Genomic DNA, 72089 nt, shown 5'->3' with positions numbered 1-72089 from the left:
TCACTGATGACATCATCATCAGTGATGTCATAAATCCCACTGATGACATAATCAGTGATGTCATAAATCCCACTGATGACATCATCAGTGATGTCATAAATTCACTCACACACACAAAGTCACAAGAGACTGAGGGAGAGGGAGAGAGAAGAGAGGGGAGAGGGGGGGGAGAGAGACTGAGGGAGAGAGAGAGGGAGACATTGTGCGCCCGCCAATAGGGCAGGCAAGGCCACACAGCAACCGAACTGCGGGCAAGGTCGAGCAGCGGCCGAGCTGCGAATACGAGCTGCTGGGCCAGCTCTGCGAGCTGCAGGACAGGTGAGCTCGCACAGCAACAGGAGATATATATGTCTATATATACAGTATGAACCTCAGCAGTATGAGTGTGGGACTCACCTTGGCATTGAGGCTGTCATCCAGCAGCACATTATGGGGCTTCAGGTCCAGGTGAAGGACAGAGAGGCTATGGAGGAAGTTCATGCCTCGAGCCACTTGGTAAGCCAGTCTGAAGGCCAGCGGCCAGGGCGGGGTTCCATGCAAGCTGTTCTGTGGGGGGGGGACAAAAAATCTAGGTTTTTTCCCAAAATGTGTGGAAAAAGGACAATAAAACATCTTGGTGCAGGACAGAAAGAAAGAGGTCTGTAGGACGATCGGTATAGGTAGATGGCACATACTCCATGACCAAAAATCCTTCATGGAGTCAACCCGGACATGCGACCCACACTTCCGGAATGGTATTGCAACTACATTTTTGGTTTCTCAAAGACATAAAAGTGGATTTTATTCAACAATTTGGAAGCGGCAACATCTGTTATTTAGAAGAAGAGGATGTTAGGCATCGGATAGCGTCTTCACTTCAAGTTTCTGGCTCAGCTAAGGACTCGTTTTAAGACCTAGACGCGAGAGTGGCGCGATTGTCTGATGGGAAATGGTACGTGGGTCCCCAGGCGCTAAAATCTAGGTTTCCTCCAAAAAATGTGTGAAAAAAGAACAATAAAAAATCTTGGTGCAAGTCAGAAAGAAAGAGGTCTGTAGGACGATCGGTAGGTAGGTAGATGGCACATACCCGGTAATTGGCTAGGAGGGAAGGTAAGTAGGAAGGCAGTAGAGAGCTGCGCGGGCCTGAAATCTCGGCCCGAGCCCTCCCCGGCCCGTGACATGCAGGCCCGTGCCCGACCCGGCCTGGATGAGTCATGAAATTAATTGGCCCGAGCCCGTTGCGAGGCCCGACATCAATATCACGATATGACGACACCTCTCTCTCTCCCTCTCTGTGCATGCCGCTGAACTCGTTGGTCCAAAACGTTGCTAGACTGTGTTGCCTAAAGACAAACACTGCAGCTTTCTCTCTGTCTCTCTCTCCCCCTCTCACACACGCTACCGTGGCCATCAAAATCCACACATATTGTCTCGAGAAAGAGCACGTTAGATCGTTTAATTGCCAACAGCAACAATGCCCACAAACTGAAACATTATGTCACTCAAGCATATATCGAAATTAAAACAGCAGACTTACCGTTTATAGCTGCATTGAATAACGTCACATTAGTGTCCTCACAATGTATGGTAGATGGGTTCGTTTTGAACAGGTTGAAATGAGCTTTCCCTACTGCAGTGGGGACTGTTTAACTCTCCCCTCGCAAACTTTGTTTTATGTCCATCGATCTTATTTCTCTCTCACGACACGGACACGGACACACGCGGCTTGTTTTGTTGTTGTTTTTTACGCTGACAGCATGCTGACTGAACGGTGGATTGTGGACTGGAGTGGCAGACTAACGTCACGGTGAGGGTGTGTGTGTCTGTGTGTGTGTGGCTGTGGCTAGGCGAGTGTCTGTGCAGTGTGCGCTCCTCCTCTTTGTCTGACTGCTCTGCTGTGTAAAATCAAGCGAGTAATACAACGTTATTTTATTTAATTATTGAAAAACGGCCCGACCCCGGCCCGGCCCGGACCTATTAATTAAAAAAAAAGAAAAAACGAGCCCGGCCTTGGCCCGTATTGGCAGGCCCGAGGGGCCCGCGAGGGTACCCTCGGGTTTGCAGCTCTCTAGAAGGCAGGTAGGTACAAAGGTACAAGGTATGAAAGTAGGTAGGTAGGAGGAAGAGGAGAGGTAGGAAGCTAAGTAGGGAGCTACATATGTAGGGTAGTACATATATCTAAACTTTTGATAGAGGTTTATATAGGTACTACATACATATCTAAAAGTACTACCTACATATTTAAACTTCTACGTAGAAAGGTTACCTGCAGGGAGGCCAGGGATCCTCTCTCCATGAACTCCATGACCAGGCCGAGCTGTGAGGACCTATAGGAGGGCGGCCGGCCCTGGAAAACTCCAAACACCTGGACGATGAATGGGCTGTTTCCCTTAACCATCAGGTCCTTCTCACGCAGCAGGGACAAGCCCGACCTGTGTGTGACGTGTGTCGGTTAGACGCACTGGTAACAATTTATGGTTATTTGCAGTCAAAATAAATCTCTTAGTGACTAGTTAGTTACCCGCCATCGTTATGAAGCAGTTTAACAGCCACCTCACATCTCCACTGAAGATGCCTGGCTTTATAGACTTTTCCAAACCCCCCGGAGCCAATCACTTCCCAGCTCTGCAGGCTGGAGTCACCAACCAACACCGAATCTCGACTGCTGGACAGGGCCATAGTTCACTAGAGGGGGGGCAGGGTTACAGTGGGAGGTTATTCATGGTAATGAAATGTACACAGTTCCAATATCTGAAGTCTGTTTCCAAAATGATGTATCTCCATTTGAAAGAAGAAAAAGTAATCTGAAATTCATTGTTCAGTATGCCAAAAACTATCGACATCTCATGTTCTGATTTTGTCATCCATGTTTATACAAACAGAATGATTGTTTTTTTTAGCCTTGACTGAGACTTTAAATGTGCAAAGAGGTTTTAGTATGAAAGGGAGTGAACCTCAGTTTTGTGGAGGTTGTAGTGTTTTGTTCACAATGTATCAACAGAAACACAACATGTATCTGAACTTACAGAGGCCTACTTCTTCTCACACGTCCTGCATATTTCACCAATTCAATGAACTGAGACTACAACCTAACTAGAGTTTATCAGGCTTCCACTAAAAGTCAGAAATAAAATTAGGTTATTTTTGGCCACATTGACAGCAAAGGTTGGATATTATGGCACTAGGAACACCATCTGCAAACAGCAGGTTCATGATTTGAGAGACTTTAGCACAAGTCTTGCACAAGTCGACTATGCAGTTATAACATTCAAATGTCAGCTAGTGATCATCAAAAAACTGTAATGTTACCTTGGAAGATGTTTTCCTGGTTAATTCACAGCAGCATCCAGATCAAGTCACTGAGACGTTCTGTCTTCACCTGAAGAGAGAGAGAGAGAGAGAGAGAGAGAGAGTTATTAATTTCTGTGAACATTTCATCTGAGGGTGCAGCCACTATCAGTAGGCTATGTCATCAAACCAGTCTAACATGAGGCCAGAAACCTGGTATGAAGCAAATAATTCACAAATCAGTTGATGAAGTTCTACCGTGTGTCCTATAGATGGAGACATTAACCACATCATCTAAAGTGAGCTAATCAGCAGACCAACATAGCACAACACTGGGCAGTTGGAAAACTGGATATTATAAACCTCCAAACAAGTTAATTTCGTCTAACTAAAGTTAACTAAATATTGTTCATATGAAAAGACTAGTTGTATTTTGTTGTCAATACCTGACAGTTTTGACTGCTGCTTCCTGCAATCTTCATCAGAGATGTCACATGATGTTGCTGTGGCGTGTCATATGACTGGTTTGTTGGTTCGGCTTGGTGTGTTCCAGGAAGTAAAGTTGCTTTTGAATGAATTATCTAGTGTGTGGTGTGTGTAGTCACTTCAAAACACTGTCCATTCTGTTGTTCAGGTTTTTACTCTTCAGTCTCTTGCTTGCTTGCTCTGTCAACTACAACATCACATATCTGCAGGAGGATAACTATCGAGTAACATCTTGTGGCTGTAGAACTAGTGGAAACAAAACTATGTCACTACTACTAGTCTATAAAACTACCATGTCACTAGTCTATAAAACTACCATGTCACCACTACACACCAGTCGGTCTGGAGACCATGGTCTAGACCAGACACGCACACACAGCAGTCTACCAGGTCTCTACACACAGCAGGTAGGCTCTGTTTTGGTCCTTTTTGCCTTCCGTGGTTGCTCTGCAGTTTACATGCTGCGTGCGTCAAGCTAGCCAGAATAAGACCGAAAAAAGACGTTAGCCTTCAAAATAAAATCTAAATGAAATTTTGCATTGCACCTTTTTAGTATTTACTTTCCATGAGGAACAACACTGGAATATGTTTGACCAACAGAACCATTTTTTGTTTGTTTGTTTGTTACAACAAAACTAGCGTCGTCGAGGCTACAACAACAAGCACAATTATTTTATTTTTGGGGGGGAAATCGGGACAGGAAGCCACATTGTTTTCCTCTGGCTAACTTGACACCGATCCGCTGTACGCCAGCTAGCTAGTCTCTTAAAACAGACTGTCTCTTCTACATCCAGCGAATGCAGCTATACAGTCTGTACGTTACACCCCCAGAACATGCACAAGGAAGTTGGGAAAAAAACCTTCAGACTGGAAGGAAGTTCTACGGAATCCGACCAATCACGACACGCGAATGCGGCATATTGGATTCTGATTGGACTAATGAGTGGAAGACCCGCCTTTCTGCCGGCATATTGGATTCTGATTGGACTAATGAGCGGAAGACCCGCCTTTCTGCTTCCCATTCCGGTTGGTGCATGATTCTCCCCCACGAAGTACAGACGGTATGGCGGAAGCATTTGAAAATTGCGGAAGCCAACTCGTCTGTTCTAAGAGACTACCAGCTAGCCGAATCAGAGCTCCTTCTGTGAACGAATATAACACTTCCGGTTGGCGGAGCTAGCGAATATAAGAGTTCCGGTTTGGACGTTCAGCCTAGCGGCGTAATTCATGTTTTTAAAAGGTATAGAAAAATGGTTAGTTCGCATATTAGAACAATAAACAAAGCATCTAAACGAAGGTATACAATACAAATTATGATTCTGTTTGACACCAACTGTTTTAATAACATTGAGAACGCTCTTCTCAGTATGTAAATGGATAAAAGCTGTTCACTGGAGTGCATAGCCTTTACAAATTGGACACTGGACAGGTTTGTGTTCAAAGTGGGAGCTTGCCAAACATACCCAGCAAACATTTTCACGTATAACGACCGTCTGCTGCACGTCAAACCACTACATCTAGTCAGGGTCTAAAAGTATATCCGAAATGGAAATCTGAGCGACGTAATTCATCTACTTCCCCACAACCTTGAAATATGCCGCTCCCACAACGGCTATATTCAGATACAAAACTGCACAGTATGCATGCAGCAACATTGAATATAGCCTACTGTGTGTCCAAATTCAATGACTTTTGCTACATCATGACCGGGTCAGGGACTCGACCCTGCGGCGCCCGCTTCGCAGTCCTGTGTCTTAACCATTACGCTACGGATTTAGTTACAAATAATACGGATTTGGTCATATATAGAGATACTTAACATTGAGAACTTGGCATTTTGACATGACGGTCCCCAATGGAAGTTGCATTGCTGGCTAGCTGCCTCGCTGATTTCAACCAGCGATGAGACAGGTATATTTATATCATTTACGATAATGTAACCAACGTGACTTGACCATTTTAGCAGACAGCATAGCACATCCAAAACCCACAACACTGAGTTACGGCAAGAGAAATGGGACAATACACCACAGGATTCAGGAAGTTTGTGATCAATACAAGCCCATAGCAAGAGACACTTGCACTTATGACATAAACGTGTTTTCATAATAAAAAAGAAAAGGGCGTTCAATAAAAGTGGTCATTGCACATGGAGTGCATGTCACACTGTGACTATCTGATCACACAACAGGTAAATTGTCAATCAAATGTCATTTTATTCAACAAAAACACAAAAGACACCTACATGTGGTGTTTTCAAAGCAATATGAGATCAATATTTTTTGTTTTGAAGTGACAGTGTAAACGTTACTTCGGAGGAATGTGGAGAGAACGTCAGACTTAGATGGTAGATGCCAAACCACAATTCTATCGTCTGGTGATGTCGCGGTCAAGACGATGTTTGCTGGGTATGCACACGCTCGGGTAGACCCCCTCTATCACGTCACACTGTCAGCTAAGCTCAGGAGGAGTAAAAACATGGCAGGCCGTCAAACACACCCAGAGGTCACTCCGATTGACATTTTTGTACAAATATTGGACACAGTGGCGTGCCGTCCATTAGGCGAACTAGGCAAATGCTAGGGGCGCTTGAGCCGTTAGGGGCGTCAGAGAGGGTAATTTTTTTTTTTTTTTTTTTTTACAAATACTTTTTCATGATAATAGGCTCACCATTATTTTACAATAGTAGACAAAAAATAAGCAGAACAACGTCTTAAGTCTTTAAATAATAGTGAAATAATTTTTCTAATTCTGGCTGCCTGGGCTGCAGCACTTTCACCATGGTCCCTAATCCATACCACCCCACCCCTGCACGGCCGCGCCCCCTTCTACCTGCTCGGAGCTTTTTCCTAGAGTGGGGGAAGGGAGCTGGAAGGTGGGTGCTGAGGGTGGTGCAGCACCCCCTGGTGGCAAGAAATGGGATTTTCAAAATTGTTGGATTTGGCTGTCAAATTTTCTTTGGCGCTGCCCTCACGGGCAGCACCGAGAGTCCCTTCCTTACAGCACCCCCTACCTAAAGGTACTTCCAGCGCCACTGGGGAAGGGCAATTCTGAGCCTGCACTGCAGTGGTGGAATTAGCTGCGATATAATTTTTATTATATTTTCTTTGGGGGAGGGGGGGCACCAGCAAAAATCTTGCCTAGGGCACCAACTTGGTCAGGCACGCCACTGATTGGACACTGTACACCCCTGTGTCGAAAGTGGCAGCACAAACGATATATGCACACGCTCAGGAAGACCTCTTCTATCACATCACACTGTCGGCTAATGCCAGTAGGAGTAAAAAAAAACATGACTGGCCGTCAACCCCACCCAGAGGTCACTCATATTGACATTTTTGTACAATATTGCAAAAGCAATATATATCGGCGATAGACAATTCATCAATACAATAAGAAAATGGTTCAATATATCGATACGTCCCTTGATAATGGAGCTTGACGCACAAACAGCCAATCAAACAAACAAATCCTAAAGTTCCCAAAAGAGCATTTAGCTACAACACTCAATTTGTTTTTAATTGTAGTGTTTGTTAACATTAACATGATCTGTGTGCCTTGATAAATAAGCTGGTTCAAAATAAAGTGGTTAAATTGAAACTTTTTTCTCATAGTGTTTATTTAAAAAAATAGGGAATTAAAAGGATCAATAATTATCGATATCGACTGATATGAAATTTAACTGATATGAAATCGCCCAGCCATGTCTGACGTAATCAAACTCTCCACAAGCCCTGAGATGCCAAGTTGTCTTGAAAATACATCATTACTTTTTGCCATGTTTACCCAGCCAGGAAACTAGAAGCCATCTCAGGAAGCGACACTTCTGAATTACACACAATAGCAGCACGGATGTGGTAGAGAATGGAATTTCCACTCTTCTCCGCTTTGCTTGCGGCCATCCACCGCGGGTGGCTTGCTTGTCTATAGCGCGGTGTTGCAATTTTGTGGTTATTGTGGCAGTAAGAAAGTAGCCGCTGGAAATGTTTTAATGTCTGTCTGTTTAGCTGGCAGCTGGCGCGTATGGAAAACCCTGTCCTGTCAGCTGGCCAGTCTGCTCTGCTGCCATGCCTTCTGCAAACGGCCTGCTTGAGAATCTTGCAGCACATCAAATGTTCTGGATTGTTAAGTGTTGCACCCAAAGGCTCTCTGTCGCTCCCTAAAATGTCTTTTGCACAGTTTTGACTCCTGCCACAGTTTTTTTGCGCGTCTCGTTTCCCTATATGGCACTCTCCTGGGAGTGGATAGAACAAAATAATATAATACTGTAATTGGAGAAGAACTGTCTGTTTGTCTGGAGTTGCAAGGCGCACCGTTGCTCTGATCACCTCCAAAATTTGCCAAAACACTTTTCAGGGGTCTGGAAAACTAAATGAGATAGAAAAAGTAAAATGAAATGAAACAAAGTGCATAATACATTCATCACAGAATATTTCTGGACAGTAACAACTCTCTGTTTCTCCCTCTTCTCTCTCTCTCTGTCCTCAGCACTCAGCAGCGCCCCCTGGGGCCGTCAACTGGCAAATCACTTTTTTCCTCACTTGTTTCAAGGCCCTGGCTGTAAGATGAAACACAGCAGCACGTTGTGGGGGGATTTTTATTTTTAAAATTTTTTATTGAAGTTCTTGTGTCACTCTTACAGTACATTACAGTCCATACATTGTAGCCTATAAACCATCACCATCATACAGATTTACATGAGATTTCCTCAAGATAAACTGCATAAAAACGAATCAAAACAAAACATCAGCAGGGGTTGTGTATCATTTTTTAGTGGTCTGTACAGACCATTGGTCAGTACCACTAGGGGGTGCTAAAGCGAATGGTCCGGACCAGTTGGTGTGGTCCTTCACTGTACCACGGACCACTAGTGTGGTCTGTCACGTGGTCCCTTCTCCTCTTAATGCATCGCAGTCAGCGTACAGACGCTCTGACCATGGTCCGGACCATCAGTGTGTGGTCTGTGTGGTCTGTGGTCTGTCACGTGGTCTGCCCATCAGTGTGTGGTCAGTGTGGTCTGTGGTCTGTCACGTGGTCTGCCAGCGTTCCTTCTCGTCACAATGCATCAGTCAGCGTACAGACGCTCTGACCATGGTCCGGACCATCAGTGTGTGGTCAGTGTGGTCTGTCACGTGGTCTGCCCATCAGTGTGTGGTCAGTGTGGTCTGTGGTCTGTCACGTGGTCTGCCAGCGTTCCTTCTCGTCACAATGCATCAGTCAGCGTACAGACGCTCTGACCATGGTCCGGACCACCTGTGTTTGGTCTGTCACGTACGCTAGTACATGGTCCGTCAGTGTTAATTCTCCTCTTAATGCATCGCAGTCAGCGTACAGACGCTCTGACCATGGTCCGGACCACCAGCGTGTGGTCTGTCACGTGGTCTGTCAGTGTTCTTTCTCGTCACAATGCATCAGTCAGCGTACAGACGCTCTGACCATGGTCCGGACCACCTGTGTTTGGTCTGTCACGTACGCTAGTACATGGTCCGTCAGTGTTAATTCTCCTCTTAATGCATCGCAGTCAGCGTACAGACGCTCTGACCATGGTCCGCACCACCAGCGTGTGGTCTGTCACGTGGTCTGTCAGCGTTCTTTTAGCGCGGCATGGGTGCCCAGGGGGGGCTATGGCCCCCCAGATAAAAAAAAAAAAATTACAAATACTTTTTCATGATAATAGGCCTACTATTATTTTACAATAGTAGACAAAAAATAAGCAGAACAACGTCTTAAGTCTTTAAATAATAGTGAAATAATTTTTCTAATTCTGGCTTTCTGGCTGCCTGGGCTGCAGCACTTTCACCATGGTCCCTAATCCATACCACCCCACCCCTGCACGGCCGCGCCCCCTTCTACCTGCTCGGAGCTTTTTCCCAGAGTGGGGGAAGGGAGCTGGAAGGTGGGTGCTGAGGGTGCTGCAGCACCCCCTGGTGGCAAGAAATGGGATTTTCAAAATTGTTGGATTTGGCTGTCTTGTGTTTATACCACCAACAAGATGCATTAAAAAACAGTTTGTGCTTCCCAGCTCTAATCATATTTCATACGCTCTCTCTTCAAAAGTGTTTGATTTTCATCATAATCTGGTTTTCCATAATAATAATAATAAGTGCAGTGTTTATGCCTGTGTTGCTGTCTGTTGTAGTGTAAAACGACTAAAGGGAGAGCAGGTGCTTACATGAAAGTGAGTGAGAAAAGGAGAAGATACTGAATAATGACATCACAACAGTATAATCCTAATGTTAATTTAAAATTAAATATTCTTCTAAATATGGATGAAAGTCCAAAAAACGTCAAATTTTCTTTGGCGCTGCCCTCACGGGCAGCACCGAGAGTCCCTTCCTTACAGCACCCCCTACCTAAAGGTACTTCCAGCGCCACTGGGGAAGGGCAATTCTGAGCCTGCACTGCAGTGGTGGAATTAGCTGCGATATAATTTTTATTATATTTTCTTTGGGGGAGGGGGGGCACCAGCAAAAATCTTGCCTAGGACACCAACTTGGTCAGGCACGCCACTGATTGGACACTGTACACCCCTGTGTCGAAAGTGGCAGCACAAACGATATATGCACACGCTCAGGAAGACCTCTTCTATCACATCACACTGTCGGCTAATGCCAGTAGGAGTAAAAAAAAAACATGACTGGCCGTCAACCCCACCCAGAGGTCACTCATATTGACATTTTTGTACAATATTGCAAAAGCAATATATATCGGCGATAGACAATTCATCAATACAATAAGAAAATGGTTCAATATATCGATACGTCCCTTGATAATGGAGCGTGACGCACAAACAGCCAATCAAACAAACAAATCCTAAAGTTCCCAAAAGAGCATTTAGCTACAACACTCAATTTGTTTTTAATTGTAGTGTTTGTTAACATTAACATGATCTGTGTGCCTTGATAAATAAGCTGGTTCAAAATAAAGTGGTTAAATTGAAACTTTTTTCTCATAGTGTTTATTTAAAAAAATAGGGAATTAAAAGGATCAATAATTATCGATATCGACTGATATGAAATTTAACTGATATGAAATCGCCCAGCCATGTCTGACGTAATCAAACTCTCCACAAGCCCTGAGATGCCAAGTTGTCTTGAAAATACATCATTACTTTTTGCCATGTTTACCCAGCCAGGAAACTAGAAGCCATCTCAGGAAGCGACACTTCTGAATTACACACAATAGCAGCACGGATGTGGTAGAGAATGGAATTTCCACTCTTCTCCGCTTTGCTTGCGGCCATCCACCGCGGGTGGCTTGCTTGTCTATAGCGCGGTGTTGCAATTTTGTGGTTATTGTGGCAGTAAGAAAGTAGCCGCTGGAAATGTTTTAATGTCTGTCTGTTTAGCTGGCAGCTGGCGCGTATGGAAAACCCTGTCCTGTCAGCTGGCCAGTCTGCTCTGCTGCCATGCCTTCTGCAAACGGCCTGCTTGAGAATCTTGCAGCACATCAAATGTTCTGGATTGTTAAGTGTTGCACCCAAAGGCTCTCTGTCGCTCCCTAAAATGTCTTTTGCACAGTTTTGACTCCTGCCACAGTTTTTTTGCGCGTCTCGTTTCCCTATATGGCACTCTCCTGGGAGTGGATAGAACAAAATAATATAATACTGTAATTGGAGAAGAACTGTCTGTTTGTCTGGAGTTGCAAGGCGCACCGTTGCTCTGATCACCTCCAAAATTTGCCAAAACACTTTTCAGGGGTCTGGAAAACTAAATGAGATAGAAAAAGTAAAATGAAATGAAACAAAGTGCATAATACATTCATCACAGAATATTTCTGGACAGTAACAACTCTCTGTCTCTCCCTCTTCTCTCTCTCTCTGTCCTCAGCACTCAGCAGCGCCCCCTGGGGCCGTCAACTGGCAAATCACTTTTTTCCTCACTTGTTTCAAGGCCCTGGCTGTAAGATGAAACACAGCAGCACGTTGTGGGGGGATTTTTATTTTTTAAATTTTTTATTGAAGTTCTTGTGTCACTCTTACAGTACATTACAGTCCATACATTGTAGCCTATAAACCATCACCATCATACAGATTTACATGAGATTTCCTCAAGATAAACTGCATAAAAACGAATCAAAACAAAACATCAGCAGGGGTTGTGTATCATTTTTTAGTGGTCTGTACAGACCATTGGTCAGTACCACTAGGGGGTGCTAAAGCGAATGGTCCGGACCAGTTGGTGTGGTCCTTCACTGTACCACGGACCACTAGTGTGGTCTGTCACGTGGTCCCTTCTCCTCTTAATGCATCGCAGTCAGCGTACAGACGCTCTGACCATGGTCCGGACCATCAGTGTGTGGTCTGTGGTCTGTCACGTGGTCTGCCCATCAGTGTGTGGTCAGTGTGGTCTGTGGTCTGTCACGTGGTCTGCCAGCGTTCCTTCTCGTCACAATGCATCAGTCAGCGTACAGACGCTCTGACCATGGTCCGGACCATCAGTGTGTGGTCAGTGTGGTCTGTCACGTGGTCTGCCCATCAGTGTGTGGTCAGTGTGGTCTGTGGTCTGTCACGTGGTCTGCCAGCGTTCCTTCTCGTCACAATGCATCAGTCAGCGTACAGACGCTCTGACCATGGTCCGGACCACCTGTGTTTGGTCTGTCACGTACGCTAGTACATGGTCCGTCAGTGTTAATTCTCCTCTTAATGCATCGCAGTCAGCGTACAGACGCTCTGACCATGGTCCGGACCACCAGCGTGTGGTCTGTCACGTGGTCTGTCAGCGTTCTTTCTCGTCACAATGCATCAGTCAGCGTACAGACGCTCTGACCATGGTCCGGACCACCTGTGTTTGGTCTGTCACGTACGCTAGTACATGGTCCGTCAGTGTTAATTCTCCTCTTAATGCATCGCAGTCAGCGTACAGACGCTCTGACCATGGTCCGGACAACCAGTGTGTGGTGCAGCTAGCTCCCAAGCTAGCTGCTGCTAGATTTACTTTGCTTCTTTGAAAATTGGTGGTCTCCCAGCATGCTTTGCGAGGCGTCGAGCAGCATGTTCAATACAAAGTGGATGGGCAGCAGCGTCAGCCCGCGTCACGGGCCACTGGTTTCTACCACTAGGGGTGCTAATGGCACCAGTCAAGTCAATCCAAACAGGCTTTATTGGCATGACCATATTGATGTGCAGTATTGCCAAAGTACAAACAGGGGAAATAGTTTTTAAACCAAACAAACTTCAACATTATAGTTCAAAGACAAGTCAACAACCATGGCAAAAATATTTAATAACACGTGTGGTCTGTCAATGGTCACTGTTAACACAATAGACCCTTTTCACATCAGCCATTGTGTCTCAAGGCAGGGTGAACACCAGCCTAACCAACAAGCAGATGGTCTTCCATTGAGGTTTAAAAAAAAACATCTATATCACAGAATATTTCCAGGTCCATTTGAACCATTTCAGGCTTTTTAAAGTGTCCGCTTTTCCTCTGACATGCAGTCGCTTCCCACAGGTTTTCATGTAAAACACTCATGTCACTCTAAAAAGTTCCCACACACCCAGGTATTGTGGGTGCTCGTCTTACCAGAACTGGATTGCTCTTGCCAACTACATTGTGCACTGCTTAGACTGTAACTCATACTTATTTTAATGCTGATTTAACTCACTGTAAATTCATAAAAATTACCAGCCCATTTAACTCTGAATTTATGGCTAATAAACACTCCTCCACTTGTGTATATCTTGGACTCCACTTGCAATGTTGTTTGTCTTTCCTACTGTGTCTCTGAATGTTGACATGACCTACACGCTGCATACAGACACATATCTTGCATATTGTGGCAATAAAAGTGATTTGGATTCCGAATGATGCATGAATTTTGTTCCAGGTTGAATCAGTGTTGTTATAAGTTCCAACAGACATATGCAAATTAGTGGCTATAATAAATCCCAATTAACATATTGTTTCTTATACAGTCAAACATTTTTTCAAAATAAAAGCTTTCATTCAAACTCAATGCAATAGACAAATTTAAATAAAATGTGCATAGGGCCTTTAATTACTGTACTTTTCACATATTGTGACTCGATTTGACAGAAATCTGTCATAGCGACTGAGAACTTTAATCCCTGGGATCTGTTTCAGTGTAATGTTCTGCCCAGGGTTCTGCCACAGGAAGGAATTCAAAGCATAATGTATCCTACTGTATAAGCATCACTCTATGATCATTTGCAGGTCTTGACTAGTTTGGGAATTAGATTATTTTTTGTAGAAAAGTATGGAAGATGTGGTTCAAGTCTGATACACATCGCTTTGATGTTTTGAGTCTCCAGTTGTTGTTGATGTGAAGAATAATGTTCAGATAGCCTAGAGGGATTTTTATACACAAGCCACTGTCAGCCAGTGTTGGGAAGTAACGAGTTACTAGTTACTCGTTACTGTAATAATATTACTTTTTCCAAGTAACGAGTAGTGTAACGAATTACTATAGAATATAAGTAATAATATTACAGTTACTTCAAGATAAACGAGCTCGTTACGTTAGTCGTTACATCTTTTGTTGAGTCCATTCTGTGATGCCGCTGCGCTGCAAAACGACACGCAGTCGGCATTCACTGATCAAGCAGCATGGCTTTAACGCTCCCAAAACAAGGTGACGTCACCGCAGAGCACATTCAGAGCACCAGGCAACAGGCAGGCAGGCACACCTGACACCTCCCTCTCTGTCCTGCTGAGCCGAGGAGGAAAATCCGTGGCTGCGGATATATTCCCATGACTTTGTTTTTGTCGGGAAGAAAGGTGACACGATTGAACATCAAAGTCAAATGTAAACGGTGTCCAGGACAGGTAGGCTACTACTCTTTCCACTGTGAAAAACACGAGCTCAAACTTCCTAACGTTAACGTTACGAGACGAGAGGACAGCACAACAGAAACCGGAAAACTGTTAAAAATACAGAGATAACGTAAAAACTCACAAGCTGGTGGACATCAAACATTGCTGTTATTATTGTCAGGTTAATGTTAATGTTGCAGAGCTAACGTTATTTGTGACACAAACTTGTTAAGCAAAGATGTAGCCTATACGTACTGAGTTTGCATTGGCAGTGCATACTGCATTCTATAAAGCAGAAGATAAAAGATTGCATCTTGTCAGTCATCACTTTGAGCCAGGTGTGCTCTTCATCAAGCATCTCTGTAGGAAGCTGTGCTCTGGCAAAGCGATTAGTTTAAATGGAACGGCACATAATAGACCTAGTTCACACATTCGCACCGCAAAGTCTGCATTTTGATGAGAAAAACGCTATGGGCCTTTTTCACAACGGCCATTTGTGTCTAGAAGACAGAGTATACACAGGTGCAACCAACTAACTAATTAAGGCTCCAGCACTGGAACACCTAAATGGACTGGAAGTTGGAAGCCCTAATTAACATCTTGGTGCACCTGTGTTACCTCCTGCCTTTTAGACACAAAATCGCTGCAGTGAAAAAGGCCTATTGCCATTTGTGTGGAATGTAACGGAAAAGTAATATAACGAGTATCTAACGAATTACTTTTGGCATGGAGTAATAAGTAAAGTAATAATATTACTTTTGAAAATAGTAACGAGTAATATGTAATATATTACTTTTTTAGTAATGAGTGCCCAACACTGCTGTCAGCATGCATTATATCAAATACCATGTACCTAAATCACATCCAGTCAAGGACATAGGGTCTGCCTCGAAAAATGTGGAATTTTAAAACGTAAAGTGTATGAACCCTGCCAATCATCTCACATATTCTGATAGTCACTGTGAAGAACAATCTTCATCTTCACTGATATAAACTAGTTAGCAGTTAGCATAAATCATATTGACCACTCAGCAAAATCTTCAAAACAAATCACAGTCTGGAAAATGTATGGAAACCTGTCATTAGCTTCCATTTTGTCCAGACCAGACAAAAGAGCCATCTTCCTAATTTGGCATAAGAATAATCGCTCTTTCATGCACTGAGAAAAATACGCCAAACAAGAGACAGCAGCAACAACCCGGATACTTAGCCCAGAGGTTCTCAAATGTTTTTCAGCCAAGGACCCCTTACAAGATAGAAAATATACCGGGGACCCCCTCATTCTGTTTTGTGGTTTTGGTCCCAGTGAAATGTTATGCGATCTCTCCTGTTTCTAAATATATATACCGGTATGTACTGTTTAGTTTGAACTTGAATCAAACAATTGAATCAATTTGGTTTGAACTTGTACCGTTTGTCAGTCAAACTGACACCAGCTCAGTTTGACTTGTTTTTAACTTTTCTCATGTGGCAAGTGTGCCCGTGTGCGTTTGAGTAACCAAGCACCCTCTCTCATGCAGTTGCTACCAGGTCGATGGAGGCTGCAATGATACTGGGGCAGGGGGGTTATGGCTGGGCTGGGTCGGGCTGAGCTGAGTTGGGCCGGGGCGTGGGAGATGTAGATGGTTGCACCGTGGGAGATGCAGATGGTTGCTGTTGACTTGTGGAGGCTTCTAGTAGTAGTAGTTCTAGTTCTAGTAGTCGAGTAGTCATCTGGAGAGGAGACAAGATTAGAGGAATCAGTCATCCATCAAGCAATGTAAATCCCCCCCTTATGTTCTTCAGATATGGAGGATTTATGGACTTTGGCTGTTTTTTTCAGCCAATACGATAACTGATAAATATCTGCTTCTCCTGTCCGATAACCAATAATAATTTCACATTTTTGTATTAAAAATAATAACATGTAGTTTATGCACACCTGGCGTAAGGAAGACAGATGTAGTGAGCAAAGATGGATGATTTAATATTCCATAGCTCTGACCTAACCAAATCTAACTGACATCACTATTGTATGAACACAAAACAAAGAACACTTCTGATATAATATGATACAATGAGTGTTTTAGTAAAGCGTATCACTCAAAAATAAAGGCTTTGATAGAACCAAAAGCCTATGGCTGCTTAGAAACCACGCAATATTTGGGAATACTAAAATAATAAGAGGGAAAATATACTCTTTCCAAGTAAACACATTGTCATTTCAAAATTACAATCTTAAATTACAGTAATGACTGGCTGAATGATTGACAGGTATCGATCACTGTCATGATCAGCTCATTTAGGGGAGTGAGCTTATACTGCACAAGCTTGTGAAACATCATATTGCCTCCTGACTATGCAGCATAAACTGTAAACAACTAAGCAAAACACCGACACAGAGACCCAAACTAGCCTAACGCAGGCAGGGGGGAATCCTGACGCAAATGAGACACAGTGAGACTACATGGCAGAGTGATTAGCAATTGCAGTAACGTTAGAGCAGACACAACAAGTTACAGATACAAAACTTGGTTTTCAGTACAGCTAACTTAGCCAACGTTAGCTAAAACAAGCTTAGGCCTACCTGTAGCTTCTCCCTGGTCTCGTCACGTTGAAACAGACTGGGGAACTGCAGATCTTTTCAGCGCTCTTGCTCCAAAGCCAAACAACTCTGCTAGCTGTTGTAGTCATCTTCTGTAAAATGCAATGGGCATATCCGAAGTCCGTCAAGCACGTTTGTGCTGTGATCTCATCATAGTGGCAGTTGTTTATCATCCGCAGCCATTTTTTGCGCCCCGTTCCATGTTTACCTGTGATAGCTTTCCTGTCGGCCAGGATGTACCTGGTTTACCTCCCGCAAATAGTTGCAGCATTGAGGCACCATACACATAGGCATGTTTGACGTTTTCTCTTTGTGTAATCTAACGACACTGAGACTCTTCTCAACTAACGCTAACTAAAGGAACACTAACTAAACAACGGTAAGCTAGCTTAGCCAAACAGCCCCCTCTCTCCCGCGTGATTTCTAACCCCACATAGGATAAGCAATAACCACGCCCTGTGGCGCCGGGATTGGCCAGGAGCATTGAAGCTTGGGACTAAAGCACCTGGGGTTTTTCATCTTTTATAATAAAGATGTTTAAAAAACTATTGCTTGTTACATTTTCAGTGCTGTACCTTTTCTCTGGGTAAGAATTGAGCTTGAAATTAACGATACATTATATTTTATGAGCTATGAACGTGAACACAACACCGTTTATATTATTGCATGTTTTTGTAGATTGTGTACATTGTGTAGATTACAATTATTATGCTTATTATTATTATTACTATGCTAAGGAAGGTAGGTGAAGGTGACCATAATTCATTTCAATGTCCGCTCTCAATATCGCTGTCTGTTCTCAAGAGCTATTCAGTTGGTTCATGAAATCGCTGGGCTGCGTGCCCTCCAGTGTTGCTCCTGGCCAATCCCGGCGCCACAGGGCGTGGTTATTGCTTATCCTATGTGGGGTTAGAAATCACGCCTCTCTCCCACTCTGATAGCTAACTAGCGTCAGCTAACGCTAGCTAAGCTACTGCAAAAAAAAACTATGCTATGTCCTTGTCTCTTCTGCTCTCTCCTCTCCTTTCCTCTCCTCTTCTATAAATAAAATTCGCTATCTCTCTCCGTATGTACAGTAAGTATGTATATTTGTCTCCGGTGTCTCGGTCTGACTCAGGGCAGGGTGGGGACTCGGGAGCGCGTGTTATCAGCGCAATGAACCCTGGGTAATGGATGAGCTGCTGAACACACCAGAACAACAAAAATGCAGTTTTTTCCGCCAATGTTTGGTCGATTTGAAAACAAATTGCTGCTATGAACTCGGGAATTAAATTCCTTTAACACAATGTCCACGGGAATTGCCGTCGGATCATTCCTTTAAGAGGAGAAGGAACACTGACGGATCACGTAGCCTACGTGACAGACCACACACTGGTGGTCCGGACCATGGTCAGAGCGTCTGTACGCTGACTGATGCATTGTGACGAGAAAGAACGCTGACAGACCACGTGACAGACCACACGCTGGTGGTCCGGACCATGGTCAGAGCGTCTGTACGCTGACTGCGATGCATAAGAGGATAATTAACACTGACGGACCATGTACTAGCGTACGTGACAGACCAAACACAGGTGGTCCGGACCATGGTCAGAGCGTCTGTACGCTGACTGATGCATTGTGACGAGAAGGAACGCTGGCAGACCACGTGACAGACCACAGACCACACTGACCACACACTGATGGGCAGACCACGTGACAGACCACAGACCACACTGACCACACACTGATGGTCCGGACCATGGTCAGAGCGTCTGTACGCTGACTGATGCATTGTGACGAGAAGGAACGCTGGCAGACCACGTGACAGACCACAGACCACACTGACCACACACTGATGGGCAGACCACGTGACAGACCACAGACCACACAGACCACACACTGATGGTCCGGACCATGGTCAGAGCATCTGTACGCTGACTGCGATGCATTAAGAGGAGAAGGGACCACGTGACAGACCACACTAGTGGTCCGTGGTACAGTGAAGGACCACACCAACTGGTCCGGACCATTCGCTTTAGCACCCCCTAGTGGTACTGACCAATGGTCTGTACAGACCACTAAAAAATGATACAACCCCCTCTCCAAAACATTCACAGCACTTTTTTTTACATTCATGTCACAAGTTAAAAAAAATCCTGTGATAAGATCCTATACACCTAATCAGCTCACATTCATGATAGATTCAAATATTAAATCAAATAAGAATATTATAAAGCAGGTCATCAAACAACTCAGATTCATATACTTCCATAGACATACTTAATAACTATTTTGAGCATAACCATAATAAATTAAATAAACTTCACTCGTAACTTTCCACTTCAACGGAGTTGCACTGGACTCACGTATCTTTGGAGTGGAGTTTGATTAGTACAGTGAGATCGGGATGTGGCTGTTTGGTTAGACTGATCATCTAATCAGCAGCAGCTGTGCATAAGTTGAAACGTAAGCTAGTTTGAACGTAGCAGTTAGTGTGGACTTTACACCCCAACTTAAGAGAGAACTTAGGTTCAGCTGGTGCAACAGGCTGCAGAAGTACAGGACAGACTGAAGACCTCTCGCAGGAACACATGGAGGCACATTCAACATGGATCTGTATCCTGAAAAGACTTCCCTTCATCACAATTGTGGTGGGTTTTTCCTTGCACTCGCTGTCCTTTATACACGCGAGAGAGAGAGAGAGGGAGGGAGGGAGGGAGAGGGAGAGAGAGAGAGAGAGAGGGAGAGCAAGAGAGAGAGGGAGAGAGAGAGAGGGGGGGAGAGCGAGAGAGAGGGGGGGAGAGCGAGAGAGGGAGAGAGAGAGAGAGAGGGAAAGAGAGAGAGCGAGAGAGAGGGAGAGAGAGGGAAAGAGAGAGAGAGGGAGAGAGAGCGCGCGCAGCGCTGCTCTGGAGCACATGTGGCGACCGCAGCTGCAGTCAGGCAAGCTTTAATTGGCGCACGCGCGCGCGCACACACACTAGAGAGAGAACAAGTGAAGAGAAGAGAAAAGAGTGAAACATACAGAGCTGTGTGTGTGTGTGTGTGTGTGTGTGTGTGTGTGTGTGTGTGTGTGTGTGTGTGTGTGTGTGTGTGTGTGTGTGTGTGTGTGTGTGTGGCTACAGAGTGAAGCATCATCTCAGCAGCTGTGTTTGGTCACAGTGTGTTTCTCTCTCACTCTACCTGACACAGAGACACTGAGGAACCAGTTAAACCAAACCCAAACGCAGGGTAAAGTGGTTCATTGAATGAGGAGTGGAAAGTGTGGAGGTGAATCAGTTTGTCAGAGGAAACGTTGTAGAAGGACAGAGAGCCAGCAGGCCAGTCAAGATACACTGCGACTCTGTTAGAGACACAGAAGGAGGGGAGAGGTATGACTGTGCCTCTGTTATTGTGCCAGGCAGCGTAAAGATCATCAGAGCAGAACAGACTCCAGGACTTTTCATTATATCCAAGCCAGCTGTCATCACCCCGTCCTCTCCTGCTGATTCCTCTGTAAGTCACTCCTATAATAACCTTTCCTTCCCTCTCCAGCTCCCAATAACAGCGACCACTCAGACCATCTCTACACAGCAGCTGAGGCCAGTAGTCAAATCTCTCTGGGTGATCAGGATATGGCTGCTTCTCTCCATACGTCACCTTTCTGTTGTCTTCAGACAGGAGGAGGTGTCTCTCTGCTGTGTTTGGATCCAGTGTGAGATCACAGGCATCTGATGAGACAACAAGACTCAATACAACAGCAGCTTCTCATCTAACACATCTGTTGTGTTTATTATTGTCTGATTTACCATCTAACTTCAATGAATAGCCTTTTATTTGCTTCAATCACTGAATTCAACCTGTTTATATTTGAGACCTGCGTCTTTATGCTGCTGCTGTTTAGTTTCTTTCACACACAAAAGCTCAGCAAAGTTAGGAAAGACTATATTTATATTTGAACCAGTATGAATATGACTTCTATAAAAATGACCATTACAAAGCAACACAAGCAGACTAACACTTTACTAAAGACATGAACTCACTCTCTCTCTCACACACACACACACACAGAAACACACCCACATACACACACAACACACACCCCCACACACACACACACAGAAACACACAAGTGCGCACACACACACACACAAACACACAAACATGCATAGAAACAGAATGTGTGCTGCTTTGTTTTCATGGATATAAAACTTAATACACACTTACGCTTCCTCAGATCTGGTTTCATGGTCCGCACTCCACGGTCCACACTGTGGGGTTACATAAAGTCAGAGCAGCATAGCATACTGTCTTTAGAATAATAATAATAATAATAATTACTGTCTTTATAAAGGAAATAAATAATCTTCATAACCTTAAAACCTGATTGTCCTTATTACATTGTTCTCAGGAAAGCCAGCTCTGATTATTGGATGTGATGTTTTGAAAGTAGCTAAACCAACAAAGAATGAAGGGCCCAGTGTTGTGCATCATATTCTAGTGAACAGTGAGCTGAACGCAGACTTTTGCAAATCCATGAATGTGCAGTGAGCGTCGTTCACACCTGCGGGAGTTAACGGTGCTCTTATTGGAGACAGCTGCGCAATGCATTGTGGGGCAGGTGGGGAGGTCCGCGAGCAGGGAGCGTGCACCCCCCCCCCCCCTCCCCCCCGCCTGACAATTTGCATAAAGTTGTCCCGCCATGTTGTTCACTCAGTCAGGTGCAGCGTAGTCTCAACGCCAGACCCATGAGAGTTCTTACGCTGATACACTATGTTACTGCATGCTGCAGATCTCTCTCTGGGTCTGATACACTATGTTACTGCATGCTGCAGATCTCTCTCTGGGTCTGATACACTATGTTACTGCACTCTGCAGATCTCTCTCTGGGTCTGATACACTACGTTACTGCATGCTGCAGATATCTCTGGGTCTGATACACTATGTTACTGCATGCTGCAGATCTCTCTGGGTCTGATACACTATGTTACTGCATGCTGCAGATCTCTCTCTAGGTCTGATACACTATGTTACTGCATGCTGCAGATCTCTCTCTAGGTCTGATACACTATGTTACTGCATGCTGCAGATCTCTCTCTGGGTCTGATACACTATGTTACTGCATGCTGCAGATCTCTCTCTGGGTCTGATACACTACGTTACTGCATGCTGCAGATATCTCTGGGTCTGATACACTATGTTACTGCATGCTGCAGATCTCTCTGGGTCTGATACACTATGTTACTGCATGCTGCAGATCTCTCTCTGGGTCTGATACACTATGTTACTGCATGCTGCAGATCTCTCTCTGGGTCTGATACACTATGTTACTGCATGCTGCAGATCTCTCTCTGGGTCTGATACACTATGTTACTGCATGCTGCAGATCTCTCTCTGAGTCTGTTACACTATGTTACTGCATGCTGCAGATCTCTCTCTGGGTCTGATACACTATGTTACTGCATGCTGCAGATCTCTCTCTGGGTCGTATACACTACGTTACTGCATGCTGCAGATCTCTCTCTGGGTCTGATACACTACGTTACTGCATGCTGCAGATCTCTCTCTGGGTCTGATACACTACGTTACTGCATGCTGCAGATCTCTCTCTGGGTCTGATACACTACGTTACTGCATGCTGCAGATCTCTCTCTGGGTCTGATCACTATGTTACTGCATGCTGCAGATCTCTCTCTGGGTCTGATACACTATGTTACTGCATGCTGCAGATCTCTCTCTGGGTCTGATACACTATGTTACTGCATGCTGCAGATCTCTCTCTGGGTCTGATACACTACGTTACTGCATGCTGCAGATCTCTCTCTGGGTCTGGGACACTTTCCCTCAGAGGGCTGGTTATGGGAGGGAACCGTTCACTTGACCAGTCATATGCCAGTGATGGATTCAGTCTTCCCCAATCAGTAACGACTTTGTGATCAGACAACACGGGAGGCGCAGCCCATTTTACGAACCGCTCTCTCATCGGTGCTACGACCTGTCACTCATTCAGTTTCAACCGGCCTTCAAAAACCAGCAGTGGCTGTGAAGTGGCACAGACTCATGTATGTAGTATGCAGAGCGCAGAGATTCAACGTCATATCTGAGTCTGCTGCAGCAAGGAACAAACATCAAGCCCTCCCACAAGCGTACGCTTTTGTGGGGGCTGGCGGGCAAACTTCAGAATAAAGCAATTCACTTTCAGAATAAAGGTATTCAAATTCTCACCTTTGGAGAAACAAGGTATTTCAATGAATGAAACAACAAATCTTGTATCAAAATACTGATGTGAAGATTACATGGAGTGAAACTGTGGCTGCAAAGCATTACTCAAATGTAATATTAAGGTTAACGTTACATCGAGAGTTTTATTTTGAAATCCATAAAGGGGAAGACCTAGTACTTTTACATTCTGGCTGACTTGACACTCATGCACAGGGAGAAAAAAGAAACACTAAAATGAACTGCTCATGAACTGAACTGCTCATTCTTTAGGACTGTGAACTTAGTTCAAAGTTCAAAATTGTGAACTATGAACGTGAACTAGTTCATTTTAATCTGCGTGAGCTGAACTTTGAGCTAGCTCTTGTGTGAACTTGCACAACACTGGAAGGGCCAAATTCTGACTTGATACCTCTTTTTAGGAGAGCTGGATAATATAAACTGTTTTAAAATCTACAGACAGAGCTTTGACTCATAATAATGCTGCTGTAATGATGTCACTGCTGAGCTGTGATGTCACTGCTGAGCTGTAATGATGTCATGGACAGTTAGAGATGGTCATCTTACGTCTTAGGTTTGGTCTGCTTCTCCTCTTCCCGAACACCTTTACACACAAACAAACAAACACACACACACACACACACACACACACACACACACACACACAGAGTGAGTCATGGTAGAGACAACACGTTTACACAAACACACTGCTGTTAGATGGACTCAGTCATTAGGTTACAGTAGCATTACAGGATACATCACTTCTGCTGTTCCCATAAGACATTTTCATAGTACCAAAAAAACACGCTCAACCCTCAAAAGTTGAACAGGTGTGCATTGTGACATCACTGATGATGTCATCAGTGATGTCTTCAGTGTTGTGACATCACTGATGATGTCATCAGTGTCCGGCCATGACTCATTGCTGCGCAGCAACTATAATTCTTATTCTTCTGTAAAACTGTATGCACATCAGAAACCATAAGGCCCACAGCAGCCAAACTTTGCACATAGTTTGGAAATATCACCCACTACTCGGAAACAAAGAATTACACAAATCTACCAAATGTTGGTGATATAACAGCCGATTTCACGTTTTTAGGCCTACACAGGAAAATACAATGTAATACATCACAATGCAAGACTGGTTGAAACACCATACACAAGAAGGAAAAATAAGTTATTTTGTGTATTTTTTTTTATTGTGTTTATTTTAATTTCATTAAGATTTGGTTTCAAATGTGAATTTAATGTCATGTCGTTTTAATAAAAAAATTGTTTGCTAGTTTAGTTTTATGGGGCCAATATTTTCCCAATGACAGATATTGGTGGTTACTACGGACGATGTTAATGTAATATGGAGACTCGGGTCGAGGACATAAATTTGGGCAAAGTGAGCACCTGATTCAACCTGGAGCACCCCCATTCGCTGGACGTATGCGACGTGTAGTGGGCGAGCCCGCTCAGAGGGCAAGCCTAGGAATCGAGCGTGCCGGCCACAGCTGTCGTTTTATGTGCGATAGACCCTTTTCACGGGGGTCATTTTGTGTCGAAAAGGCAGAATAAACACAGGTGGGAGCAAAAGACTAATGAGGGTTTCCACATTCCAATCATGGAAGTTTGAAACCCTCATTAGTGTTTTGCTTGCACCTGTGTTTACCCTGCCTTTTAGACACAAAATGGCCCCCGTGAAAAGGGTCAATTGGGGTGAAACTTATAGGGGGTGTAAAGAGCACCCGTGCGATTGACCTGACGGAGCTGGATTTTTTAATTAGGTGATTGCCCTAATTACCTAATGATGTGATGTCATCAGTGATGATGCCATCAGTGATGTCATCCTTTCTGGCTGAGGCTATAGACACTTTTAATTTGACAACATAAACATTCAAAATTGCCCCTAGCTTACTTCCTGTTGCAATGTTTGCTAATGAAATAGCTGACAGGAAATAAGATGGGGTTCAAACTGTTCCCATAGCAACCCAATTCCGTGAAAACCGTCTATATAAGTTCAGTGATGATGTCATCAGTGATGATGTCCTCAGTGATGTCATCTGTGAAGATGTCATCAGTGATGTCAGAAGAGCACCCGTGTGGGTGACCTGACGGAGCCGGATTTTTTAATTAGGTGATTGCCCTAATTATCTAATGATGTGATGACATCACACACACACACACACACCCATGTGCACGTGCCAATAGGCGAGGCGAGGCCACGCAGCAGCCAAGCTGCATGTAATGGCCGTGCAGCGTCCGAGCTGCATATGCGAGCTGCAGGGCCAGCTCAACGAGCTGCAGGGCCAGCAGGGCGGGCGAACCTAGGAATCGAGCGTATATTAATATTATATTATTAACCCATTGATACCTGATGCAACATTTGCGTGTATATCCCTCATTTGTGTGTGTATCCCTTTAAGACCGCGAACCGCGTCCTATGCGGTTCGCGGTCTTAAAGGGATACACACACAAATGCTGCATCAGGTATCAATGGGTTAATATATATTAATATATAATTAATATTGAACATTTCGGAATGACATCATTCTATTTCTATGTGTATGTTATTGTTTTTTACTTCTCTACTACTCCTTTTAAGGGGGCGGGGTGAAGAGAAAGTGGATAAAAACTGCTCATGATAAATGATAATGGAAGAATTTTTGAATGGAATGACATTGATGGAAATGAAGAGCTGACCTGATGAAGGCTGAGGGGTCTGGACCATGGTACCCTGCTCTGTTGTCCTTTCTTCTTCTCCTCCTCCTCCTTCTCCCTGGTCCTGGAAAGAGGGAGAGAGACAGAGAGAAAGAAGAGAGAGTTGGCAGAAATTGTACGTGGACATTTCACATGGACACAGTACTATCCTCCCCCACCCCCATTGTCACTTTAAAGGACTTTTATTTTCCACTTTATAATATATAATATATAATTTGAGATTGTTTTCTGTTTTGCTCCATCTTCTTCTACACTGCATACTTGCACTAAGTCAAATCTGATTCCTCACTATGGCTATTCAAATGAATCACGAATCTTGAAAATGACTCTTGAAAGACGTCATGTTGAATATTTCTGTTGAAGAGAAATATTCAAAGCAGCATTTTGAGTGGATCATTACCAGTCTTGTCAGCACTTGATGGACGGTGATAGATTTCTCTCCCCAATCTCTATTTTTTTGATCAAACATTTCCTCCATAGGCCCAGTTTGGACTCAACAGAAGGTGGATACTCCAGCATGGCGGCCCTGCATGCTGATATGAAAATATGCAATTACAGAGATGATCTTGTCATTTGTTAATTCAAATATATCTTTAATTATGTTTAAATGTTCTGTTCTAGGTCATCGGAGGAGCGGCTGAGTTTGTGTAATGATGAACTTTCTCCATTTCCATTAGGAGACGTGCTGACCATGGGAATTAACCATTAGAAGGTTTAGTGCTGTTTATGGCCGGTCTGGGAAAACATTACACAGGATCTTCTTGGCCGACTGGTTAGTGGACGAGGTGGCCGGGTGGATAAGCTGCACAAGGACGGTCATTTAGGATATGGTCGGGGCAGAGGTCACGGAGATCGGCTGACAAAAGGACATTCTTTTAATGTCTCTGCTCAGTCACTTAGTCACTTTGGGATAGGGACTGGAAAACAACACAGAGTTTATGGCTTTCTCTAAGACAAATGGCTGCAGAGCATCAACAGAGGAGGTGGGAGACACATTCCACAAAGCCCCCACAGGATGAGGGGTTTCTGTGAGAAGCATCACAGTGTTGTATGTATATTGATGCATATTGTGCATATATATCCTACTGATTGACTGACTGGTTTTGATATCTGATATGAAATAAAGTTTAAGAGCATACATTAGATGCGCTGATTTTTCCACAGAGAAAAGAAGACATGCTCAAGTACACAGCACCAATGAGAGGAACCATGATTCGAATCTCAGACGGCCCGGCATTGGTCTTTGGGAATATTGGATGCTCAGCAGAATATATATTGGTTATCTTATGAGAATAGAGTGTGTTTAGATCAGTCTGATGTTGTATTTCTGTGTTTTGAATAACTTCAATTTGTCCCACTTGCTGCACGATAGGAGAGTGCTATAATATTTAGATAAATGATAGCCTATTATATTATTGTAATTATAGAATGGGAAATAAAGGTATAGTCGAATTAGTTAATAAGTGGTAATTGATAAGAGTTTCTCATCCGGGTTAAACGGGGTGAGTTTTTCTCTGATTTATTGAATTTAACTATAAGAAACTGTCCTCTTGCTCTTTTTTACACCTCCTAGAGGTGGTTTTCGACCAAGAGGATAGTAAGTCTGAACTGTAAGATGTTTAAATCCAGTTTAGACTGGGATTAGCCCAAATATAGCTGAATTTGATTCATATCCAGAATATAGTTTAAGTTTATTTAGTCTAACAATAACCTTACATAATGTTCTAAACTAGGACTTTTATAGGTAAATAGCTAAATTAGCTGACCCAAATTATAAGTTGAAAATAGGAATTTAAAGTAAATATATTAACAGTTGCTTTGGTAGATAGGAACCAATAGATAACTATTTCAAGGAGAAGGTTAGTGTGTGACCTCCAGTGGAAGCCAGGTCACAGGATGTGGACAGAGAGGGGGAGAAGAACACGCCTGTCAAGTAGGTGGCCACCAATACCAGCACAGCAGTGAAGGATGACACTAGATGGAGGAGGAACCATACCGGAAGACAAACGCCCCCAAGGAAATGTACTTTAAAAGCACAGGCAAAAGAAAAGGGAGGGGTCGGTTTTCAGGGGTCTTCTTTTGACCTGCTACATATTTTGCTGTGAGGGAAAGACCACTGGAAAATCCACCTCAGAGATCTCTGAATGGGTAATATAAATACTTGATCTGCTTTGTACTGAATATGCTAAATCCTCTATATAAAATAATGTTCTAAATATCAGAATTGCTTGTTGTATTGATTTTTCATATATCTGGAATAATTGGACACTGGAAAGGTATTAACATATGTCACACCTTCTGATTGGAGTGAGCTGTTTTTAATTAGGTTGAACGAGGTACAGAGAAATCCTTTCCATCAAATGGTGACCCTCGACGCGATTCCAGAGAAAAAAGTAAGCATTCTGATCAAGCATTTTCAGGAGAACAGTGGGTAACAAATCCCGGGAAAAATATCAATAAAGGGTTTACGGATTACCTTTTTCATAAAAATATCTGCATTGGCTATTCTAAATTATTGTTACACTAACTGAATTCCAAAAATGCTGTAATTTATCAATCAAATTTAGGAACCAGTACAAAGCTGGTCAGACACGTGTTTTGATATTTTGGAAAGACCTGTGGGCGAGATTGTACGTCAAAAAACATCTGCCCAAGGCCGCTAGCATATGTGAGGGGATAAAAGTAACTTTCTCAAGATCATATTGCTGATTGAGTGCATGTGAGGAATAACAGTAATTTTCCAAAAGCATAGCAAAGATATGTATTTATACAGAACCGGCGAGTTCTGGAGAATTCCGCTTTGTACAGAGGGCATTAATGCTCAGGTTTTTGCATTTTATTGTAATATATCTTGAAGGTTTTGGTATAATATGAATTGTGAAAAATCAGCTATAGAGAAGATCATAAAAGATTATTTTTAATGGGGAAGAAATAACACAGAATTGTCTAATAATAGTAATATTAATATCCATATTTTGAGTTGAATTTTAGATTCTTCCAATTTATGTTGCTATGTAAATTAGACACAAAGGTTTATGCTATAAATTCAAACAACAAGGTGAATTTAATGCAAGATTAGGTCATTTTGGGGTAGTATTCCTTTGTATTTTTGTGTTATACTGCTTTATGATCCATAACTTTGCTGTAAGTTTGAGAAGAAGAGAATGAATGTAAATGATTTTTAAATTCACTGTGCAGGGACGCCTGTCACAGTGAAACGGTAATATGTAAGAGTATAGTATATAAATAGAATCAACCATATTTTGACGCTTATGAAAAAACTGTTTGTGGAAAAATACACCACAAGTTGATGCGCGCAGCTTCTAACCAAGGGTCCGGGTGCAGCCAAATGGCCGCGGGTGTAATTCTGCTGGCACTTTTACTGTCTGAGTGGGCTCTGGAATGTGGCAGGAGAAGTCTGTGAGGAAACGCCGCCCCGTCTGGCAGGCGGAGAATGGTAGATAGCCTAATATTGTTAATAAATGGCAAATTTGGTCATGGAATGTGACCTCCAAATTATTCAATTTATTGGAGAACAATTCGAGTATTAAGCGACGTTTGGCTATTTCACTGAGCATTAGGCTTGCCGTTACCAAATAGCCTATTAGATTATTGATTATATTTGGCTGCATGTGCGGGATCACTGAGGTAATGTTATTTTAAAATAAGAGCCTTTGGCAAGCAAATTCTGAGGAATCGATATTTGATCAAAATGCGTGAATAACATGTTTTTTGGCCAAAACGTGGGATCTTTTCCCTCGGTCTGGCCTACGCCCTGCACCCTAAATTTGCGGCTAGGCCGTCCTGGAACACGGGCGTCAATAGGCCATCGTGAAGTCAGCTCACAGTAAAACAACCATGAAGCCGGGATTAATATTGCATGAAATAAGTCACGCTATGCACAAAAGCGAATCTGAATATCATCACCGCAGTATTGTAGTAATTATAGTAAATGATTGACTGTTAAATCAAAACAGACATCGACAACCTTTATTTAGTTTTTGTCCGTCCGTCAGTCTGTCTGTCTGTCTGTTTGGTTGTCTTTTATCTGTTGGTCGCAAGCAAAGCAAACTTCGCATCTCGATGGGCAGTGTGTGCCCTCAGTCTGGATTTGAGTGTGTGTGTGTTTGCTCATGTGTGGCGCTTCCATGTAGACAGATGATCAGGATCGCATCACACTTTTCGCATTTCTCTGAGTTTTGCCTCTCCTCCGTCCGTCTATGTGTTAACTCTGTAAAGCAGTAGCAGGCAGAATCGATTCATTTGTAGATTGGCTGAGCAGCATCACGTGTGGTGAGATACAGTGTATGCATTGGTCTGTGAGCTTCCTGACAGATAAACCTGTAGTACCGTAAAGGCTAGAAAAGCCTGTGCCGGTTAGAATGAAGACGCTCCGTGAAAATGTAACTATTTAATGATTTGTTTGTTATAGGGCTCGGTCCGGATGGAACGGCGTCTAGGTCTGGATGTGGACCGCTTGGAAAAACGCTGTGTTTGTTGTTCTTGGGAGGGGGGTTTGAGACGCTGTGTTGTTTGAGGTGAATGTGTGTGTCTGTATGCCTGTGCTGATAGGAGAATGGAGAGTGTGTGTGTGTGTGTGTGCGCGAAAAGGGGAGAGCATGTATGTACCGTATGTATGTTTGTGATTGAGTGTGTCTTGCGTTACTTTGGTAATGTACAGTTTGATCCAAGGGGGGCTGCTCGGGTAGTATAGGCTGCAAGGCATTACACCAGGAGGCTGCTCTAAGTGGCTGATTATCTAGGGATAAGTTCATGAATGTTTGAGTTGATTTGAGTGTGATAATTACAGACAGATAGGATTTGAGTGGGTTGGTATGTGTGATGAAGTTTGTGGAATGTGGGTTTTTATGTGGATGGTTGGGAATACAATGCTGATAGTATGGGGCGTGAACGTTCATTGTTTCTATGGAGAATGAAAGCATTGATTATAATATTTAGATTGGCGAAATGGTGCTGTGTTTTGTCGGTGTGGCTGTGATATGGGAAGTGATGTCTGTTACTCGTTTGAGGTGTCAATTGATCTAATGATTATTGATAGTTGTTTGATTAATTTAGACCAAAGGGGGGTCCCCATACATTGTGGAATGCATGGTGAATGAATGCGTAGAATATAGAATGGACCCAGATGGAAGGTTAAATCTCAGCAAAAAACACACTGACTCAGATATAATAAATTATGAAAAATAAAATAGATTGGACTGGAAGTACAGAAGTGGGGAACACTGAATACTGCACATCATTATATAGTAATACGTACTGAATAGAAAGTTTGCAGTGACACATAAAAGAACAATAGTTATATGATGAGTTTGTTTAGTTGACAACTTTGCATAAATGAAGGGTTTGTTGATTAACTTGAAAATTCTCTCTGTCGTCCCTATAGAAGAACTAGCTCAGACCCAGGTAAGATACACTATCATTTTTCCGTTTGAGAAAAGCTACACATAGTTAAATTTATACTTAAAGTACGCTGGAGATGTTTTTAAAAGTATTTATAAATAAGTCAATGCCCTCTGAGGACAGACAGTCTTGAGTTTGCGTTTGGAGTATTTGTGAACAATGTTGGCCCTCACTGTTTTACCTAGTGGGGTTATGCCATCCCCAAAATTACTCAAGTGAACTGCCAGGGGTCTAGCCCGCCCCTCCCCCACTCACAGCACCTTCTGGGGTTACCCTCCGCCCCATTGTTTATTGCCACAAGTCTACAAGGTCAATACATTGTCACTCTGTAAGCTGTGAATGTTCACTCAGGAGTCATCTTGTTTATGAGGTGCATTGCAATCAAATTATAAAAGTAAACAATTGGATATGTACTCACAGAGTATCTCAAACATTATCTGCCGTACGTGCGTACTTGTTGTACTAATAAAAATAGAAGAAATTATTTTGTCTAAAATACAGGCACATTGTGAAATCAAATGTTTGCAGCACAGGTCCAATCTTGAGTATGTGGGTTTCATTTTTGCATAGTGCGATCTAAGCAAATAGTCTTATGCACTTATTTGGGTGCAAATTGGGACAAGGGGGCAACCATTATTATGACGAATTTGGAAATGAATAACATGCATTAATGGGGTTAAGTTGTGTTTGTGCTGAGGTTTAATGTAGTCTAAGTGGGTTCCAGGAAAAATATGGGAGCAGTTATGCTACTGAATGAACTGAATGTTGTCGTTGGGGGGTTTTAACTGGGGGTTATGTTAGATTCAATAAGGAGCCAAGATGAAGAGCCAAGTTGAAGAATATGTTTAAAATAACTCAAATCACAGTGTTAATGTTGCAGGGAGGAATAGAACTGGAGTAATGAGACGAGCAGGTGGTTTCACACCTCTATTGGAGGTGTGAAAAGGGGGATTGATAGATTTCTCTCCCCAATCTCTATTTTTTTGATCAAACATTTCCTCCATAGGCCCAGTTTGGACTCAACAGAAGGTGGATACTCCAGCATGGCGGCCCTGCATGCTGATATGAAAATATGCAATTACAGAGATGATCTTGTCATTTGTTAATTCAAATATATCTTTAATTATGTTTAAATGTTCTGTTCTAGGTCATCGGAGGAGCGGCTGAGTTTGTGTAATGATGAACTTTCTCCATTTCCATTAGGAGACGTGCTGACCATGGGAATTAACCATTAGAAGGTTTAGTGCTGTTTATGGCCGGTCTGGGAAAACATTACACAGGATCTTCTTGGCCGACTGGTTAGTGGACGAGGTGGCCGGGTGGATAAGCTGCACAAGGACGGTCATTTAGGATATGGTCGGGGCAGAGGTCACGGAGATCGGCTGACAAAAGGACATTCTTTTAATGTCTCTGCTCAGTCACTTAGTCACTTTGGGATAGGGACTGGAAAACAACACAGAGTTTATGGCTTTCTCTAAGACAAATGGCTGCAGAGCATCAACAGAGGAGGTGGGAGACACATTCCACAAAGCCCCCACAGGATGAGGGGTTTCTGTGAGAAGCATCACAGTGTTGTATGTATATTGATGCATATTGTGCATATATATCCTACTGATTGACTGACTGGTTTTGATATCTGATATGAAATAAAGTTTAAGAGCATACATTAGATGCGCTGATTTTTCCACAGAGAAAAGAAGACATGCTCAAGTACACAGCACCAATGAGAGGAACCATGATTCGAATCTCAGACGGCCCGGCATTGGTCTTTGGGAATATTGGATGCTCAGCAGAATATATATTGGTTATCTTATGAGAATAGAGTGTGTTTAGATCAGTCTGATGTTGTATTTCTGTGTTTTGAATAACTTCAATTTGTCCCACTTGCTGCACGATAGGAGAGTGCTATAATATTTAGATAAATGATAGCCTATTATATTATTGTAATTATAGAATGGGAAATAAAGGTATAGTCGAATTAGTTAATAAGTGGTAATTGATAAGAGTTTCTCATCCGGGTTAAACGGGGTGAGTTTTTCTCTGATTTATTGAATTTAACTATAAGAAACTGTCCTCTTGCTCTTTTTTACACCTCCTAGAGGTGGTTTTCGACCAAGAGGATAGTAAGTCTGAACTGTAAGATGTTTAAATCCAGTTTAGACTGGGATTAGCCCAAATATAGCTGAATTTGATTCATATCCAGAATATAGTTTAAGTTTATTTAGTCTAACAATAACCTTACATAATGTTCTAAACTAGGACTTTAATAGGTAAATAGCTAAATTAGCTGACCCAAATTATAAGTTGAAAATAGGAATTTAAAGTAAATATATTAACAGTTGCTTTGGTAGATAGGAACCAATAGATAACTATTTCAAGGAGAAGGTTAGTGTGTGACCTCCAGTGGAAGCCAGGTCACAGGATGTGGACAGAGAGGGGGAGAAGAACACGCCTGTCAAGTAGGTGGCCACCAATACCAGCACAGCAGTGAAGGATGACACTAGATGGAGGAGGAACCATACCGGAAGACAAACGCCCCCAAGGAAATGTACTTTAAAAGCACAGGCAAAAGAAAAGGGAGGGGTCGGTTTTCAGGGGTCTTCTTTTGACCTGCTACATATTTTGCTGTGAGGGAAAGACCACTGGAAAATCCACCTCAGAGATCTCTGAATGGGTAATATAAATACTTGATCTGCTTTGTACTGAATATGCTAAATCCTCTATATAAAATAATGTTCTAAATATCAGAATTGCTTGTTGTATTGATTTTTCATATATCATTCCTGGCTTGGCCTTCTTAAAGAGCTCCTCTGTCACATCTGTGCAGTCTGCAAACAACAGAGCAAGAGAGAAGATTTCATACCAAGCGCCACATTTTGGATTCTTCTAACAATAATTCTGAATTTTGTTCTTAATGTCCTGCTAATTCTCAACCATTTTAGTCAGAACCTGTTCTGATTCGGTTTATAAAAGTAGATAGCCAGTAAAAAGCAGCTTACAGGGGGCGCTCGTGAGCAGTAATGGAGTAAGACGTGCTTTGTCGGAGCTCCGTGTTGTCTCCTCCATTTCATTATAAACATTCTGCACCTGAACATTATTTTTCGCCAGTCTGCTGTCTGAGCTGTTCCTTAACCGGTCGGAGCTAGTTTTACATCATGCCAACACGAAAGGACGCTAAGGAATCTCTCCAGCAGCCGAAGCAGTCGTCTCCTGGTAGCAACATGGCTGCTGCAGCTAGCAACGAAGCTATATTAGCCGCCATTACCAAACAAGGAGACGAGCTAGCCAAAGTCCCAAAACTCGTGGACGATTTGAAGAAGTCAATGGAGGGACGCTTCGACGCAATTGAAGCATGTTTGTCCACTCTCTAGAAAGGGTACCACGATGTTGAACAGCGCTTGGACGACATGGACGGGACTCTTACAGCCTCGGACAACCGTATCACGGCGCTGGAGTCAACTTGCAAGGAGCTACAGGTAGCTAACGGCCTCCTCAAAGCTAAAGTGAATGATCTGGAGGGTCGCTCTCGCAGGCTCAACATTAGAATTGTGGGCATAAAAGAAGGGGAAGAAGGTGGACGCCCTACGGAGTTCGTCTCGCGGCTGATCCCGGAGTTGCTTGGCCAAGAGAGCTTCAATAACTCTGTCAAAATAGACCGTGCCCATCGTAGCCTGAGGCCCAAACCACTCGCTAATGAACGGCCACGAGTTATCATCGCCAAAGTCCATAACAACAACGACGTGATCAACATATTTCGGCTCAGCCGTGAGAGTGCACCATTGATGTACCACGGAGGAAGAGTATCGATATTCCCTGACTACATGGCCGAAGTGATGACCCTGCGGCAGTCCTTCAACAGCGTGAAGAAGAGGCTCGTTGATGCCGGTGCTAAGTGTTCTCTGCGCTTTCCAGCCAAACTCCATGTTGCCCACAACAACGCAGTCAACGTCTTTGAGACACCAGCGGATGCTGAACGGTTTGCCAACTCCATAACAGGCCAATGACTGACGATATGTGACATCTAAATACATATGGCGTTTGCCTTAAGATGCAGCTATATTAGACTATTTTGATTTAGCACTTGGCCGCTTAATTCATATAACGTTATAATGAATAACAGTAGGTTTGGGAGACGGTCACGCACTTAACATTTATTTTGATACAGTATAACACTATTCACCGGGATTTCTAATTTTGTAATTATATTACTCAGGGATAAGGATTTTGTCCGGTGTGGGTAAAATATATATATATATATATATATATATATATATATATATATATATATATATATATATATATATATATATATATATATATACTGTTTACATCAGGTATGACACTCCCATATCTTCAGGTCATGACCAAGTCATACTGCATTCCTTTTTTTTTTTTTTTTTTAAGGTGCAGTTAATTGTTTTCTATTTTACCTATTGGAGGAGCTCACGGTGCTGTTAGTTTGGTTTGTGTGTGCGTGCACAGCTATAGTGCACTTGCTCGGTTACCCAGCAGCTTTCCCTATAGATAGAGGGATGCGCAGCCTACTTTTTGCTGTGGTTTGGGTTTATTTTGGGGTATATGTTTATGTTGTCCACTACACTGCCAGTACTGTATATGTTACACGTCAAACTTCAGTCCCTTCTGTTTTGTCCTTTAAATGTTGGATAATCATACATTTAGACCAGGAATGAGTCCCATCACTTTTATTTCCTGGAACTGTAGAGGTCTTGGTAGGGCCCTTAAGAGAGGGAAAGTATTCACGCATTTAAAGTCCCTGTCCTCTGATATTATTTTTTTTACAGGAAACCCACATCCAACCAACAGAACAGAGACGTTTGAGATTTATATGGGTGTCACAAGTGTACCAATCCACCTTTTCTTCTAAGGCAAGAGGGGTTGCTATTCTCATCCGCAAAAATATACCGTTTGTATTCAAGTCCATGGTCACTGACCCAGGTGGGAGATATATTCTTGTTACAGGTACAATTAACAACTTTCCCTTAGCTCTCTTAAACATTTACGCCCCTAACTTTGACAGCCCTGATTTTTTCTGTAAAGTGTTCAATCTTATTGCCGAATACAACAATCATAATATAATCACTGGCGGGGACTTTAACTGCTATTTTGATTCTAAATTAGATCGATCTTCAACCAAAGTGCCCTCACCATTAAAATCTGTCCCAGTTCTTAACGAACTTGCAAAATCAATGGACCTAGTTGACATATGGAGGGTGCAGCACCCCTCAGAGAAGCATTATTCTTTGTTCTCTCCTGTACACGGCACCTTTACCAGAATAGACTATTTTCTAGTTAACTCTAACCTCATTTCAAATGTAATCAATTCAACTTATCATAGTATCTTAGTTTCCGACCACGCCCCTCTTTCAGTGAAAATAGATTTCAACCTCCAAGCACCTCACTATAATTGGAAATATAACCCTTCTCTCCAATCAGACGAGTCTTTCCGTGATTACATAGTAGCCAAAATCTCAGATTTTCTGCTCATAAATGACAATAGCGCAGTCTCAGATTCAATCCTTTGGGAGACGTTTAAGGCAGTGATGAGGGGTCACATCATCTCGTACCAATCCTCTAGTAAAAGGTCCAGGCTGAGGCGTCTTTCTGACATCGAGGCTGAGTTGTCCGCGTTGGAAGATACTTACCGCAACACAAACTCCGAGGACACCCTTAATGCCATCTTAAAAATTAAATATGAGTACAACCATATTCTTGGGGAACAGGTTGGAATCTATATCCGTAAGCTTAAACAGAAGCATTTTGAGTTGGGTGATAAAGCTGATAGAATGCTCGCCAGACAGTTGAAAGGTGTACAAGCTGATCGGGCGATACATAAAATTTCTTCTCCCACTTGACAGCTGATAACTGATCCTAAGTCAATCAATGACACTTTTTTTACTTTTTATAGTCAGTTATATTCTTCTAAATCTAAAGCCACTGATGCGGATGTAGCTGATTTTCTAAATGAGCTCGACATTCCAGTTCTTAGTGAAGATGCAATTCAGGATATGGACTCTGATTTTACGCTGGACGAAATCAGAACTGCCATTCGCTCCTTTCCTAATTGCAAGGCCTGCGGCCCGGATGGGTTTGGAATAGAATTTTACAAAGCACATATAGACACAATCGCCCCCCTTGTACTCCGGATGGTAAATTGCTCTGTGAAAGATGGTATTTTTCCTAGTACTTTATATGATGCTCACATCTGTCTATTATTGAAAAAAGGCAGCGATGACACTAATGTGACATCCTATCGTCCTTTAAGCTTATTAAATAGTGATCAAAAGATTATCGCGAAAGTTTTAACAAACCGTTTAAACAAACACATTGGTACTTTAATCCACTCTGATCAAACCGGGTTCATCCCGGAGAGATGCCCCTTCTCTAACACCCGACGCTTGTTGAATACAATGTACTCCACTAAACTACCCCACTCTGCTGTTATCTCGTTGGATGCGCAGCAGGCTTTTGACCAGATTGAGTGGAGGTACATGTTTGCTACACTTGAAAAGTTTGGTTTTGGCGAGAAATTTATGACTTTGATAAAAATGCTTTATGCTTGCCCCAAATCTTGTGTTCTGACTAATCACGATAGATCACCCCCGTTTTTGCTGCATCGCTCGACTAGACAGGGCTGTTGCTTTTCGCCCATGCTCTTTGCGCTCGCTCTCGAACCTCTGGCCATTGCTATTAGGGCAAGCCCCCTAATTACTGGAATAAGCTGCGGAACATCTGATAGCACCATTGGATTGTACGCAGATGATGTGATCCTGACCCTGTCAGACGTTAGGACATCCCTCTCTCCCCTTCTTGATCTGATTAGCAATTTCGGACAGCTCTCCGGCTTTACTATTAACTGGGAAAAAAGTGTATTCATGCCTTTGTCAGACGGCCTTGACTCTGTCTTCCTTGATAAGCTACCCTTTAAAATGACCACTAATCACTTTACGTACCTGGGGATTAATATCCCCAGAAACCCAAAGCTTCTTTTTAAACTTAACTATTTGGATCTGATTGATAAGCTCAAAACTATGATAGAGAAATGGAAACTCCTCCCCCTTTCTTTAATAGGGTGTGTCAATATTATTAAGATGGTAGTGCTCCCTAAATTTATCTATATTTTTCAGAATGTGCCACTCTTTCTCACCGCTTCCTTCTTTAAAATGCTAGATGCCATCATTATGCCCTTTATCTGGGCCTACAAGCCCCCCCGTATCTCCAAGGCGCATCTACAGAAGCCTACAGTGGAGGGTGGCCTGGGTCTCCCTATCTTTCGACATTATTACTGGGCATGTAATGCTAGAGCATGGGTTTTCTGGAATTATTCTCCAGCTGTGAATGGGCAGTCGAGTGAAATTCACCCCAGATGGCCTGAGATTGAATCTTGCAAAGCAGTGTCACTGATTGGGTCCTCTGTAGCAGCCATTTTATTTTCCAAACCGAATGTTCCTATCAGGCAATTGAAGGATGACTTTATTCTTTGGAATTCATTCAAGATTTTGAGGCAAATCAAGAAAGTGCTGAACCTTCCAGAACTGTCCATTTATGCCCCTATTTGTAATAATCCCTGTTTTAAGCCAGGTCTGATGGATGTTGTTTTTTCACAGTGGTCAGATAAGGGCTTGCCCAGAGTAAGGGACTTATACATTAACGAGCAATTTGCATCCTTCGCTGAACTTCAGGTGAAATTTGGTCTCCCTTCTAGTCACTTTTTCCGGTATTTGCAAATTAGAAACTTTGTCAGACAGTCTCTCCCTCACTTTGAGAGGATGCCTGAACAATGTTATTTTTTTGAACTCATGACCAGATTGCCTACCTCTAAACACTTAATTTCACAATTTGTAGATCTATTTTCTTTACCAACCTCCTCTCACCATATAAAAGAGGCATGGATTAAGGATATTGGTGGGGAAATTTCAGATGAGCTATGGGAGGAGGGTCTGGAAAGAATAAAATCATGCTCTATTAATGCTAGACTCCAACTCATTCAGTTTAAAGTCATACACCGGCTGCACTTTTCTAAGACCAAACTGAACAGAATCTTTCCTTCTGTCTCTGTTCTCTGTGACAAATGTAAATCAGGGGATGGGACCCTGGGTCATCTATTCTGGTTTTGCCCTAAACTCAAACATTTCTGGGAGTGTATTTTTCAGTTGTACAGTGAAATATATAGTACAGATTTCATTCCAGACGGTCTTGATGTGATACTGGGTTGCTCTGAACACTCTTTGACTCTTCCTCGAGCCTTACAACAAGCCCTCATGTTTGGTATGGTCATAGCAAAAAGGGTTATTCTGAGAGAGTGGAAATCAGTTTCCCCTCCTTGTTTCAAGAAGTGGTTAAATGACATGGTGTCCTGTCTATATCTTGAAGAAATTCGGTATACTCTGTCCAACACTCACCATAAGTTTCTCAGAATATGGGGACCATTTATTGAACATGTTAAAAATGAGAGGAGGAGTCAACCTGTGACTTAATTTTGTTCTGTTTTGTACTGAAAGTTGAACTGCTGGGATTTAATCTAACCTGAACTTTCCTACCCGGTCTCTGGACTTTCCTCGACTCTGCACGGATTTTTGGTTCTGTGGACTCATTCTCTGGTCTTCAACAAATCTGTGGACAAACTGGACTTTGCACTACTCTATGGACTGATATGCATATGAGCACTTTTTTGATATGGCAGTTGTCTTGTTGTTTGTTTTTGTTTTCCTTGTCTTGTCTTTTGTCTGATTTTGTTGTGTTAAACTCAAAAATGCTATAAATAAAATACATTAAAAAAAAAAGCAGCTTACAGCTAAATCGCTTTAAGTCAGTATTACAATGTTATTAATTTTCTCCGTTTTGCAGTCTGTAAAATATATCAGTAGTTTTGATCAATTTATCCAAGCAGAGGCTGCCTATTCTATTCAATTTATTTACTTTTTATTTATTTAACCGTTCTTTATACAGGGCCCATTAATTTGTGAGCAAGCTCTTTTTTTCAAGGACGCCCATGAGAAGAACATATACAACAATTACAAAATTACGCTACATATAAAACAATAAAAATCACACGAAAATCACAGATGCCGACAAATAAGAGGACGTCTCTATGTAGAGCAGTCAGTCCAGTTTGAGTGAGTCCTGATGCTGGTTCCATCTATCAGGAGCATAAAAGTGAACATGGTCTTTCCTGACTCAGTATTCATATGTGGAATGACAAATCTAATGTGTCTGATATATCCTGAAGCACTGACATTTAAAAGTCAATTCAAATACAATGGAAGCTTGCAACACAAGGCCTTATGAATAAATAAAATACAATGGTGATCTCTTCTAACAGTAAGAGGAGGCCAACCCACTTTTTCATGTAAAACACAATGATGAGTGTGAAACCTCACCAGTAATAAAACACAGAGCACTGTGAAATACTGCATCAAGCAGCTTCAGTGTGGAAGGTGAAGCATGCATGTATAGGACATCACCATAATCCAATAATTATTCAAACCATTAATAATAATAATATCCAGTAATAATTCCCAAACTTTTTTGGCTTGTGACCCTATTTTGACGTCACAAAAATCTAGGGACCTGAGACATTTCAAATTCCGGTAGAGCATTGATAATATCATCAGTTACATTGTCAGTGATGAATTCGACAGTAACTTCGAATTCTGCCTTTAATCTCAGAATTCTGACTTTATTCTCAGAATCCTGATTTCAATTTATAATCTAAAATATTTTTCTCTAAAAAAAAAGAGTCACTCACAATATTGATTGAGGCTATGTCGATTTGGATGAAGCCTTTGCAGTATAGAGTGACATTATGTGACATTACACTGTTTGGATCTTACCTGCAATTACCACCCACCGCCATAGGTGTCACCCAAGAGAACAAAACTGAAATCTTAGAGAGTATCACTTTAAACTCAAAACGGAAATATATATAAAATCGCAAGTGACTGTAATCATCTTCGGTAATATTAAATTGTGTCGTGTAATTTTTGTTTTGTTTTTTCAGGCGACTATTTGAATTCCAGGTGACCCCACTTAGGGTCGCGACCCTAAGTTTGGGAACCACTGCCATAATCAAAGACATTAGAGATAGCACAATGTCTTTCTACTAAGGAAATAAAAATGATACTATTCTGTTTCTCAAATCCATTCTCTGGTTAGCTCTTCAGTTCCAGCAGGCTCATGGAAGGGGCTTCCTCACCGATGGAGGAGGGCCTTTCAGTGGGTATCTGCCCCCAGCAGCTCTCCATGAGCTTCACCAGCCTCCTCAGCCCTGGAGTCTGATCTTGGTTGATCTCAGCCAGCTTGGGGCGTTGTCCTTCCGGGACAAGGAGCCGCACCAAGCTGGGCTTGGCATCTGGAGGACAGTAGTGAGGGTTAAGAAGTGCACCATGGTGGCCTTGTTGCTTCTGTATCCACAAGGCAACTATTTTCATCCTAGAAACAGTCACTTGAACTATAGAGTAAATGTTACTCCTCTAGTTCAGGATTGAGCAATGGCATTGGCACAAGCAGTGAACTCCTGAAGATATCCAGACATCACTCAGATGTTCTGTATGTACACAGACACAACATGGACCTTACCCACCCAGGCCCCAAGTGCTACGTCTGTGTCGCTCGCAGAGCAGCTCTTGTTTAGAAGCTACCTGGAACATCTAGCCTGGTTAAAACGATCGTATGGTTTTAAACAGGCTGCATTGAAGGTGTTTTCATGGAGTGGAGAATTGCTTTCTGAAATATATCTCCGATGTTGTCTACGCATTGAAAAATGTAATTAAGAGTCTGTCTCACATTAAGTTAAACACTGCGATTCCTGCAGTACTACGTCACAAACGTGAATACCTTTTATGAGTTTTGGAACGTAAATGCGTTATTTTTTTACGCATTTTTTTTTAAAAAACACTTCAAAAGTCATCAGAGTTATTCACGTTTGTGAAGATTATCCTGCTGAACCCAAAATCACCTTCCCATAAACTTTTGTTAACCACATACCTTATTTTATGCATGTAAGTGAAATCCCCATTCTAAAACCAAAATGGCAGCAATTTGTGGTTAAGCCTACAAAAATACGTCATCCCTGTGGTACGCTATAAACAGAATGATCACTCACCGGGATATGGTTGTTTCCCCGTGACAATGGACCACAGAAGTATGCCATAGCTAAAAGAGAGAGGGAGGAACACAGCTTGATCAGCAACACCACAACAAACACTATCTGCACTTCATACATAGCTACAGACAGACAGACAGACAGACAGACATACAGACAGAGAGACAGACAGACAGACAGACAGACAGACAGACAGACAGGCAGACAGACAGACAGACAGACAGGCAGACAGACAGACAGACAGGCAGACAGACAGACAGGCAGACAGACAGGCAGACAGGCAGACAGACAGGCAGACAGACAGACAGACAGGCAGACAGACAGGCAGACAGACAGACAGGCAGACAGGCAGACAGACAGACAGACAGGCAGACAGGCAGACAGACAGGCAGACAGGCAGGCAGACAGACAGACAGGCAGGCAGACAGACAGGCAGACAGACAGACAGACAGACAGACAGACAGACAGACAGACAGACATACAGGCAGACAGACAGACAGGCAGACAGACAGGCAGACAGGCAGGCAGACAGACAGACAGGCAGACAGACATGCAGACAGACAGGCAGGCAGACAGGCAGACAGACAGACAGACAGACAGGCAGACAGACAGACAGACAGACAGACAGACAGACAGGCAGACAGACAGACAGGCAGACAGACAGACAGACAGGCAGACAGGCTGTGGGCTTAGAACAGTCTCATAGCTAATGAACTCTCGCAGGGTTTTTCACGAATGCACATGCTTTGTTTCGCAGTTGTATTTCAGACTCACTAATGCACACGATGGCCTCTATCTTCCGACAGGCGCTATCCCTAAATAGCGCTTTGCGCACTGTTTGCGCGTGCCTTAAGGCACGGACGTTAGCATTCCGCCTTGCGCCGTCCGCCAGGTGTTCTGCCGAGTTTTGCTCCCCCGCCGAGCAGCAAAACAAAACATCCCCACCTCACTGGAGCATACTTGTAATGATTTATACAGAAATGTAACTGATTCAAAGTGATATAATTGTCTGGTAGACGTGACCTCCCTGATTTCTAAGTTAAAACAGCCCCGAAATATGTTGGGGATGCAATTCTCGGCAGGCATGCGGAAACGTTCACGGCATCTGTCGCAAGCGCAAATTAGAGCCGTGCCAATTCTGCCAAAAATCATCTGCGCCCCAAAATGCCTGCGCAAACGGGATTTGGGCGGTCTTATCTACCAGAATTATTCACAGGCGTGGCCAGGCAGGCTGTGCATTACATCAATCAAAACCAATCCGATTCCCGTCTCGGTTGTTTACACGAGGTTGCCTCGCCGAGGCATGCAATATGCTGTAATTCTCTCTATGCGTAATAGAGTGTTCACTCGTGCGAGGACAGAGGGAGCTTATTGACAGATCGTCTGTGGTGCCAATGACCCTTCGTGTTATGAAGGTAAATAGCCTTTGTCCATTGTCCCACAAGTTTTCTCAATGAATTTCCCTCTTTGCGATGTGATAAAAGTTTCTCAGTGAGTTATAGTTGATTGCCTCACTGAATTATCTGCTAATACCCAATTTTAGCAGCATAATTTGATGTCTTGGCGTGGCAAGGCTGTGCGTAATGACATATCCAAAAGGAATTCCACTTTTCACTCCGCAAATACCTCTCTGCGCTGGGAGCGCAGCCGTAATCTCCGTGCAGAGCGCCCAGCGCAGAGAGGTATTTGCGCGTAAGAGGTCCTTTTCAAAGCTCTAAGCGCAAAGAAATTGCGCGCTGCTGACGATAGGGTAATGCCATCTATCCAACATTTTAGCGCTGAAACGCCTGCTTTGGCATGGGGCAGCCAATGCCCAGTACAATTATCACAAGCATGCGCTTGTGTCTGCCCCCAATTTGTATTGCGCACGGCGTTAAACGAGCGCAAATGCAAAATTAGCGCTTTTGGGAAGATAGAGGCCGATCTGTTTTACAAATGCACATTCTCTGGTTCGCAGTTGTATTTCGGACTCACTAATGCACACAATCTGTTTCGCAAATGCACACGCTCTGGTTCACAAATGTAATTTTAATGCAAACTTGTAATATAAATTCGGAAATGCACACGCTCTGCTTCACAAATATTATTTTGAGGCACACTTGTAATATAAATTCACAGATCATGCCAATTGCTGAATGTGCATTTACAAACTGCTTCTCATTTGTGAACCTCTGTCTACATTTGTGAGAGAAATCTGTGTGGTGAATTTTGAGACTCCCCTGACGTGCAGGTCAACGAATGTCACCATTGGCTGATAAAGCTGTCAATCAAATGTGATTCTGATTGACAGATTCATCAGCCAATCAGGTGTGTTTGCTTTCAGCCAATCATATGGCTCCTTACATTTGCGCTAGACTACAACAACAGCTACAGAGCTAATGGCTATCCCAGTCCATTCTGAGATGGGTTGTTAGTGTTTAACGGACAACTCACTTTCAAACGGCATCCTGGACAATTTATCGGTCTTATCAGCCTCGAGACGGCCGGGAAGGATTATGGACTAATTACTGGATGTTACTGTGGCATGTTTGGTTGTGTTTTGGCTTGCGATGGCTGCGGGGAGCGGGGAGTAGCTAGCGTTAACGTTACCTTGAGATAGACTGATAGCTACAAGTCTATGCATTGGGCTAGTAGAACATTTGTCCTGCCTGCCCTGGACTGTTGGTTTTTATCAAGCTCTGCTTGAACACTTTCCCCACCCGATCGCTAGATTTACGGTGGTTCCATACCTGCTACACCAGGTAATGGAGCAGCTACACCGGGCTCCCGTTCCAGGCTCAGCACAGCCCTTCCCATTCGCTCACTCCCTGTCCCAAGCCTCAAACCTGGGCATTTCTGAACACTTTATCTGTTACTGCAGTCAAACAATCTTCCATAAGCACGATGGTAGTAACGTTAGGCATATTTACAACTGTTCCATTATCCACACAAGACGGTTATGTTATGTTAGCGGAGCTTCTGGGTGGTATATGCTCTATATTAGCTAGCCGCATTAGCAAGTAAGCTAACGTTATCTAGTTAATTATAGATCACAGCCCAGACAAGCCAACACTAATGTATTTACAGCTATTTCATTAATCCACTCTGACGATTTAGCGGGTGTCATTGTGGCATGTTTGGTCGTGTTTTGGCTCATTACAGAGCTGGTTGTTCTCAGTTAAACAGACTTGAGAAGTATCATTGATCAGTGCTGTTCCTTCACCTGTAGATATCTGAGGAGCGGGTCGGGGAGAAAGATAGATCAAAGGCCTCCGGTGGCATGTAGCTTAGCGTTCCTGCTACATCTTTGCTGTCCTTCTTGGACATGACGGTCTGGGTATACCTGGCAAGTCCAAAATCCGTCAGCTGGAGAGAGAGAGAGAGAGAGAGAGAGAGAGAGAGAGAGAGAGAGAGAGAGAGTTATTTCTATGAACATTTCATCTGAGGGTGCAGCGGCCACCTCCTCATAACTCAGTATGTCATCAAACCAGTCTAACCTAAGAGAGAGCGACACACAATAGACCTAAGAGAGAGAGAGAGAGACACACAATAATGGCCTCTCTTTATTTCAACAACAACTTTTGGGGGATTCTCTATCCTAGACTGAGCAGATGCCCTCCTCTCTCACCACAAGAAGAGGGTCATCTTACCACGGTGTTATTACACCAAAATTAGTGAATAAAGCTTGCTTGTTTTGCCACTGGTCTCTCATGTTTGAAATGTTGGTCTCGACTGAGTTTCAAGATGGAGCCCAGTCACGTTAGCTCATATCACAATAGCCATCAACTCTCAACATAAGTCAAGTGTGACATCTGTTATGACGTGCGTCTTGTGACTCATCACCCCATCCTCAATAGCCAATCAGCCCCTGTCAATATGACGTCGCTGCTGAGCCTATGACGTGGCAGTATATGTAGCCATGGTCAGCGCGTCATCAGCCTCTGCCTGGCCGTTCACCTTAGTGGTGGCTGTACCTGGGCCGATCGTCTTCTCTGGAGCTGTGTTTCCCCCCACCCACCTCTCCAGTCCACCACCAACGTCTTGACTCCTGAAGAATTCCCTACGGGGGGGGGGGGGGGGGGGGGGGGGGGTTCTTTATCCTAGACTGAGCAGATGTCCTCCTCTCTCACCACAAGACATCATCAGTGATGTCATAAATCCCACTGATGGCATCATCAGTGATGTCATAAATCCCATGTCAAAAATTCACTCACACACACACAAAGTCACGAGAGAGACTGAGGGAGAGGGAGAGAGAGGAGAGGGGGAGCACGACTGAGGAGAGGGAGAGAGAGGAGAGGGAGGGAGAGAGAGGAGAGGGAGAGACAGGGGGAGAGACTGATATCAATATCGGCCATTTCCCGGAATTTCCCTTCACACCTGAGCGCTCGCATGTGTGAATATAGTCGTCAAATAGCCTGTATGTTGGGGGGCAGGCGGCACTGCAGAGCGGGTGGGGAGTGACGTGTGCACTTGGATGGGGAATCCTCCTTATTTTGGGGGTCGGCAAAACTCTGATGGTGAAATAAGTTCGCTTGTCACACAATAAATAACACTCGTTTGACTTCCCGCATCGACTATTGTAACTCCCTCCTCTTTGGTCTCCCTCAGAAATCCCTCCATAAGCTCCAACTGGTCCAGAACTCAGCCGCCCGCATCATCTCCAAAACCCCCTCCTTCCATCACATTACCCCTGTCCTACAGCAACTTCATTGGCTCCCAGTTAAATTCCGCATCGACTTTAAAATCCTCCTGCACACATTCAAAGCCATCCACAACCTCGCCCCTCCTTATCTGTCTGACCTCCTCCACACTGCCACCTCTACCCGCTCCCTCAGATCCTCCTCCTCCATCCATCTCTCTGTCCCTTCTGCCCGGCTCACCACCATGGGGAGCAGAGCTTTCAGCCGCTCTGCTCCCAAACTCTGGAACTCACTCCCTCCTGACATTCGCAACATTGACACCCTCCCCCTGTTCAAATCCAGCCTCAAAACTCATCTCTTCAAATTAGCTTATTCCCTGTAATGTCCATGGTGTTTTCTCTGTTTATTGTTTAGTTTTTTATTTTTGTTCTATTTTATTTCCCTTCCACTCTTTTTATATTTTATACTGTTTGCTTGCCTGTTGCTCTGCTTCTGATTTTACCCTGTAAAGTGTCCTTGAGTGACCTGAAAGGCGCTTTGAAATAAAATGCATTATTATTATTATTATTATTAAGAGGGCATGTATGTTGTATCCTTCACATTCGCTAACCAGTCTTTGAACTGAAATCTTTGAAGAAGTAGGGATCCCTGTCGGAGAGAAATAGCCTGGCTGGTTCGATGTTTATCCGTTCACCTGCGTCGCGTTGAAGCACTTTTTACAGACTGGCTTCGTTTGATGTGTCCGGGCTTGCCTTCGCTGTCGGCAACGTAAGCAAAATACTTCCACATTTCGCTTCGTGCATTTGCTTTCTCTACAAGCGTTGGGCGGCTTGCAAGACTCAAGCCGCTGCCATTTTCGCTGTCCGACAGGGACACACCCTGTCGGGCTGGACTGAAGGACTCTGGCCAGAGAGCGAGCAGAGAGGGGAGGGGGGGGAGCACCGCACGCCCACACATGAAGGAGCCATACCGCTCTTCTGACAAGCTAGGAACTGGTGAAATGTCCGCGATGACGGGGTCGCGCTTATACCGGAAAACAACTTTCACACATGAAGGCATTAGACCGCATTCCGGTCATTTACCGGTAAAAAGCGCATGTGTGAAAACGGCTTTACTGTCATGTTAGTGGCAAAGCTGTAACAAATTTGGCATTGGGGAGAGTTCTATTGAAGTGAATGGGCAGACATGGGAAGTCTGTCCACTATAAACCATTAGGCTATCTGTCTGTGTGTTTCCACCTGATTAAAGACAATACATTATCTGATGTTGACTGATGTTTTATGTATTACATCAAATATTACATGTTTTCTTTAATCAGGTGGAAGCATTTTTCAATCAAAGGTGAAACGACACAGATATTATAAAGGGACTTGCCCTACACGCAATTTAACATTAGCTCCGGTTAGCCATTGTAGGCAGGCAGTAGTTAGTAGACGGACAAGCCCGTCTTTTATTGTCACACGAACACACCCAACACATGCATGCGGCCACAAACACACACTCATGCTGACGGTGGCCGGTGAAATATGTCCTCTGCATTTGACCCATCCAGGCTTGTCCTTTCCTCCGGGGGGCAGGCCAGGAGCAGTGGTCGCTTTTTCTTTCCAGCGCCCGGGGACCAACTTCGGATGTTGTCATCACTGGTCGGATGACGATGATGATCTTCTGCATGTTTTTAGTGGGGGGGTTTATGTACGGAGGAACCCCCTGGGGAGCACGGGGAGAACATGCAAACGCCACACAGAAAGGCCCTTTCGACGAGATAGCCCACCTGGGCAGTAGGCACTGAAGATATGGGGGGGAACACAACCCCAGCGCACACAGCGTCCCAGGCGAGAATCGAACTCAGGACCTTCTAGCTGTGAGGCGACAGCGCTACCGACTGCGCCACCGTACCGCCCATAATTTTTCAGAGCCACCGACCGACACAAAACCTGAACGTTTCATTTCGGGTAAAACATGTTTTTTTATATGGATTATATATATATATATATACATATATATATATATATATATATATATATATATATATATATATATATATATATATATATATATATATACACATACTTCTCCAGCGACCACTACACCACTGAGTATGAACCTCAGCAGTATGAGTGTGGGACTCACCTTGGCATTGAGGCTGCCATTCAGCAGTACATTATGGGGCTTCAGGTCCAGGTGAAGGACGGAGAAGGTATGGAGGAAGTTCATGCCTTGAGCGACTTCGTGAGCTAGTCTGAAGGCCAGCGGCCAGGGCAGGGTTCCATGCAAGCTGTTCTGTGGGGGGAGGGGACAAAAAATCTAGTTTTTTTCCCATAATGTGTGGGAAAAGGACAATAAAAAATCATCTTGGTGCAGGACAGAATAAAAGAGGTCTGTAGGACGATCTGTAGGTAGATGTCACATACCCAGTAATTGGCTAGGAGGGAAGGTAAGTAGGAAGGCAGGTGGGTAGGTACAAGGTATGAAAGTAGGTAGGTAGGAGGAGGTGGAGAGTTAGGGAAGTATGTAGGTAGGTTGGTAGGTTTGTAGTTAGTTATGTTCGTACCTATATCTAAACTTCTGATAGAAGTTTATACAGGTACTACTACTAAAAATCCCATATTGGTCGGGCTCTGGTAGGTAGACTTCTGATAGAAGTTTATATATAGGTATACTACCTACATATCTAAAAGTACTACCTACATATTTAAACTTCCACCTAGAAAGGTTACCTGCAGGGAGGCCAGGGATCCTCTCTCCATGAACTCCATGACCAAGCTGAGCTGTGGGGACCTATAGAAGGGCGGCTGGACCTGGAAAACCCCAAACACCTGGACGATGAATGGGCTGTTTCCCTTCACCATCAGGTCCTTCTCACGCAGCAGCCGGGACATGCCCAACCTGTGTGTGACGTGTGTCGGTTAGACGCACTGGTAACAATTTATGGTTATTTGCAGTCAACAGAAATCTCTTTGTGACTAGTTAGTTACCCGCCATCGTTATGAAGCAGTTTAACAGCCACCTCACATCTCCACTGAAGATGCCTGGCTTTATAGACTTTTCCAAACCCCCCGGAGCCAATCACTTCCCAGTCCTGCAGGCTGGAGTCACCAACCAACACCGAATCTCGACTGCTGGACAGGGCCATAGTTCACTAGAGGGGGGGCAGGGTTACAGTGGGAGGTTATTCATGGTAATGAAATGTACACAGTTCCAATATCTGAAGTCTGTTTCCAAAATGATGTATCTCCATTTGAAAGAAGAAAAAGTAATCTGAAATTCATTGTTCAGTATGCCAAAAACTATCGACATCTCATGTTCTGATTTTGTCATCCATGTTTATACAAACAGAATGATTGTTTTTTTTAGCCTTGACTGAGACTTTAAATGTGCAAAGAGGTTTTAGTATGAAAGGGAGTGAACCTCAGTTTTGTGGAGGTTGTAGTGTTTTGTTCACAATGTATCAACAGAAACACAACATGTATCTGAACTTACAGAGGCCTACTTCTTCTCACACGTCCTGCATATTTCACCAATTCAATGAACTGAGACTACAACCTAACTAGAGTTTATCAGGCTTCCACTAAAAGTCAGAAATAAAATTAGGTTATTTTTGGCCACATTGACAGCAAAGGTTGGATATTATGGCACTAGGAACACCATCTGCAAACAGCAGGTTCATGATTTGAGAGACTTTAGCACAAGTCTTGCACAAGTCGACTATGCAGTTATAACATTCAAATGTCAGCTAGTGATCATCAAAAAACTGTAATGTTACCTTGGAAGATGTTTTCCTGGTTAATTCACAGCAGCATCCAGATCAAGTCACTGAGACGTTCTGTCTTCACCTGAAGAGAGAGAGAGAGAGAGAGAGAGAGAGAGTTATTAATTTCTGTGAACATTTCATCTGAGGGTGCAGCCACTATCAGTAGGCTATGTCATCAAACCAGTCTAACATGAGGCCAGAAACCTGGTATGAAGCAAATAATTCACAAATCAGGTGATGAAGTTCTACCGTGTGTCCTATAGATGGAGACATTAACCACATCATCTAAAGTGAGCTAATCAGCAGACCAACATAGCACAACACTGGGCAGTTGGAAAACTGGATATTATAAACCTCCAAACAAGTTAATTTCGTCTAACTAAAGTTAACTAAATATTGTTCATATGAAAAGACTAGTTGTATTTTGTTGTCAATACCTGACAGTTTTGACTGCTGCTTCCTGCAATCTTCATCAGAGATGTCACATGATGTTGCTGTGGCGTGTCATATGACTGGTTTGTTGGTTCGGCTTGGTGTGTTCCAGGAAGTAAAGTTGCTTTTGAATGAATTATCTAGTGTGTGGTGTGTGTAGTCACTTCAAAACACTGTCCATTCTGTTGTTCAGGTTTTTACTCTTCAGTCTCTTGCTTGCTTGCTCTGTCAACTACAACATCACATATCTGCAGGAGGATAACTATCGAGTAACATCTTGTGGCTGTAGAACTAGTGGAAACAAAACTATGTCACTACTACTAGTCTATAAAACTACCATGTCACTAGTCTATAAAACTACCATGTCACCACTACACACCAGTCGGTCTGGAGACCATGGTCTAGACCAGACACGCACACACAGCAGTCTACCAGGTCTCTACACACAGCAGGTAGGCTCTGTTTTGGTCCTTTTTGCCTTCCGTGGTTGCTCTGCAGTTTACATGCTGCGTGCGTCAAGCTAGCCAGAATAAGACCGAAAAAAGACGTTAGCCTTCAAAATAAAATCTAAATGAAATTTTGCATTGCACCTTTTTAGTATTTACTTTCCATGAGGAACAACACTGGAATATGTTTGACCAACAGAACCATTTTTTGTTTGTTTGTTTGTTACAACAAAACTAGCGTCGTCGAGGCTACAACAACAAGCACAATTATTTTATTTTTGGGGGGGAAATCGGGACAGGAAGCCACATTGTTTTCCTCTGGCTAACTTGACACCGATCCGCTGTACGCCAGCTAGCTAGTCTCTTAAAACAGACTGTCTCTTCTACATCCAGCGAATGCAGCTATACAGTCTGTACGTTACACCCCCAGAACATGCACAAGGAAGTTGGGAAAAAAACCTTCAGACTGGAAGGAAGTTCTACGGAATCCGACCAATCACGACACGCGAATGCGGCATATTGGATTCTGATTGGACTAATGAGTGGAAGACCCGCCTTTCTGCCGGCATATTGGATTCTGATTGGACTAATGAGCGGAAGACCCGCCTTTCTGCTTCCCATTCCGGTTGGTGCATGATTCTCCCCCACGAAGTACAGACGGTATGGCGGAAGCATTTGAAAATTGCGGAAGCCAACTCGTCTGTTCTAAGAGACTACCAGCTAGCCGAATCAGAGCTCCTTCTGTGAACGAATATAACACTTCCGGTTGGCGGAGCTAGCGAATATAAGAGTTCCGGTTTGGACGTTCAGCCTAGCGGCGTAATTCATGTTTTTAAAAGGTATAGAAAAATGGTTAGTTCGCATATTAGAACAATAAACAAAGCATCTAAACGAAGGTATACAATACAAATTATGATTCTGTTTGACACCAACTGTTTTAATAACATTGAGAACGCTCTTCTCAGTATGTAAATGGATAAAAGCTGTTCACTGGAGTGCATAGCCTTTACAAATTGGACACTGGACAGGTTTGTGTTCAAAGTGGGAGCTTGCCAAACATACCCAGCAAACATTTTCACGTATAACGACCGTCTGCTGCACGTCAAACCACTACATCTAGTCAGGGTCTAAAAGTATATCCGAAATGGAAATCTGAGCGACGTAATTCATCTACTTCCCCACAACCTTGAAATATGCCGCTCCCACAACGGCTATATTCAGATACAAAACTGCACAGTATGCATGCAGCAACATTGAATATAGCCTACTGTGTGTCCAAATTCAATGACTTTTGCTACATCATGACCGGGTCAGGGACTCGACCCTGCGGCGCCCGCTTCGCAGTCCTGTGTCTTAACCATTACGCTACGGATTTAGTTACAAATAATACGGATTTGGTCATATATAGAGATACTTAACATTGAGAACTTGGCATTTTGACATGACGGTCCCCAATGGAAGTTGCATTGCTGGCTAGCTGCCTCGCTGATTTCAACCAGCGATGAGACAGGTATATTTATATCATTTACGATAATGTAACCAACGTGACTTGACCATTTTAGCAGACAGCATAGCACATCCAAAACCCACAACACTGAGTTACGGCAAGAGAAATGGGACAATACACCACAGGATTCAGGAAGTTTGTGATCAATACAAGCCCATAGCAAGAGACACTTGCACTTATGACATAAACGTGTTTTCATAATAAAAAAGAAAAGGGCGTTCAATAAAAGTGGTCATTGCACATGGAGTGCATGTCACACTGTGACTATCTGATCACACAACAGGTAAATTGTCAATCAAATGTCATTTTATTCAACAAAAACACAAAAGACACCTACATGTGGTGTTTTCAAAGCAATATGAGATCAATATTTTTTGTTTTGAAGTGACAGTCTAAACGTTACTTCGGAGGAATGTGGAGAGAACGTCAGACTTAGATGGTAGATGCCAAACCACAATTCTATCGTCTGGTGATGTCGCGGTCAAGACGATGTTTGCTGGGTATGCACACGCTCGGGTAGACCCCCTCTATCACGTCACACTGTCAGCTAAGCTCAGGAGGAGTAAAAACATGGCAGGCCGTCAAACACACCCAGAGGTCACTCCGATTGACATTTTTGTACAAATATTGGACACAGTGGCGTGCCGTCCATTAGGCGAACTAGGCAAATGCTAGGGGCGCTTGAGCCGTTAGGGGCGTCAGAGAGGGTAATTTTTTTTTTTTTTTTTTTTACAAATACTTTTTCATGATAATAGGCTCACCATTATTTTACAATAGTAGACAAAAAATAAGCAGAACAACGTCTTAAGTCTTTAAATAATAGTGAAATAATTTTTCTAATTCTGGCTGCCTGGGCTGCAGCACTTTCACCATGGTCCCTAATCCATACCACCCCACCCCTGCACGGCCGCGCCCCCTTCTACCTGCTCGGAGCTTTTTCCTAGAGTGGGGGAAGGGAGCTGGAAGGTGGGTGCTGAGGGTGGTGCAGCACCCCCTGGTGGCAAGAAATGGGATTTTCAAAATTGTTGGATTTGGCTGTCTTGTGTTTATACCACCAACAAGATGCATTAAAAAACAGTTTGTGCTTCCCAGCTCTAATCTTATTTCATACGCTCTCTCTTCAAAAGTGTTTGATTTTCATCATAATCTGGTTTTCCATAATAATAATAATAAGTTCAGTGTTTATGCCTGTGTTGCTGTCTGTTGTAGTGTAAAACGACTAAAGGGAGAGCAGGTGCTTACATGAAAGTGAGTGAGAAAAGGAGAAGATACTGAATAATGACATCACAACAGTATAATCCTAATGTTAATTTAAAATTAAATATTCTTCTAAATATGGATGAAAGTCCAAAAAACATCAAATTTTCTTCCCTTCCTTACAGCACCCCCTACCTAAAAGTACTTCCAGCGCCACTGGGGAAGGGCAATTCTGAGCCTGCACTGCAGTGGTGGAATTAGCTGCGATATAATTTTTATTATATTTTCTTTGGGGGAGGGGGGAGGGGGGGGCACCAGCAAAAATCTTGCCTAGGGCACCAACTTGGTCAGGCACGCCACTGATTGGACACTGTACACCCCTGTGTCGAAAGTGGCAGCACAAACGATATATGCACACGCTCAGGAAGACCTCCTCTATTATCACATCACACTGTCGGCTAATGCCAGTAGGAGTAAAAAAAAACATGACTGGCCGTCAAACCCACCCAGAGGTCACTCATATTGACATTTTTGTACAATATTGCCAAAGCAATATATATCGGCATTAGACAATTCATCAATACAATAAGAAATGGTTCAATATATCGATATGTCGCTTGATAATGGAGCATGACGCACAAACAGCCAATCAAACAAAAAAATCCTAAAGTTCCCAAAGGAGCTATTTAGCTACAACACTCAATTTGTTTTTAATTGTAGTGTTTGTTAACATTAACATGATCTGTGTGCCTTGATAAATAAGCTGGTTCAAAATAAAGTGGTTAAATTGAACCTTTTTCTCATAGTGTTTATTAAAAAAAATAGGGAATTAACACATTCACTGCCAGCCGTTTTTTTTTTACTGTAGGTAGGTTCTGCCAGAGGGTTTTTTTGAGGATTCTGGCTCATCTTTCAAGACCCGAGGATTCTTTTCTGCTAAGATTTTGTGAACACACAATATCTCAAAAGATCTAATAGAATGTGTGCTTTCTCTGTCTAAAAGAGTTAGTTTGTAGAGTTAGTAGTTATGTAAGCATTAGCAGTTGAATACAGCATGGTTTCAGCGTCTGAAAAATTATTTTGAGATAAACGGCTTTTTGTGAAATTCGATAGAACAGTCACTTTAACCATTCATTTTTGGCATCAGTAAGACGTCAGACATCTAAACAATAGTTTTGAACAGTAATTTCCTCCATAACGGCAGGAAACACCCGTCTCATTCAAACTCCTCCTGTGTTCTTCTTGGCTGCAGGGGGCATGTCACAAGCTCGTTTCTGTTGCTCCTGTAACCTCGCGTCACCAGGCTCACTGCTGCTGCTGCTGCTGCTGCCTGTCTGCTGGCGGCCGCTGTGCAAGTCTGGATCGGCTCGCTCGTTTCTTGTGGTTTGTGTTGAGAGCTTTGATGAAGCTTTTGCGATTCTGGTCTTATTTATGCTGCGTGTTTCAAAGTGTGTTCCACCCGTAATCTATTATGCAAATTTGCAATCCCGCACCGCCAGCAATCAGCGTCGAAAACGAAAGCGTTTATCGCCAAACCATTTTCATGAGAATGGCTTCCTCACACATGCTTTTTGCTTGCCTTCCTCTAGTCTGGGAGAGCACTGTCGCCACTTAGTGGGTCGGTGGAATGGGTTGTACATGTTCGGTGGCTCCAATAATTATATAAGAGATGTAAAAGGGTTAGATGCACATCCCACGGTCAAAAAAAAAAAAAATCATTTTTTTTACGTAAAAACACGTCATTGGCAGTCAACCGTTGGATTTAGTTTGACGTAAAAACACGTCATTGGCAGTGAACGTGTTAAAAGGATCAATAATTATCGATATCGACTGATATGAAATATTTTTTGCTATATCTTTTGCTATATCGCCCAGCCATGTCTGATGTAATCAAACTCTCCACAAGCCCTGAGATGCCAAGTTGTCTTGAAAATACCTCATTACTTTTTGCCATGTTTACCCAGCCAGGAAACTAGAAGCCATCTCAGGAAGCGACACCTCTGAATTACACACAATAACAGCACGGATGTGGTAGAGAATGGACTTTCCACTCTTCTCCGCTTTGCTTGCGGCCATCCACCGCGGGTGGCTTGCTTGTCTATAGCGCGGTGTTGCAATTTTGTGGTTATTGTTTGTGGCAGTAAGAAAGTAGCTGGCTGGAAATGTTTTAATGTCTGTCTGTTTAGCTGGCAGCTGGCACGTATGGAAAACCCTGTCCTGTCAGCTGGCCAGTCTGCTCTGCTGCCATGCCTTCTGCAAACGGCCTGCTTGAGAATCTTGCAGCACATCAAATGTTCTGGATTGTTAACACATTCACTGCCAGCCTTTTTTTTTTACTGTAGGTAGCTTTTGCCAAGCCGTTTTTTGAGGATTCTGGCTCATTTTACAAGAGCAGAGGATTCTTTTCTGCTTGGACTTGGTGAACATACAATATCTCAAAAGTACTAATAGAATGTGTACTTTCTCTGTCTAAAAGAGTTAGTTTGTAGAGTTAGTAGTTATGTAGATATTAGCCGTTGAGTACAGCATGGTTTCAGGGTCTGAGGCAGAAAGCTGAGATAATCGCAGTTTTGTGAAATTCAATCAAACAGGCAGAAAAGTCACTTTAACCATTTATTTTTGCCATCAGTGAGACATCAGACATCTGAACAATAGTTGTTTTCAATAATGGAGGAATAATACCATAATAAAATAAATAAATGTCAAAATAAATACAAAACAACAGCAGACCACAGGTCACTCAGCTTTTTTTTTTTTTTTACATGTTTTTTTTTTTTATTGTTTTTTTCGGTTTGTGATCAAACCGGTTTGGGCTCGTACACCGAATCCAGAACCGCTCCAAAATGTAATGGGTACTTCCTTGGCCCATGTTACACCCATCCACAAAGTTACATGAAAATCGGCAGGTGCTTTTATGTATTCCTGCTAGCTAGCAAACAATCAAACAAAGAGCATCAAAGACAAAACCTCCCTGGCAGGTTTTTTTTTTTTTTTTTACGACCCATGCCTACTTGTCTGAGTGGTACACCTCATAGCAGCGAGCCCTGTGTAATGGGACCTTACATATAACACAAAAGTAGCGTGTCTCTCTTCTAACATTATTCTTTATACAAACCCTACACTTCCTTGCTGGGTGAGCTTGTTTGCGTGAGGCTGGATACATGGCCATTACATGGCCTGCTAGATCGACATCCAGCCTGCTTGGAGGGTCCAGGTATGGTGCCCGGGGCATGGTTGCAGGTTGGTCACTGCTGCCCTCCCCCCCACCCCCCACCTCCTCCCCCCCACCCCCCACCTCCTCCCCCCCCACCCCCCACCTCCTCCCCGCCACCCCCCACCTCCTCCCCCACCCCCCCTCCTCTCCACCACAGGTGTGGTCCATGCAGTGACAACACTCAGGATGAAAGCCATCAAAGTTTTACACTTTCTCTGTGGGCGTTTAGCTTTGTACAGCACAAAGGCGTTATAAAAAGACATCTGAAACATGTACATGACAAATTTGAAAGGCCACCTGGATGTCTTCCTGGCAAAGGGATAGTATGCGATGTTCTGGTCCAATCGGTCTACCCCATTCATGTACTTGTTGTAGTCTACAACGCACTTGGGTTTTGTGTGTGGGACCCTCTCTCTGCTGCCTTTCTGCCTGACCTGCACTGTCTCCATCGTGTCCTCGTGCATAGTGGAAACCATTTTCACGATTCGCTTGTCGCGCCAGGCCAGAACCATGGTGCCACCATTGTGTCGCATGACCGTTTCCCCCATCTTCACTGTGTGGTTGGTAACCTTCGTAGCAGGTGGCTCGCCCCTGTTCTTCCTCAGAGTGCCACAGACATCAGCTGTGCACACATTCCAACAGAGTTGTAGTAGTTGTCCATGTATAAATGGTAACCCTGCCCTGCCAAGTCCCCGAGGAGGAACTCCACCGTCTCACCTAGGGAGGACCGCTCACCACAGTAGGGCTTCATACTGTAGCAGTAACCTGTCTGGGAGTCACAGAGAATGTATGATTTTATCCCATACTTTATGGGTTTCTGTGGGTTGTACACCTTGAAGGCCAACCGCCCACGCCACAGGAGCATCCCCTCATCAATACTGATGTCTTGACCTGGTGTGAACATGGCTCTGAACTTTCCTAACAGGTCATTCAATACTGGCCGGACCTTGTACAACCTGTCTGCACCATCAACATCAAAATTGTTAGCGAAATGGAGGAATCTGGTTAGCAGTTGAAAGCGGTTGCGAGACATGGTTTTGTTGAAGTAGGGGGTAGCAGACGCTTCATTTGTGGTCCAGTACATGGCTAGTTCAGGCTTCTTCACGATCCCAGTGAGGAAGTATAGTCCCAAGAAGCTCTTGATTTCTGCCACATCAGTGTCCTTCCACCTCCCAAGCCTTGAATGTGGCAGAGCCTCGCTCACTTGACTGATGCACTGATGTGCATACAGATTAGTTTGTGCTGCAATGGCCTGGAGCAGCTCATCGTCCAGGAAGAGCTGGAAAAAGTCCACTGGTTGAGCAGGAGCACCACCAGTATGAGGACCCGGTTCTGCGGTGAATGGGATGTGGGTTGGCTCCCAGTCAGCATCACTCCACTCAGCAGGACCTGCAGGCTGGGGACGTTTCCCGCTTCCAGCTCCATCTGCAAATTATAGAAATACATAATTACCATAAAATAGTGTTTTTCATATGTGTGGTACTGAATTCTGGAGTTCTAGAATTTCTGGAATTCTGGCTGGAACCTGTGATGTGAAAATAAACCTGATTCTGAAGAGTGATCTTACCCATTTTCCTGGCACCAGAGGATGTGGCACCAGATGCTGTAGCGCTACAGCTGGCTACTACAGGCTCATCTTCAGAGTCTGAAAATCAAGATTCAAGATTTTTATTGTCACTCCATGGTACAAGTATCACGTGTGAAATTCTTGTGCTGTGAACTCCGTTTACAACATAGTACAAATATAACAGGGCATTGAGTGCAAAAAAACAACAACAAGAGACAACAATCAATAAGGCAGTATAGTGATAAGACATACTGCCTTATTGATTGTTGTGTCTCTTGTTGTTCAGTAAAATGAATTGACTGACTGCTGGCTTTTGTACAGTCATAGTAATTACAGTTACACAAGTCATCTCAAACATCGTCTTACCACTGCTGCTCTGTGGAGCTTCGCTCCTCGACGGGGCCCATTCATCCTCAGAATCCTCCGCGTCTGGAGAAGATGTGAGGTCGCTCGACTCGGATGACTCAGTCAGCCCAGCAGCCGCAGTGGCGACATGCATGGGCTCACCCCGTTCCTCATCCGAGACCTCGGAATCGGTCTCCGGCACAAGCTCGTTTCGGACGGAAAAGAAATCCAGCAGTGATCTCTGATCCGCCGATCGCTTGCGTGCAGCCGCCGAAGACCGCTTGCGTTTGGCCGGCATGGCACAAACACAAACACCACCCACTCCCAACTAAACTAAAACTGAAAATACTAACTAAACTAAACTGAAATAAAACAACTACTGCTACGACTAGATCAAACTGAACTGAAATAAGGCTAATCTACCGGCTACCAACTCGATCAAACTGAACTAGAATAAAATGAACTAGAATAAAGGCTAAATACTAAAATGAACTGACGCTAACGCTAAATGTGCTAAGCTAACTACAATGAACACTAACTGTAACTACCGCTAACTATCTATCTAAACAAAGTCTTTATAAAGACTATACTAAACACTACTACTGTACTAACAACTAACAAACTAAATCAACTACGCTAACAAAATCGCTCTAAATCTGACTCTAAATTGCTAAATTCGCTATGTATAAATCGCTATATAATGCTGTATCTCTCTGTCTCAACTTACCTACTTCAAACCCACGCCGACCAAAGGATGCCGCCTTCCTTATATAGAAATCTTTGTTAGAGTACTTCCGGGGCAGCGGGAGAGGTCGGATCCACATTCACATATTGCCCAAGGGCCTCACCTAGTGGAAACCACTGAAAAAACAGTTAAACGTGTAAACACGTTGTTGGCAGTCAACAGCTGGATTCTGAAAACGTGTTTACACGTTGTTGGCAGTGAACGTGTTAAGTGTTGCACCCAAAGGCTCTCTGTCGCTCCCTAAAATGTCTTTTGCACAGTTTTGACTCCTGCCAGTTTTTTTGCGCGTCTCGTCTCCCTATATGGCACTCTCCTGGGAGTGGATAGAACAAAATAATATAATACTGTAATTGGAGAAGAACTGTCTGTTTGTCTGGAGTTGCAAGGCGCACCGTTGCTCTGATCACCTCCAAAATTTGCCAAAACACTTTTCAGGGGTCTGGAAAACTAAATGAGATAGAAAAAGTCAAATGAAATGAAACAAAGTGCATAATACATTCATCACAGAATATTTCTGGACAGTAACAACTCTGTCTCTCCCTCTTCTCTCTCTCTCTCTCTCTCTGTCCTCAGCACTCAGCAGCGCCCCCTGGGGGCGTCAACTGGCAAATCACTTTTTTCCTCACTTGTTTCAAGCTGAAGGCCCTGGCTGTCAGATGAAACACAGCAGCACGTTGTGGGGGGATTTTAATTTTTTAATTTTTGGGGCCGGTGTGCAGAATGCACAGCAGGGCCCTTACATTCCACTCTGTCGGCCAGACCATTTTAGCACGGATGCAGGCACAGATGCAGGCGTTGTAATGTCTTTCCGCTTTCCAGTCCGGTAGGTGGCGGTAATGCACCTCTGGCTAATATTGTGGCTAGCTCGTTCAGAGAGTTCCACAAGAGCCGGTCGTCGGACATTTCACCGTCTGGTGCCTCTCTCGATCCGACTAGGAATTTATTGATTCGATTTTTGAGGAGTTGACATGTATCGTCTTTTTTGTCCTAATGTAAAGCAGCTGTGAATGTGACTAATCGTTTGCTCCTCGGACTAGGGCTGTCCCGGCGAGTCGACATAATCGATGACGTCGACGCACGCTACGTGCCTCGACGCGCCCCAATCGTCACAAAATAAAAATAGTGTAGCTCATGTTAGCGGCTGTTACTTGTCGTTACTTTACATGGCAGTATAATGCCACTGAATTTAACTTTTAACCATTTCGATTTCCACTTTCCATACGGACCGCCAGCATTGGTTAGTTGTTAACGTTGTGACAATTTATAACGTTTATAACGTACTCCGACTGGTTTGCGGTGTTGCGCAATAGCTCCAACCCCTGGCTGTATTCAGACTGATAGTATAAACCGGAAGCTGGAGCACGTTATAAACATTATAAATATAGTCACGTTATAAACTAACCAATGCTGGCGGTCCGTATGGAAAGTGGAAATCGAGATGGTTAAAAGTTAAATCAATTTGGTCATTCGGTGGCGTTTTACTGCCATGTAAAGTAACGACAAGTAACAGTTAGCCGCTAACATATTAGCCACATTACCCATCAGCGGAGCGTCATTTGACGTCAGCACACTCTTCCAAACATGTCGCGTGCCTCATTCCAGTCGATTCCACGATTTCAGACGGACAAGCCCGTCTTTATTGTCACACGATTACACATCAACACATGCACGGATGGCCACAAACACACACGCTTCCAGTGCGCATTCCCATCCTTTCACATGGACCCATGTTGGGTGTGGATGCTACTAACAGTCTTGTGTCTGGATGATGTGTGTACAGTCCATGTGTGTGACCATCTTACATGGAGCATTTTGTCTTTCTCCAAAATTAAGAGCACTGTTACTGAAAATTGCACACAATAGACCCTTCTCACGGGGGCCATTTTGTGTCGAGAAGCCAGGGTAAACACAGGTGCAAGCAAAACACTAATGAGGGTTTCCAACTTCCATGATTGGGATTTGGAAACCCTCATTAGTGTTTTGCTTGCACCTGTGTTTACCCTGGCTTCTCGACACAAAATGGCCCCCGTGAGAAGGGTCTATTGTACTGTAAGATGATGATTTTATGTTGGACTGCTGCTAAACTCAGTTGACATTGCACAAGGTTTTTGGTATTCCTCCTGAAAGTGACTTGAATTTAATTTATTCTACTATTTTATTTTGAATTGCACTACCGTAAATTCCGGACTATAAGCCGCGGCTTTTTTCCCGTTTTTTGGGCTTTTTTGGCCCCTGCGGCTTATATAACGGTGCGGCTTATCTATGGATTTTTTCAAAAAAAAAAAAAAAATCTCTCTTTTTTAGCACTCTTTCTAACTATAAATCCACTTCTGTGTTTATTTCCTCTCTTGCCCTCTTTTAACAACATAACATAACATAACATAACACAACACAGGTAAGCAGAAAGAAAAAGACGAAGCAATCACCGCCATGAATGAGGAAATGACTCACCTGCTGGAGGCTGGAGATACACGGCTTGGGCTAAACTTTTACTCCGTGAAACACTATCGATTAAGTCCGACATCGCTCAGAGGTTTGAGCAGCTTGAAAACAAGTTTGAAAACGTGCAGAAGTCCGTCCATCCACTCACTCACTAAAGAAATGGCAACCGTGAACAGAGTTTCTAATGCGGAAAAGCGCATCAGCGCACTGGAGGACAAAAACAACACAGTGAGTCCGAAAGTGGATAAAATGCAAAAACAAATCGAAACCCTGCACACGCAGGTTGATGACTTAATCAGCAGGAGTAAAATAAATAACATTCGCCTGATCAATGTAAAAGAGGGAGCTGAGATTGGTGACATGGACGCTTTCGTGGCAAAATCCTGTGTTACATCCTGGACCTGAAGGAAGGCGAGAAACCACCAGAGGTGGACAGGGCACACCGGGCGCCTCGGCCACGTCCAGACCCCGGCCTGCCACCGAGGGCCATCTTCATCTGCCTACTCCGCTGGCCCGACCGTCAACTCATCCTCCAGGCTGCGGGGAAGAAGCCCCTCACCTGGGAGGGTACGCGCTTTTTCGTCCGGCAGGACCTCTCCGCGTTGGTGCAACAGAAACGCGCAACATACAACAGCATCATCGAAAAGGTTAAAGTCAATGGATATCGCTTTGGCGTACTTTACCCAGCGAGACTCGTCATAACCATTGATGGACAGCGGCGGAACAAGAGCTCAAAGTGAAACTGCCGAATATCTTTTGAGTTGGACTGGTCAATAGTACTGTGAGTAACTAAAATAAAAAAATAAAAAACGGAATTCTCTCTTCTTTAGCACTCTTTCTAACTATAAATCCACTTCTGTTTTAATTTCCTCTCTTGCCCTCTTTCACCACACCGCGGACACTGTGTGCACTGTAAAAAAAAAAAAAAAAATACCATTAAAACACCCGCGGCTTATAGTCCGGTGCGGCTTATATAAGAAAAAAATAGTCAACTTTGAAGGTGCGGCTTATACACCGGTGCGCCTTATAGTCCGGAATTTACAGTATATTCATTTTATTTGAGGACAAGCTCTTGCTTTAATTTTATTTGATAGATTTAATGTTGGACTGTTAAAGAGAATGAGATGGTTAAATAATATAGACATCAGCAGGTGGTGGTGGAGGTGAGTCAGAAAATATTATTGTTTTACCTATGCTACATCTGGGCAAGAGCAGTGCCACTCACTCAGCAAATTGATGGTTAAGACTGAAAAACAGTCTAATCTTAATGTAAATGGTCCTCTAATCTGGTTTCAAGGGGCCAAAATTTTAGACTGAACACAAATGACTCTACACCTTGGCAGAGTTCTGCACTTTACTGAGCACACCGGCCCTATGCCAGGTTTCGACTTGGCCTTGTTTATTTACGTTTTTGTGTCACTCTTACAGTACATTACAGGCCATACATTGTAGCCTATAAACCATCACCATCATACACATTTACATGAGATTTCTTCAAGATAAACTACATAAAAACGAATCAAAACAAAACATTCACAGCACCTTTTTTTTTTACATTCATGTCACAAGTTAAAAAAAATCCTGTGATCAGATCCTATACACCTAATCAGCTCACATTCATGATAGATTCAAATATTAAATCAAATAAGAATATTATAAAGCAGGTCATCAAACAACTCATATTCATATACTTCCATAGACATACTTAATAACTATTTTGAGCATAACCATAATAAATTAAATAAACTTCACTCATAACTTTCCACTTCAACGGAGTTGCACTGGACTCACGTTGTATCTTTGGAGTGGAGTTTGATTAGTACAGTGAGATCGGGATGTGGCTGTTTGGTTAGACTGATCATCTAATCAGCACCAGCTGTGCGTAAGTTGAAACGTAAGCTAGTTTGAACGTAGCAGTTCGTGTGGACTTTACACCCCAACTTAAGAGAGAGCTTAGGTTCAGCTGGTGCAACGTTGGCTGCTGAAGTACAGGACAGACTGAAGTCCTCTCGCAGGAACACATGGAGGCACATTCAACATGGATCTGTATCCTGAAAACATTTACCTTCATCACAATTGTGGTGGGATTTTCCTTGCACTCGTTGTCCTTTAAACACGAGAGAGAGAGAGAGAGAGAGAGAGAGAGAGAGAGGGAGAGCAAAAGAGAGAGAGAGGGAGGGAGAGGGAGAGAGAGAGAGAGAGCGAGCGGGGGAGAGGGAGAGCGAGAGAGAGGGGGGGAGAGGGAGAGAGAGAGCGGGAGAGAGAGAGAGAGCGCGCGCAGCGCTGCTCTGGAGGACATGTGGCGACCACAGCTGCAGTCAGGCTAATTGGCGCACGTGCGCGCACACACACACACGTGACTAGAGAGAGTGTGGTGTTTCCAACAGCAAAACATGGTTATATATGGTTATATGGTTATATGGTTATGGAAAATTACTTCATGTTGTGTTGTTAACCTTCAACCATTGGAACAAGTGATTCTATTCTAATATCAAGCATTTGGGTCACAGAAGGTCAATGTTATCCATGACGCATCCACATGATGCAGGACATGTGGAGTTATGTCAGATGACGATGGTCTGAGGATATTGTTAGACATAGAGGGAGCCAATCAGAGCCAATTAGAGATTGGCTCACCCTTGTATGGTCACTTTAAGAGGAGTGTTTAGCTATATAAGACTGTAATAATGACAGGACACATCATCATCTAACCTGAAGCGAAGCTATGTAGGAAGCTAGCATATTATGGGGCTTAGCTTATTAGCATATCTGAGCTAACCTCATTAGCATATAAGTAAATGCATAACTTGTAAACTGTAAATGATCGAATAAACGTTCAGGTATTTGCAACACTGTCTGACATTATTTAGGCATAGCATTTAGCCTATTGTAGGAATCTACGACAGATTTGGCGAGCCAGGACCAGGATTGATAGATTTCTCTCCCCAATCTATGGTGTTTTGATCAAACATTTCTCCATAGGTCCAGTTTGGACTCAACAGAAGGCGGATACTCCAGAATGGCGGCCCTACATGCTGATATGAAAATATGCAATTACAGAGATGATCTTGTCATTTGTTAATTCAAATATATCTTTAATTATGTTTAAATGTTCTGTTCTAGGTCATCGGAGGAGCGGCTGAGTATGTGTAATGATGAACTTTCTCCATTTCTATTAGGAGACGTGCTGACCATGGGAATTAACCATTAGAAGGTTCTGTGGAGTTGAACAATGCTCTATTTTGACAAGCTCTCATTTTAAGCCTACAGGTCTGGGAGTGGATAAGCTGCACAAGGACGGTCATTTAGGATATGGTCGGGGCAGAGGTCACAGGGTCCGGCCGACATAAGGGCATTCTTTTAGTGGATATATGTCTCTGCTCAGTCACTTAGTCACTTTGGGATAAGGTCTGGATAACAACACAGAGTTTATGGCTTTTCTCTAGGAGCCACATTCCACAAAGCCCCCACAGGATGAGGGGTTTCTGTGAGAAGCATCACAGTGTTGTATGTACATTGATGCTTATTGTGCATATATATCTTACTGATTGACTGACTGGTTTGGATATCCTATGAAATAAAGTTAAAGAGCATACATTGGATGCGCTGATTTTTCCACAGAGAAGAGAAGATATGCTCAAGTACACAGCACCAATGAGAGGAGTCTGATGTCTGATGTTGTGTGTTGATCAACTTCAATTTGTCCCACTTGATACACAAGGAGAGTGCTATCATATTTAGATAAATAATAGCCTATTGTTATTACTGCAACTATAGAATGGAAAATAAATGTATAGTCAAATTAGTTGATAACTGGTAATTGATAAGAGTTTTCTCATCCGGTTTAAACAGGGTGAGTTTTTCTCTGTTTTGATTGAAGAATACGCTCTTATTCTGGTTACATCCTTAGGGTGGTTACAGACCGAGAGACAGTAAGTCTGAACTGTATGATTGTTTTTCCAGTTTAGACTGGGATTAGCCCAAATGTAGCTGAATTCGATCTTATCCAGAATATAGTTTAAGTTTATCTAGTCTAACAATAACCTTACATAATGTTCTAAACTAGGACTTTAATAGGTAAATAGCTAAATTAGCTGACCAAACCATAGGAGTTGAAAATAGGAATTTAAAGTAAATATATTAACAGTTGCTTTGGTAGATAGGAACCAATAGATAACTATTTCAAGGGAGGGTTAGTATGTGACCTCCAGTGGAAGCCAGGTCACAGGATGTGGACAGAGAGGGGGAGAAAAACACGCCTGTCAAGTAGGTGACCACCAATGACCAGCCCAGCAGTGAAGGATGACAGCAGATGGAGGAGGAACCTTCGGGGAGAGACCAGCCCACAAGAAAATGCAGTTTAAAAGTCCAAGCAAAATATTAGAATGGGTCGGTTTACAAGGGTCTTTTTCTTGACCTGCTTCATACCAGCTGTGAGGGAAAGATCACTGCAAATCCACCTCGGAGATCTCTGAATGGGGTAATATAAATACTTGATCTGCTTTGTACTGAATATGCTAAATTCTCTATATAAAATAATGTTCTAAATATCAGAATTGCTTGTTGTATTGGTTTTTTCATATATCTGGAATAATTGGACACTGGAAAGGTATTAACATATGTCACACCTTCTGATTGGAGTGGGCTGTTTTTAATTAGGTTGAACGAGGTACAGACAAAACCTTTCCATCAAATGGTGTACCCCGACGTGATGAAAATCCAGAGAAAAAAGTAAGCATTCTGATCAAGCATTTTCAGCAACAAATCCCGGGAAAAATATCAATAAAGGGTTTACGGATTACCTTTTTCATAAAAATATCTGCATTGGCTATTCTAAATTATTGTTACACTAACTGAATTCCAAAAATGCTGTAATTTATCAATCAAATTTAGGAACCTGTACAAAGCTGGTCTAACACGTGTTTTGATATTTTGGAAAGATTTGTAGGCGAGATGTACTTTAAAACATCTGCCAAAGTGACCGAGCGCGTGTGAGAGGTGTGATTAACCTCAAGACCATTTGCCCATGACCGAGCGTATGTGAGGGGATAAAAGTAACTTTCTCAAGACCATACAGCTGATTGAGTGCATGTGAGGAATAACAGTAATTTTCCAAGATCATAGCAAAGATATGTATTTATACAGAACCGGCGAGTTCTGGAGAATTCCGCTTTGTACAGAGGCCATTAATGCTCAGGTTTTTGCATTTTATTGTAATATATCTCTGAAGGTTTTGCTATAATATGAATTGTGAAAAAATCAGCTAACTAAGATCATAAAAGATTATTTAAAATGGGGAAGAAATAACACAGAATTGTCTAATAATAGTAATATCAATATCCATATTTTGAGTTGAATTTTAGATTCTTCCAATTTATGTTGCTATGTAAATTAGACACAAAGGTTTATGCTATAAATCAAAACAACAAGGTGAATTTAATGCAAGATTAGGTCACGTTGGGGTAGTATTCCTTTGTATTATTGTGTTATACTGCTTTATGATCCATAACTTTGCTGTAAGTTTGAGAAGAAGAGAAAATGAATGTAAATGATCCTTAGATATAAGGGGAACATTTTCTATATAATATAAAGGGATAAATAGGTTGTATAATTAGTCACACTCCTTGATTTGTAAAGTGAGTGAAAATGAAACAAAGAAGTTTCAGTGTGCAGGGACGCCTGGCACAGTGAAACGGTAATATGTAAGAGTATAGTATATAAATAGAATCAACAGTATTTTGACGTTTATGAAAAAACTGTTTGTGGAAGAAAAATACACCATAGTTGATGCGCGCAGCTTCTAACCAAGGGTCCGGGTGCAGCCAAATGGCCGCGGCTGTGATGGTGCTGGCACTTTTGCTGTCTGAGTGGGCTCTGGAATGTGGCAGGAGAAGTCTGTGAGGAAACGCCGCCCCGTCTGGCGGGCGGAGAATTGTAGATAGCCTATGAGTTATTTTGCCGTCAGGTTGGTGCTGTTACAGTCGCGCGACAGTTCAAAATTAGACATATAGCGTTTTAATTTAGAAATATAAATAGATATGGAATGTTATTTAATGGCCTATGGCCTGTAGATTATATAAGCATGCCCGGCTCGTTGTGCATTCAAAGAAATATAGCTCAGTTGGTAAAGCGCTCGGGTTTGAACCTGTGAAGTGTGCGGTTCCATAGTAGCCTAATGGAACAATGTCTGTATGTAGTAAACGATTGACTGTTAAATCAAAACAGACATCGACAACCTTTATTTAGTTTTTGTCTGTTTGTCAGTCTGTCTGTCTGTCTGTTTGGTTGTCTGTTATCTGTTGGTCGCTCGCAGTGCAAACTTCACATGTCGTTGGGCAGAGAATGTGTGTGTGTTTGTGTGTGTGGGCTGCTGTTTGAGGAAGCAGAGTTTCCGGTTGTTTCCAGCGGAGGGAGAGGATTGCTGACGCCGCGGAACCCCGAGAGAAGCGCCGCTGACGGGTCCGGCTCGAGGGGGGCTAGCAGTTGTGGCATCAGGTGGAGGTGGTTTTCTTTCAGGGCTGGTGGTACATCTGCGGGCCAAGGAGGGTCTGACAGCGAGCTGAGCACCAGACGCGGCTTGTACCGGGCGGTGGCGAGCCAGCAGCTACCGGAATGGCCAGAAGGGTGTCGCGCGTTACTTTTGTCTGTTAAAATGAAGTTGGTAATGTACATTTTGATGCAAGGGGGAACAAACCCTTTCAGAGGAACTTGTTACACCAAACTGTCTGTTTTGCTGCAGCTCGCAGTGCTGTTTTGTCCAGGACCTTGCTTCCTGGATCTGTTGAGAGGTGGAGGGGGGCTGCTCCGTGCAGCCCCAGTCGGGAGCTCCGTTCTGTTCAAGGTCTATATGATAAGTGGAGTGAGCATGCGCGAAGACTGGGCGTGCCTAAAAAACTCAGCATGTCCAAGAATGTTGTCCCTTGAGAAGGTCAAAGAGGGCAGCCCTTTCCTAAGGATGGGGCTGCACGAGTGGGGTAGGCTCCTTGAGCAAGGCATTACATCAGGGCAGCGGTGCTGTAAGTGGCTGATTATGTAGGCTATAAGTCCCATGTTTGAGTTGATTTGAGTGTGATAATTTGAGATAGATAGGATTTTATGTTACTGCATGAGTGATGGGTAGATGCCGGTAGTGAAATTTGATGTTGTGAATGCATTTAGTGGTGAAAGGAGACAGATAGGATTTGAGTGGGTTGGTATGTGTCATGAAGTTTGTGTAATGTGGGATTTTATGTGGATGGTTGGGAATACAATGCTGATAGTATGGGGCGTGAACGTTCATTGTTTCTATGGAGAATGAAAGCATTGATTATAATATTTAGATTGGCGAAATGGTGCTGTGTTTTGTCGGTGTGGCTGTGATATGTGAAATGATGTCTGTTCATGTTTGGAACATTCTTGATGACATCATTTGTGGTTGGTGTAGCCTACTGGAGTTTTAGTGTGGATCGATTGGCGGGGTGGGTTCATTAATGATTACTCGTTTGAGGTGTCAATTGATCTGACTATATTGATAGTTGTGTGATTAATTTAGACCAAAGGGGGGTCTCCATAAATTGTGAAATGCATGGTGAATGAATGCGTAGAATATAGAATGGACCCAGATGGAAGGTTAAATCTCAGCAAAAAACACACTGACTCAGATATAATAAATTATGAAAAATAAAATAGATTGGACTGGAAGTACAGAAGTGGGGAACACTGAATACTGCACATCATTATATAGTAATACGTACTGAATAGAAAGTGTGCAGTGACACATAAAAGAACAATAGTTATATGATGAGTTTGTTTAGTTGACAACTTTGCATAAATGAAGGGTTTGTTGATTAACTTGAAAATTCTCTCTGTCGTCCCTATAGAAGAACTAGCTCAGACCCAGGTAAGATATACTATCATTTTTCCGTTTGAGAAAAGCTACACATAGCTAAATTTACACTTAAAGTACGCTGGAGATGTTTTCAAAAGTATCTATAAATAAGTCAATGGCCTCCTCTAAGGACAGACAGTCTTGAGTTTGCGTTTGGAGTATTGTGAACAATGTTGGCCCTCACTGTTTTACCTAGTGGGGTTATGCCATCCCCAAAATTACTCAAGTGAACTGCCAGGGGTCTAGCCCGCCCCTCCCCCACTCACAGCACCTTCTGGGGTTACCCTCCGCCCCATTGTTTATTGCCACAAGTCTACAGGGTCAGTACATTGTCACTCTGTAAGCTGTGAATGTTCACTCAGGAGTCATCTTGTTTATGAGGAGGCATTGCAAACAAATTATAAAGTAAACAATTGGATATATACTCACAGAGTATCTCAAACATTATCTGCCGTACGTGCGTACTTGTTGTACTAATAAGAATACAAGAAATTATTTTGTTTAAAATACAGGCACATTGTGAAATCAAATGTTTGCAGCACAGGTCCAATCTTGAGTATGTGGGTTTCATTTTTGCATAGTGCGATCTAAGCAAATAGTCTTATGCACTTATTTGGGTGCAAATTGGGACAAGGGGGCAACCATTATTATGACGAATTTGGAAATGAATACATGCACTAATGGGGTTAAGTTGTGTTTGTGCTGAGGTTTAATGTTGTCTAAGTGGGTTCCAGGAGAGCTATGGGAACAGTTATGCTACTGAATGAACTGAATGTTGTTGTTAGAGGGGTTTCAAATGGGGCTTATGTTAGATGCAGTACCAAGCCAGGTTGAAGAGCCAAGTTGAAGAATATGTTTAAAATAACTCAAATCACAGTGCTAATATAATATGCTATGTTTCAGGAAAATATGTATTTGGACCATCCGATGCTGCCATAAGACGAGATCAATAAATAGGTGGTTTCACACCTCTATTGGAGGTGTGAAAAGGGGGATTGATAGATTTCTCTCCCCAATCTATGGTATTTTGATCAAACATTTCTCCATAGGTCCAGTTTGGACTCAACAGAAGGCGGATACTCCAGAATGGCGGCCCTACATGCTGATATGAAAATATGCAATTACAGAGATGATCTTGTCATTTGTTAATTCAAATATATCTTTAATTATGTTTAAATGTTCTGTTCTAGGTCATCGGAGGAGCGGCTGAGTATGTGTAATGATGAACTTTCTCCATTTCTATTAGGAGACGTGCTGACCATGGGAATTAACCATTAGAAGGTTCTGTGGAGTTGAACAATGCTCTATTTTGACAAGCTCTCATTTTAAGCCTACAGGTCTGGGAGTGGATAAGCTGCACAAGGACGGTCATTTAGGATATGGTCGGGGCAGAGGTCACAGGGTCCGGCCGACATA

The 72089-nt window shown here is 43.1% G+C and overlaps 2 protein-coding genes and 1 long non-coding RNA gene across 4 annotated transcripts in view; all 3 read right to left on the bottom strand.

The window, feature by feature from the left end:
- Positions 1 to 3351, bottom strand: part of LOC310791301 (receptor-interacting serine/threonine-protein kinase 3-like) — a 93929-nt gene extending 90578 nt beyond the window's left edge. For both annotated transcript variants that reach the window (XM_083652988.1, XM_083652989.1), the window contains exons 1-4: positions 3289 to 3351; positions 2501 to 2664; positions 2246 to 2411; positions 397 to 546 (exon numbers count right to left, since the gene is read on the bottom strand). In XM_083652988.1, coding sequence (XP_083509114.1) covers positions 397 to 546; positions 2246 to 2411; positions 2501 to 2658 — 474 coding nt within the window. In that variant the 5' untranslated portion in view covers positions 2659 to 2664; positions 3289 to 3351. The remainder of the gene's footprint in view (positions 1 to 396; positions 547 to 2245; positions 2412 to 2500; positions 2665 to 3288) is intronic.
- Positions 3352 to 20696: 17345 nt separating this feature from the next.
- Positions 20697 to 26053, bottom strand: LOC310791303. Its single transcript, XR_014553424.1, has 4 exons — positions 25978 to 26053; positions 23854 to 23890; positions 21295 to 21338; positions 20697 to 20798 (listed from the first exon to the last, which is right to left on the bottom strand). It is a non-coding gene; the product is annotated as an uncharacterized lncRNA (long non-coding RNA).
- Positions 26054 to 29789: 3736 nt separating this feature from the next.
- Positions 29790 to 50182, bottom strand: LOC310791561 (receptor-interacting serine/threonine-protein kinase 3-like; the record flags this gene model as incomplete). Its single annotated transcript, XM_083653230.1, has 8 exons — positions 50136 to 50182; positions 49878 to 50046; positions 49291 to 49440; positions 45741 to 45883; positions 42539 to 42588; positions 41630 to 41785; positions 34205 to 34244; positions 29790 to 29799 (listed from the first exon to the last, which is right to left on the bottom strand). The coding sequence occupies exons 2-8, from the start codon at positions 50037 to 50039 to the stop codon at positions 29790 to 29792; spliced, it is 711 nt and encodes a 236-aa protein (XP_083509356.1). The 5' UTR covers positions 50040 to 50046; positions 50136 to 50182.
- Positions 50183 to 72089: the final 21907 nt, after the last annotated feature.

The sequence above is a fragment of the Poromitra crassiceps genome, assembly GCF_964638095.1.
Source record: "Poromitra crassiceps genome assembly, chromosome: 16".
NCBI classification, from domain to species: Eukaryota; Metazoa; Chordata; class Actinopteri; order Beryciformes; family Melamphaidae; genus Poromitra; species Poromitra crassiceps.
This window is presented reverse-complemented; position numbering and strand designations above follow the sequence as displayed.